At 35.9% G+C, this 55186-nt stretch overlaps 4 protein-coding genes and 1 long non-coding RNA gene across 6 annotated transcripts; 4 read left to right on the plus strand and 1 right to left on the minus strand.

Annotated features, from left to right (window-relative positions):
* The first annotated feature begins 22593 nt into the window (after positions 1-22593).
* LOC120337768 (ciliary microtubule inner protein 2B-like) lies at positions 22594-24645 on the plus strand. The gene is made up of 3 exons (XM_078117240.1): positions 22594-22945; positions 23481-23720; positions 24149-24645. Exons 1-3 carry the CDS (start codon positions 22620-22622, stop codon positions 24435-24437), a joined length of 855 nt encoding a protein of 284 aa, XP_077973366.1. The 5' UTR covers positions 22594-22619; the 3' UTR covers positions 24438-24645.
* A 6296-nt stretch (positions 24646-30941) lies between these two features.
* LOC144428017 (putative methyltransferase DDB_G0268948) lies at positions 30942-31517 on the minus strand. The gene has a single exon (XM_078116655.1). It carries the CDS (start codon positions 31515-31517, stop codon positions 30942-30944), a length of 576 nt encoding a protein of 191 aa, XP_077972781.1.
* Positions 31518-35773: 4256 nt separating this feature from the next.
* LOC120337860 (uncharacterized) lies at positions 35774-37932 on the plus strand. Of its 2 annotated transcripts, none has more exons than XR_013478300.1 (3): positions 35774-36299; positions 37206-37315; positions 37761-37932. It is a non-coding gene; the product is annotated as an uncharacterized LOC120337860 (long non-coding RNA). The 2 variants fall into 2 exon arrangements; XR_005569021.2 differs by lacking the exon at positions 35774-36299 and adding an exon at positions 36650-36930.
* Positions 37933-42580: 4648 nt separating this feature from the next.
* Positions 42581-45377, plus strand: LOC120337470 (protein lin-9 homolog). Its single transcript, XM_039405251.2, has one exon. The coding sequence runs from the start codon at positions 42684-42686 to the stop codon at positions 44280-44282; it is 1599 nt and encodes a 532-aa protein (XP_039261185.2). The 5' UTR covers positions 42581-42683; the 3' UTR covers positions 44283-45377.
* A 13-nt stretch (positions 45378-45390) lies between these two features.
* On the plus strand, positions 45391-54727 carry LOC120337469 (protein Spindly-like). The gene is made up of 13 exons (XM_039405250.2): positions 45391-45532; positions 46115-46236; positions 47516-47650; positions 48205-48329; positions 49143-49272; positions 50096-50185; positions 50291-50430; positions 51346-51415; positions 51484-51621; positions 52122-52222; positions 52513-52700; positions 53139-53204; positions 53349-54727. The coding sequence occupies exons 1-13, from the start codon at positions 45391-45393 to the stop codon at positions 53768-53770; spliced, it is 1869 nt and encodes a 622-aa protein (XP_039261184.2). The 3' UTR covers positions 53771-54727.
* The last annotated feature ends 459 nt before the right edge of the window (positions 54728-55186 follow it).

The following is a 55186-nucleotide window of genomic DNA, read 5'->3' on the forward strand; positions in this document are numbered from 1 at the left end:
ACAAAGCTAAGTTTATTTTGGCCACGATGGCGTGACATCTTCTTTGTTAATTTCGCAATAAAGTCATGGTGAATGCAAGGTCAATATCGAACATCCACAAAATTCGCCAAAGCTTTGCGAGGGCATTCATTCAAAACGTTCACAAATAACAAAAGTCGTTTGCTCGTAACAGGGAAACGAATGACTGCACACAAAAGAAAACCAGGAATGTAAACGAAGTAACAATAGTAAAAAGTAGTTTTCATTGCCCAGAGTTCAAAAACAGTAAAGTCATACAACCACAACAGACAGGGGTCTTGCAGTACATAAAAAATATGAATACACAATACATAACGGCTTAGTATATGACAAATATATCTACCTACTTCCCAGTGCGGGTATAGAAATGGGCACTAGAACGGAATCACCGGCAATGTTTTACGTTCAAACTAAGCCAAAATTCATGAGGAATCAGTTTCATATCACACTGGATTTGTTAACCAGTTGACTGACGATTCAAAAGACAGTATATGCTTAAGCCCACGGTCTCGACATTAAACTACTAATCATTTTAAATTGTGATATATATAAAGGCTTGTTCTAGAATAAAATCGGTTCAAAATTTCATAAACGAATATTCGTTCAATTTTTCAACGTTCTATAACACTTGTCCCAAATATTTATTGTTTAAAAGAATAAAAAAGTAAACACGGTCGAATGAATGAGTTTATCCACATTAAAAAGAACTACATCAACCCTAAAAAACCATTCATGACGCAATACTGCATTTTACGTAACGCGGAGCAGCCGTTATGACGCCACAATGTATTATTCTTTACGGAGTCTTTGAAGAAATGGGTCGGAGGCCTCTCAATGTCTAAATCCGGACCTATGTATTGCACAGGATTTTCTATTTTGGGCACGATTGATCACCTCCAGGAGCGCACAAGCCCATCCCTCTTACGTGTTAAGAAACTAATTCTACAAACTAATGGCGTTCCCTGACTAAACTGTTGAAAATAAGGCGGAGTTGCGAGATAATCCAGAATGTATTAATCTTACGTTCAAGCGAGAACATATTTGCAAAAAAGGCATCAAACATAAAATCGAGAGTAATCTAACATAAGAGCCGATTGCCAAACACTCAGCAAAGTTAATATAGCACCAAATGTTATTGCAGCAAATGCATTGTCATAGCATAGAAGAAAAAACCTTATGGGTCGTTATTTGAAACAGCTATTGAGCCTTTCTGAAACTCTATCCGATTAGTTTGTATTTTAAATATTTTCGGCGAACTATTCGTCGGCAAAATTTTGCAATCGAGAAAAGTGTAACTTTGTATAAATGATCATTCAATATACAGAAAGTTTTACAAACATGCGAGTTTAGTTGAGTTTCTGAAACAGATTCTCCGTGCAAAACATTCGATTGAATGACAGTCTTTGGAAATTCCTCAGATGCGCCTGGACATATATCCCACGTTGAAATTAGGCAAAAATTTAATTTCGTATCCATTCTTTTCTGATATTCTTTGTTTGACACAGTCTCATATTAAACATTTGAAAAATATTTGGGCATTTTGAATAACGAAATTTAGGTTACAGCACAGTGAACAGAAGATAATAAAAAATGAGCGTTCATTTCAGTAGGTATAAAGCTTCATATAAAAGAAATCAACAAATATTATACCCTCGTTCGTTGTCATTCGAAACGACATCATTAAGGAGTTAAGAAAAACAAGAACAATCAAAAAGCGACTTAGGCGAAATTACTTTTTTCCAAACTGTACTGTTGGTACAAGAAAATGATAAAAGGTTTTCTTTCAATTGGGTCTTCTAAAGACGAATTCATCTTGGATGACATATAAATAAAATATAAAGCAGCGAATAAATACTAAATAAACACTTAACTAATAATTTGGTTCTTACTCTTTTTGTAAGACGTATTGGCGTTGAATTCCAAAGACATGATTCAGACTTGACATGTTTTGCATAGTCAACAAAATGCAAATGGGTTGGTTGTTTTTAATCTTGGGACGAAATTGACTTACCACTAGAGAAGCAAAAAATCTGAGACGAAATTGACTTGCCACTTGAGAAGCAAAAAATCTGAGACGAAATTGACTTATCACTAGAGAAGCAAAAATCTGAGACGAAATTGACTTACCACTAGAGAAGCAAAAAATCTGAGACGAAATTGACTTACCATTTGAGAAGCAAAAAGGATTAATAAGCAATAACGAGTGGCAAGACTGCATAAATCCTAATGTACGTGTTCAGGATAAGAACTTCAAGGAATTTTAGATATAAAAAATACGACTATGGGTATGACTATAAAACCTCGGCATCGGCACCATTAATATTTTCGAGAACAGTTAAAATATACGCAAGCACTCATCGATATAAAGCAAAACGATTAAGATACTGAAAGTGATCGTATTTCATAACCGAAGTAACTTTCATGTTCGTCGCAGCAACCAGTCTTTCAAAAAAAGTCTTTCAAACTCAACATCAGCGCGCCAAGACATAAAATGTTCAAAAGTTAACGTTCCTGTACGTGATTCATGCATCCATTCCACTAGTTTTGAGCCCTTTTCTAAGAAGAGCCCCAAAGTTAAGCCAGCACCATGCATACCATATAGAGTTTTAGTGTTGGCAACGATTTGAAGCTGTTTACGCCATGACAAGTTCTGAAATTTTACAAACCTGACACCGGGCAATTTTTTCTTTATATTTTTTACGTCTTCATTCGAAAATTTACGAGTCACTTCTTTCCCAACACGCGGATGTGCAAGATAATAATCACGCACGATGACAGTGTCGTGCTTTTGTGTGGATGCAGTAATATTATATTGTTTTTTCATTTTTGCTACAAAGTCTTCTACAGTGTTTTCACATCCTCCAAACTTAGGAACATAGTATAAAGTATATTTTCTTGGCATAAGTACTAAGCGTTCAAAACATTTTACTCCTGAAATATGTCCAAGTCGTAAAAGATCCATATTAAATAGTTCTGTGGTAATATTGTCAAAATTACCCAACGCATGACCATCCAGCCACAACATACGTTCGGACGGGACGTGCTGCAGCGTTAAAAATAAGTTAAAGAAGTCAGAAATCACAAAACAAACATTAGCGTAGTCGTTACGCTGATATGCTATGGTGGTTCCAGTGAAGTCAAACGTTTGGAGCTGCTTTCCAGTAGCATTTGCTGACCTTAAAACTTTTCTTTGGTACAAAAATCCCTGAAAAGAAGGAGGTGTGTTAGCAACCTGGAAAGCTCCAAAGTCGTATCTAGGAAACTCAACTTGCTCCTCTCGTCCTAAAACGTCAGCCACATTTTCGCCACCAAAGGACACATGGACCTTAGACATATCAATGCAAGTTGCTCCGAGGTCTATAATGTAAGCAGTTTCCCCTTTACCGTCCAACACACGATTGTAGTATATCCTCTCGTCGCTTGCAGGTTTGAACTGATAGCCTTCGCATACATTTCCTCTGCACTTGACATGCTCTGACCATGTTGTGTGTCCAGAAGATAGGGTCTTAGGGGGTATGAACGGGGCGCTTTGCACACCGTCTAAATACACTCGATTTTCTTCAAACCATGACTTGACTCGTCGCTGGAGATTTCTCATGGGCTTCTCTGTGCATTTGTCTTTCCGGCAAGTGTCAAAGGTCATAGATAATTCCGAAGTGATAAACATGACTTCATTTTGAGAATTCTGAGTATTATTACTTAACATCGATACGATAGTCTTCTCCCAGCTATCGTTCTCCATATCGCAATAGTCGTTTATAGAACTTTCTAATCGGGACCATACTTTAGGTCCGAAACACCATGGATATAGAGTTTGCTTTGACGACAACTTGACTCCGTTAACATCGTCGGGCGCATGGGCCCAAATTAACACATTTGCATCGGGGTGTATAACCAGATCGTCGAAAGTGAAGCAAACAATATCTGGGTTCGAATCCCACGCATGGCGCATTAACCATAGCCATTCATTTTTTCTACAACCAACATTTTTTGAATTTTCTGATTTAGGTCGGCGCGATTCAGTACAGTCATAAGGATTTTTATATGGGTTGACATGATGTTTCAGCAATATTTCATCTAATTGAGAATTTTTCGTATTTCGCACGTACATGATCACTCCCAAATCTTTTATAGATTTGAGGAACAAGTCCAGTAACGAGGGATTGTTGCTGTTGCCTAGCACCGCCCATATTATAGTCTTATCGGCATCGATTTTATTCCACCGAGAAAGATCTAATAACGGTTTTTCATATTGTTCTGGTTTTGCAGTTACTTCTGAAATTTGTTGATAATAGTCTTTTGGTTTGATTATCTTCGTTGCCTCCGTTTTCATACGACCACGTTGAAGAAACGCATAACATATATAATATAAGGTAACGGAAAATGTTCCTACACACAGGAGCAAATATTTTAACTTGATCCTCATAGCTGCAATTATGGATAAACAAATTAGGTTACGTTTTGGGTCTTGGATATGAAAAACAATCCCTGTATGCAAAGTTATTAACATCTTTACGTGGTATCTCACAGACGATGCTTCGGAACCTAATGAGAGTTATAAATATATATACGGGGCAGGGGCGGACACCCGGGGGGGGGGCGGTCGCCCCCCCCCCCCAATAATTTCGTAAAAAAATTTGATACATGTTGTTTCCGCCTTACAAAATTATCATTTCCGAAAAGTGTGATAGTCAAGCGCAATTAAACGGTTAATAGTTACCGATATTATAACTGTTTTCTTACAATAATGTGGACCAGAGCGCCTTCGGAGCACCTCACATTTTCGTGAAACATGCGCGCCCGCACGGGTAATACTCCCTCTTCAAACGCACCGCCGATCACGCGCCACGGTTTTGCACAACTAATTCATTTTTGTACAATTTAATATGATTTTCTCATTGTCCAAATCTTTCAATAGTGTTATTGTTGGCACTTGCGAGAGAAGTGAAAGAGGCAAACTGTGTTTCATTACAACAATTAATTATTATCGCTAAAAAATTAACTAGATCTAAAGTTAATATAAACAATTTTCACCGCTGGACCTATCTTTCCACGTTATGGATTTCGTGCAAGGCCCAGCATAATTTGCGGGCAAAGATCAAAGCATTTACTATGTCGAAAAGTTGAAAAGCGGCAATATAAAATACTGAAAATATCTGTAAACAATATAAGTTTTGTTGAGGCCCGCGACAGTCTAAAAACGCTTTTCTAGGCATCGAAAATCGCAAAATTTCGTGTGCCTACGGCACAAATTATGTTTGCTTGACCCTTAAAACATTACGTCAATAAAATCGAAACACGGTCAATTGTGAGCGGGATTTGCCTTTTTATCCGTTACTTTTAAATTGACGTCAAAAATTTTCGTGTTAACAAACAAAGCTGAGAACGCGACTTTTCCCCGGTCTTTGATGATTTATAAGATAAATAAAGTATATTCGATCAATTTTTGTATTTATTTATGTATTTTTATTGTATTGAATTAACTTTTACTACGTGAAAATTGACAGAAAATTTACGGATTTTTCGAAAGGGGTTATCTTTAAAAATAATCGGAGTGACAACATTGCGATTGAGCGGAGCCAGTGTGACAAGTACATCTCAAATTTATCGAATTCGCAAAATAGCAAAAATACGGTTCAAAACATATATAAACGGGCAGTTTACCACATATTTTTATGTCCGCGGATTGCCGTCGTGTTTTAGAGTGGCTCTTGTTTTGTCGACTCAACCGCAGTTTAAATTGAAGACAATTAAATTAATAAATCAAGACATTTTGAATATGCCCGTATCGGTCTTTGATTGATTACTTTGCACAAGTGAAAAATCATTTTTCGTTGAAAAAGTCGGCTCTTTTAACAAGTAGCGTAATCGCGGCGACTGTTCCGCGTGGATTTCGAGGCGGTGAATTTGTATTTTTGATTTACTAGCATACTTTATAACTATTTACATTGTATGAATTAAAATTGTACTATATGGGATTTTATATCAGATATCGAGTTTTTTGTAACGGCGATAACGAGTTCGGAAGATTGCAAAAATAGGTATCAAAATTAAATACATCAGGCAGCTTATCTCATATTTTTATGTTCACATATCGCCGTGGTAGTTTAGTTTAGTAATATTTTTATTTTGACGTAAGAAGTCGCAACCGCGAGTTACGTTGCACACTAACGTTTGCACGCTATTAAATGAATATAAAAGGACATTTTAGAATCTCGTGGCTGTCATGGATCGACAGAAAAATCATTATACGCTTAAATAGGCGGCTCTTTTAACGAGCGCGTAATCGCGGTGCTTGTTGCAGACGGCAATGGAAAGTTCCGACTTTGACCCCCCCCCCCCCGCCCCTTCCCCGCTTTTTTTTAAATCCTAGCTGCGCGCGCCTGAACTTGTGCCTGTTTATTTTCGTATTAAATTATAAATAAAAACCCTGCAAAGTCATTGCGTGAATCCTGAATGTTATTTCGAGTTCAAATGATGATTTAATAAATCAGCAATAATGGCAATTCTACTAGTCAAAAGATAATTTCTTGGTAAAATTTAAGAAAAAAATTCGCACAATAGCTCGTTACCTTGTTTTGCATTTCTAATTTTACGAAACGGCGTTAGTGCGCTTTATGCAGAACTAGGAATTGAAACAATAACCTAATACGACTCCTCAAATTTGTTATTTTCTGTTTGTTAGCAAGAGCCGTGGGCTAATTCTCGCGGAATTCAAAAAATTGGTTCAGTGACGCGCAAGTTCCGTGTCCGAGCAAAGCAGCCTAGGTACTCGATATATGAGTAGCAAAATGACATGCTAATACTTAGAGAATGACATCGACAGGTTATTGTTACGTGACGATACACGGCGCGGTGTTTTTCAGTAGGCGATCCGAGTTCGCCCCCCCAAAATTATGAAAAGTGTCCGCCCCTGAATTACGGGGCTAACATTATTCTGCTTGGACCAGAATCTTACCGACATGGATAGTCATTACGCCTCCAACTTCTTTCGGAATACTGTAAAAGCATTGATCACGAGTTGCCCGTCTCAAATCATTTGTTTGCTAACTTATCACTAAACACATAATTCAAAACCGTCCCGTATTGGCACGATATATCCGTCAGGCATTTTTATTGATTTGATTAGGTTAATATGACTTGTTTTTTTTATCAGTTTTCTCTGCGCGAACAAGTACCGGTATCACCAAACCAACTTAAAAAAAAAACTGAAATCTTCACAATCGATAACACTATCACGTGAAACTGCCCTCACTTAATGCAACTCCCTGAAAGTTTTATCAAGTCCCTTCCTTCAACTCCCTCCGTTGAAATTACTGCGACAAGCTTTCGTGTTTTTCAACATTAAGTAATCGAGGCATCGCGTAAATAATTAATATATGGGATTGGGCAGCGCTGGCTCCAAGCGAGCATTGGCCCAAGTGCCACACTCACTCCATCGATAGCCCGCCCATACATGTATAAAATGCCCGCGTTCCCGTAAGACGTTATACGTGGTACGTGGTTCATGGTCAAAACCAATAGATCCATCAACATGCAAAATAAACTACCGGTATACAGATTTTACCACACATACATGCACTGCGGTCTATAGTATGATACATACGGAATGTATAAACATCCTACCTTTTTTTCATAGTGTTCTCAAAGTGTTAAGAGTAGCACAGCGTGAACTTTTGAAAATTATATGAAAACTGTAATAAGAGGCTTATGAGAAAGTTTTCGTACAAAATGTGGAGTCCTAAATTAAGTAATCACTTTAAATAAATAAAAAATCCTGATTACATCCTTTCACGCAAGAGAGATTCACACAACCGCATAGACGATTTACAAAAAAAAAATCATTGACGTATCACCTGCACGCAGTTATGCCAGTAACATAACAAAATATGCCTTAAATTTATGAAAAAAACACTTGGCAATAGTTAACATTATTTATTAAAATAGTTATACTGAATTACATAATCAAATTATATATGAATCAAATTGCGCTTTTGTTTCATGTCCTGCTGCAGTTAATATTTTATGTAACTCGACGAAATGGTAATAACTATCCTACGCTCCGCTCCATCTCGTTACTTAGTATATTTCCTCTCATTCATTATTCAAACCTAAAATTTATGACTCATGACTTTATGCAACAAGCTTAACAAAATACAATATCGAACAGACTTCTGTGTGTAATGCCCATGTATGCATAAAGTTAGAACTAGAACATGGAAAATAAGAATAAAATCATGACCTGACCCTAACCTGGTACACACACTACGGGAGTGCCTAAAGTTCTCGTTGTTTTATATATTGCTGAACTACAAGACTAGTTAAGGCCAAAGTAAAATTGAACAGTGAATACCGGCCTATTGCGAGAACCTACGAACGCATTGAAGCTGAAAACTTCGATTAGCCTCGGGGCAGCGTTGTCCAGTTTGTTTACAAAAACGCGTATTAAACGGCGCCGTCTGATATTCGTTGATACAGCTATGTAGTTTAATTACCTTAACTTAACAAACACCAATGTCAATGGAAAAGCGTTCGACAAGGCTTACAAAAGCAATTTCATGGTTGATCTTCATATTTGCATGGTAGGTCTCTTGCATTGTTCACTTTGTGTACAATAATCCAATAACATTGGATTTCTGTAATAATAAAAATGCTTGTATAATTTTTAAAAAAAAATGGTGTGCCTCTCCGAATAGAAATGATTGTGAATTTTCCAATTACCACCTGTCCAGACATCGCCGATCACACGAAACCGTGTAACTGGTTAATACAAATCTGTGGAGGAGAAAGCCACCAGAACAGCGGTTCTAGAACGGTGAGGCGTAGACAACTTTTTTGAGTGGGCGTGAAGCCAATTAGAAATGAAAATATTTGTTCGATTTTATCTTGCCCGCCTTAATTTGGATATTTACATTTCTCTATTTTGGATATTTACATTCCATCCACGTATTTTCAACGTGTTTTTTTTTTATTAAAACATACTTTCGCCTTACTATCTGTTACTTGTAGCTTATTGTTAGCTAGTTACCTTGGGGCAGGCATGACAAATTTAAAAAAGAGGGTGCGACCTAAAAAGTTTGAGAACCAACGCACTAGAAGGTTCGGGAATAATTATTGCGGAATATATGATGTAAATAGCGTCGTAACAACGTCAAAATCCCCTTTTATAATTTCCTTATTATTATGTCAAATCAGTGAGAATGTATATATTCTCATTAGTCAGATATAACTGACATCAAAAATGAACGCCCATATCTTGCATAAATTCACAAACTTCAATTTCATATTCCAGCATAGGATTATTTATTATGTATTCATGGTTAATATTAACGTCAAGAACTGCGTTGTCATTCGCTTATCTCATCGAAATTTGTTTCACCGTAAAATGTAGCGACTGCCCTTAGCGTACATTGGCGTCAAACAAGTTTGTGTCTCTGCACTAATATTTGTTAAAACAAGATAGCGATGCTCAAATATATGGCAACGAAGCAGGTCTATCGTTGCCGTGACCGTGTCACAGATGACCTCCTAAAATCAACTTACGCGAAAGAGGAACCGCCCCAAGAAACGAATTTTCAAATTTGATGCACACAAATCGCACACAAAAAACGAACCCCACCCCCAAAGAAATTTTAGAAATAAATGAAAATTATCGCCTTCTATCCAAAATTACAATGTTTAACCACTGAAAATTTCAAAGCGATAGGTCTAGTCTAGTTGTTAATGAGTGAAGCAATTTTTTCACAACAAGAATAAAATACTTACAACATGATCAACAGCAACATATACCGGTAACAAAACGAACCATCTGTACGTATACTTTCTGCCCAATAATCGCCTGATCAGAAATTCCTAATAATTGAAAACGGGAAAACTACCGAAAATACTAACTGCTCGGAAATACTAAAAATCTTTTCATTAAAAACCTAAACATTTCGGTTCCCTATCTATATTTAAAACACATATTTGCACGAAAATGCCGACGCTTTGTATCAATAGGAAATAAAATATTTCTATTTCTGAGCTCAAAACAATGGATGGAAACGCGCAGCAATGGAATGGCCACAATAAGCTTAACATTAACAATAACACACCATTACATATGTTGTAATAGCGATTCAAATTTCTCACAAATATGCTTCTTAGTATTTATATAAATAAGTATAGAATCATCATTACATATAAAATCGTAACATATCCTGTATCGTACGGACGACCAGCATATACCGGGGTTAATGCTTTTAGTTAGTAATGTTTGCTACAATTGTGAAATCCTAATTCGCAGAATTTTAAAGCCTACGTTGATGTATTGCACGATTTTCAACAACAGACGTATGCATATAATACAGTACAATATAGTCAAATCGAGATATGAACGAACTGACGAAAACCGCTGAGTTCTTTAACACCAGGTATCGCGAAATGAAAACAAAATCGCAATTTTCCGACATTATATGCTAATATTACGCAAACAGACAATCGAAGTTCGTAAAATAGTGCACTCGCACGTAATCTGTTTGAAAATTTCGGATCTAATTCTGCAAATTTCAACAGTTTTTTTTTATTTTTTTAATTTTAGTCCGATGATAAATATTACGGATTTCTCTAATAACTATTAAACGTAAAACAAAGCATGAAAGTAAAATCGAAACATGTACGAGTATAATCTTATTGAGTGCCTTCAATTTTCTTCAATTTGTTATTGTGTAGTTCTTGCATGCGTGAAATTATAACATAAGAGACACTAGAATAACAAATGTCTTTCTCTTTTGATACTGACAGTTTTCGTCTTACCAATGGAAATGTTTGACGTAATATTTTCTTTGTGAAATGAAAGCCCCCAAATAAGGACGCATCTTGGATAGTAATATAATATAGATTTGCCTCTAAAACCGTGCAAGGGGTTTTACTGAGTGAACGAAGTGACAGATTCATTCTTTTCTGGGTGACGTAAGAATAATTTAAAAGCTACCTATGTTGAATCCCAGGCTTAACATCCAAATTAAATTAGTAACTCTCAGAACATAATTGTTACTATTTAATTTTGTTGAATATGGACAAAAATGTGAGCTAGTTTATTGATCTAAGTATGCTTATTTGCTGCGAAAATTTTAGTTCCTAATATGACTTCAGATACTATATCGGAACCCTAAGTACTTTTTTGAATAAGTTATTGAATCTTTTGCATAAAGTCCCTGCCACACTCAAATAAAAAATTGTTAAATTAATTATTATACTAATTATAGGGTGAGGACTGGGAATGCAGATCGCGCTGAAAATTTCAAATCATTCCTAACCCGAACTGGATCATTAATAATTTTTTATTTTAAAACGTGGCTGGATTGTTTTTCTCAAATTTCACGTTTTTTAATAGTGGGGGGGGGGGGGGGGGGGGCTGGATGTTACAAAAGAATCAAGTTATTTATACATACTTCAATACAACGGCATGAGAAGATAGAATTAATTTGTTCTTAGTCGGGAGTTGCACAAGTCACGTAGGCGTAAGCGTTATTATTGTCTAATTAAAATTCGCTAGACCAGGGATCGGAAACTATTTGAACTCAACGTGCCATTTTATGAATAATGAGCACCTGCGGGTGCCAACTATTTTTATGTGTTCGGTTTGCTTAGTCAACTACCTGATTTGAATAGTGAGAGGATGAAAAACAACTTTTTTTATAGGATATCGTGCTTGAAAATTAGCTTATATAGAAATTAGCTTACGGGATATTTCGACATACGGCATCTCTACCTTCGACCTGTCTTTGCACGACCTTAATAATAGGTATGAAGGCCACTTACGATTAGTTTTGTAGGCAGAAACAATGCGAACGCGACAATACTAAAGAGGAAAATAAAATTTATTCCATCTTTTTTCTTAGGGCTACATGCAGCTCACGCTGAAATGATAAAAATTTTAGCTTCCGTGAGGTACCCAGTCAGTCAGGCGCGCGGTCAGGATTTACAAAAGAGGGGGGTTCAAAATCGGAAACTTCCATTCGCTTGTGAAACAGTCGCCGCGATTATGTGCAGTTAAATACATATACAGTATATCAGTAAAACAAAAATACATATTTATCGCCTCGAAATTCCCGCGGAAAAACTTTTTCGACGAATAATATTGATTTTTCTGGTGTGCAAAGTGATCAATCCATAACCGATACGGCCATATTTAAAATTTCTTGCAAATACAACGGCAATCCGCGCTGCGCGGGCATAAAAATATGTGGTAAACTTCCCGGTCATATCAAGTCTTGACCCGTATTTTTGCCATTTTGCCAATACGACAAATCTGAGCTGTACTTGCAACAATGACTCCGCTCTATCGCAATGCTGCGACTCAGATTATTTTCAAGATGAAACCGTTAGAAAAATTCGTAAGTCCGCTATAAAATCTCACGGAGTAAGATTTAATTTAGTACAATAAAAATTGAGTGAATATACATACTTTAACTAACTATCTTATATATCACCACGACTCGGGTAAACATCGTGTATAATATTAACACGAAAATTTCCGATGGCAATTTAAAGTAAAACCGCCGCCCAAACTTATGTGTGCTCTAGGCAAACGAAATTTTGCAATTCACAATGTCTAGAGAAGCGTTTTTAATCCGTCACGCGCCTACCAAAACAAGTTGTTTACGGTTTTTTTTTTAGTATTTTATATTGCCGCTTTTCAATCAAAAAATTTGCTTCACTTCACTTGACTTTAGCATCTCCCCGCCGATGATTGTATAATGACTATCAGCGAATTCTTAATTCTGGGCGAATACAAAAATAAAGTAATTATTATCGTTTTCGTTTAATAATTTTTTGTAATTCAGGGAGAATAAACACCAACTTAAGCGTTTACAGCCTAAATAACACATCACGCTGACAAAAACAATCGGCGATTTTAGGAAAAAGCTGTACGAATTGCCCAAAGTATGAATTGATAAAATAATATTCAATATTTCACGATTTTTGAAGGGCAAAAAGTAACCCAACAGTAAAAAGTTGCAGGTAATTTAACGAGTAGTTTTAAGTGACGAAGCGTTTCCGAAAGCAGCCAAATCTGGCAAAGCTGCACCGCACATGCTTATCTACACTTACAGATTTTGGACTCTGATCCATTGCTTTTCCGAAAGTAGCGAAATCACTTGGCGTGCCATAAGAAATCCTCCTGCGTGCCACCATAGGTTGCAGACCTCTGCGCTAGACGCTCTCGCTTTTCCTTAAATGGGAAACACTGGCAAAACATATTTGATAAAGATACAAAGTACGTACGTTTTCAGTAAATGGAGTGTCTGCCCAATATTTGCAATAGACCACGAACAAATTTGCGAGAACATAATATAATGGCAGGACAAATACGCACATTGGTCAGAGACTGTTCAAAAAATTCCCTATGGAAAACGATATTGCTCGGCCAGCAGACAGCAGTAAGTCCACAACATGTAAATATTATAATCTAAACAAAATTAGTATTTTCCCCATGGGAACGCGTGCACACAAGACACGCGGACGAGCGTTGTATTCATTATCAAACATTAGTTTAGCAACTTCAATTGTAAGGATAATCTACGAATTACAAACTTTTCAAGAAAACCTGTACGTTGTACGACATAATGCGTGCTTCCAAATGGACATATATCATCGAGGTCAGGGAATGCACCTTCAAAAATAATTCGTCTTGCTTACGTTTAAATTTATCTTTTCATGGTCTTCTCTCACGGCTGGTCATACAATTATATGAGAGCACAACAACAATCGCGTTCGGCAATCGACATCTTGTCGGAATGAGTATTTTTTTTTAATGTTGCTATTGGACATGGCACCGAGCAAAAACAATGAAACTTCAGTTCGAAGTTTAAACCAACAAAACTTCTTTGAGAAATGTCGGCTTTTGGTCAACTGGTTTATGTGCCGGTGTGATAGAGATTAGAAACCCGTGAACACTGTGAGTTTTGCTTATGTAACTTGGGTGAATTCAACCACGAAGGTTGTAAATGCTTCATATACTTTCAAATCAATGCGACTTAAGATTAAAAGATTTGAAGTGTTCTTTATGCATTGTTTGTTATTTTATTTGTTAGAACTTCATACGAGATAGAAAATCGAACTCTAGTTTGAATTTTAAAAATCCTCTTTTATGGACGTCTTTGTGCTATTTTGAATATATTCGCTCAACACTTCAAAAACAAACCGAAATTCCAGATGTCGATGCCAATGATAGTTTCAAACTATTAGCTGCCTATCCGACGCCTTTGTGAACGAAGACTTGAGGTACTTGAAAAAGTACTTTATCAGAAGCTACCGAATCAAAATGGGCATTTGAGACAAATTATAAATATCCCACATAAATATAAATTGTTGCCGAGAATAAACACAAGAGAACAGTTTCCATTCATAAACGGTTTACACTGTGCAGTAACCAACCCGCTACTGCCTGGTTATTACTTAAACCGCTACGAGACGTAGTGGAGTTTGCCAATCCTCGCATCGATCATCACTTCCAGTGGAATTCGAACCCAAACTGGGAACAAAGCTGCGTGATTACACGAGTTTTCCGACCTACGCAAACCTCAGAGTATAACAGTGGAATTAATCTATTTCGCTGGGCGGCATAAAAATAATACTCCTTGGGCATATTGGTAATATTTACGGTATATTAAAATCTAGTGAAATAGATGTTGTTGTAGCCTTATGTTATTGTCTAAAAACGCTTTTGACTAGCACAACGAATACACGCCATAAATCTATCTTATATGCTACTCCTAACTTGATTTCCATTTTACAATTGTTCGCACCAACCAAGTGTATTGCATTGATTGCTACAATATGAATGAGTAATTAATGATGGAAATCCGGCCCTTCCAAAAATAATATATCCTAATTTAATAGTATCCCAGCGATTGGTAAGGCAACGGTGACACGAGGGTAAATTTCCAATTGACTAACTATTTGCTTACATGGAAGGAAAGTGAATATGTTGTTTCGCTTGCAGACGGGACATTGCCAATTAAATAGCCATTTACAAACAAATTGGATGTCACCAAGACGGCCTATAAAACTAACTGTGACTCATTTAATTTTATTCTGAAGGCGTTTCAATAATCAACGATCCAATTTACTAAAATAATCTGCTGCTTACGATGACCATTTCGCCTTCAATATTCATTAAAAGATAGTAATATTTTATTTCATGCGCTTAAACTTGTCGAATCTACTGGTAGACATATTTAATAGCAACAGTTGAGAGATTGCCCTCAAATCATTTTCCCTAATTGAGAAATAGCCTAAATGGACCTGATGCAAAAAGCTTTGTCCGAGTTAAGCACCATACGACTTCGATCAGACACACACACATACCAACAATTTGCCGACTTAACTGCATCTAACGAAGCGAGAATGTAATCGTGTACATCAAATAAATCACCTGTAACTGACATATTTATATGTAACTTATAGAAACACCCAAATTGTACCACATTCCATAGCCTAGCAAAAAATGCTGGCAGAACAGTACCAGTCAGACATAGCAGAATTTGTATTACTCTTGACTATCTGCCGGTGTTTGATGTCCTAACTCAAGTAACCTTTACCTCGTTATCTTTCACGCAAACTTGCGGATTTACAAGGACAGCTGTGATTTAGTGACAGAGACATCGAAACTGTCAGTTCATTTTGAGCGCTGCACGGTCTCGTCGCCTTTCTTGCGTGAGTGATATACTGTGACTAATATTTAAAATGATGTTCCCTGAAATCTCCAAGGCTGCCTCAGTTTATGGATTATCGAAATGAAAAACAGCTCGTTCGAAAGTATTTAGATTTTCGCATTTTCTACTTATTTCATGAGAAAATAGCAGTTAACTGCAAATTTCCCAATGATCGACGCGTTTTTTGCTGCTGTTATTGAAACTAAACATCAATCCCGACTTTAAGTGAAACGCATAATACTAGGGTGACAGGATAACCCACGTGAAAAATTACAACCAGATCGGTCCAGCCGTTTGGACTCTACAGCTGCACACATAGACAGACAGAACGACTGAGAATAAGGGTCTCCTAGTAGAGACTAGAGCGCAGATCCAATAGAGAATTTTAGTACCAGTACAAGTCGGTTACTGACTGTCCTAATTTATATAAGTTTGAAAGAGCATAAACATCTGAATGTGCCAAACTTTATTCCATCATTTCAACATGGACTTCTCCGAGCTGTTAAATCGCAGTACCGATCGATATCTTGCGCTGAACTGAATGCTGTAGTTTTATGGGACTGCGGCATTGCCACTTACAACGACCGACATTTCTGAGCACCCTCGCGGCGCATTGATATTACTTCCCGAATTGACCATATTACAATGAGTTGTTGTGAAGTTTGAAAAAATTATGCAGCGTGTTACTGAACTGCTGGCGCATCGGGAAAATGGAGTGATATCGCGAGCGACACAGCAATCACCTCTGCGCTCCAGAAGAGTGTGTACCAATATGGAGGTAACTAATTGTGTTCGCCTAAATTACATCAAGTTGTGCAAAGGGACTGAAACCTATGGGCAGAGGGTATATTCATTTGGCTACTACAGACGGTTCCCTCACTCGTAATAGAACTCAAATAAAGAAAATCGGAATAATATAATGGCCTAACCCTAACCTGGTACACACACTACACGAGTACCATCACCTCAGTACAGTACACCATTCTTAGCCACAAAGTGCAGTATCACGTCCAGTTTCTTAGAGGTCGAACGCGCGTAATTTAAAAACAAAAACACGTGTTAGTAAACAGTCAAATTATGGAAGTGGCGTTGAGGGAAGTGCCATAAAAACGTCTTACTTAAGCACTAATATCAATCACATATGATAACACATTATTACGATGTATAACAAAAAACAACATCGTCTTTACCTTTTGCCATAAGTATATTAGTAATAACAAGTTCCCCTTAGGCGACAGCTCGCTACGGGCGTATCCTAGCTATGTCAGCCTATATGAATTCGCATGGCATCATTCGAAGCAGTATTTTATTAGATACCTTCTGTCGACTTTTCCCAAGCTCCCCTTTGAATAGCACAAGTAGGCCTACATCATAATATCTGAACCCACTTACTGTATATTTAAAAGAACATTTTACATATCGTTTACGCTTTGCGGAACCTGAATGTCTCAGAATTACCCTACACACTGATTGATGTCCCATACTGCTTTACTGCCAGACAAACGCGCGCGTGAATGAACTTTATTAGGTTGATTTCGCAGCTTCGTGCACACTCACGCAGTACACAGTATATATATATAACGTGTGCTTCTCTCCAATCTCTGTCGCATCAGTTGAAGGCTCTCTTGTTTTGGCATAGCCTTTCGACCGTTTGCAGTGCGTGCATTTGGTATTTTACCGAAATCAATCATTTGCGTAGCTTTTTCTTGCATATTCGTCTGATATTCATGCGTTTCTTATTAGGCATGAAACGCTTATAGACCCCAGTCCGCCATATCATGCTAATTTCGTTTTGTTTGTTTTTTCAATTTGGATAAATAGTATGGTTGAATGCATCACTCAAAAGAAAACTTTCACGAGCACAGAACATCGCCCAAGGTGGCTTATCAGAATCGCTTCCCCGTTTTGTATTTGTATTTGGCCATATTTTATCGCCATTATATTATTCCGATTTTCTTTATTTGAGTTCTATTACGAGTAAGGAAACCGTCTGCAGTAGCCAAATGAATATACCCTCTGCCCATAGGTTTCAGTCCCTTTGCACAACTTGATGTAATTGAGGCGAACCCAATTAGTTACTTCCATATTGATACACACTCTTCTGGAGCGCAGAGGTGATTGCTGTGTCGCTCGCGATATCACTCCATTTTCCCGATGTGCCAGCAATTCAGTAAATAGCGATAAAGCGATAAGAGAAAATTAAATTAGTTTTAGTTTAAATGAGTTTATGTTATAATTCATTCGACTAGATTTTGAAAACTGAAGAGAATATATAGAACGTAAAGAAGTATAGAACGTTCACCTTACTGACAGAAACAACACACTGCTGAGCTTTGGACAATACCAACATTCTACAATACCGTTAACGGATTTTTGATTCCAAAGACCGAAATTGAAGCAAACAATGGATTTTAAACATGGATTTTGTTGAAATTCATTCAACACTAGATTGTAAATCTCCCTATTCAAAATGATATTTCCCTCCTCCTTTCTACAAATACAACAGGCTGCAGGTCTTCAGAATATGCGATAAGCGCAATTTGACTTAAAAAACTTATAAATAATTTTCGCTCAATATCTTCCGACTTCTTGATCGAAACATCAGTTGGGGTCTGTAAATCACTAAAATTTCGATATGCATGTGCAAAATCGAGTCATGCTGGGATAAAGGACGCTACTGATGGCCAAGCATTTTCAAGTATTTAGCAATTAAATTTGACTGTAGCGCGGAATCGCTTTTTTCAAATGTATCCAATTTTGTTGTTTTTTATCCATGGGAACGCTGTTTTCAATCAGTCGAGCATATCAGCCTCAGCCATGTTTGAACTCATGTCGCCTTGTAGATCGTTTCCAACGTCAAAGGTTTATAAGTTTTATTTATTCTAATTTTTTGTGATTTCCATGAGATCTGATATATATTTCATTCAAAATTTCGCTGCATTATTTTCATTCGTGCAAACACGATTTTTAATACGCCAAGCTTGACGACCATCTTTCGTTTTGATTCTGCCAAACCGTGTTAAGCAAGAGTCGGAAGTTTGTCGATACCGGTGACGCACTGTAGACAAGAATCACTAGATGGTATATAATCAGGGTTGCCATCTACCCAGAGCCAAAAATAAGCACGGGCGTCAAAATGTTATTTTTCGAGGGGAGGAGTCTTAACAACGGCAGAAACGCAGAATAAGTATGAGAAGGAGATCATACACGAGTCTCCCACTTTTTATCATTAAAAAGCTATGGAAAGACACGGAGTCACTGCCACACGCAATCTCTAAGACAAGGGTCTGCAACTTTTGTCGCTCCCGGGCCAAAACCAAGTGTTACGAATCTTGGCGTGGCGCACACATTTTTTCAAGAAAGTTAAAAACTGAACGGGTGGCTAATTTCGTTTTGTTTGTTTTTTCAATTTGGATAAATAGTATGGTTGAATGCATCACTCAAAAGAAAACTTTCACGGGCACAGAACATCGCCCAAGGTGGCTTATCAGAATCGCTTCCCCGTTTTGTATTTTGCCATATTTTATCGCCTGACTCTATATTTTACATGGCGATCTCAATATCATTGCATGGCCTGGCTAGGTAGTACCCGAGCTATATATACATATAAATAGAATTAAAGTGCGCTTAGCCCTCGTTTTGCGCGATCAACTGAACCCATTGGTGAAATCTCTCCCGAGATCAGTCAAAATCAATTGTTTTCGCTTATATCTATTGCGTAATCGCCCAAACCACCCCATTTTTTTCAAGAACGATATCCACATCAAGCCATCAGGCTCTAAATTCCGAACTTGAATATAATTGTATTTGAATATCCAGAAAGTGTCGCGTGTACCACTGCAGATAATCAGTCAATTACATATTCATCCATTATCACGCGTGCACTCAACCTTGCATTTCGACCGGCCTGTTGGTCTAGATTCGAAACTGTTCATTGAGAATCAGGAATACGATACCAGTAAACGTATTCGTAAAGCTGTCCATCCAGTACCTGCGTTATGTCGAGTACCAATTATACCACAGAAAAAACATTCATACGAGTTAGCCGACAAACCAATCAAAAACTTGATATTCTGCACACTAACAAATTTAGTTTCGCGGTAAAATCGAGGTTATTCTTCCATTACTCAATTTTTACCATCATACCTGATTAATTATTCCATCTGTTACACAATACAGTTATGAGTTATCAATATATAAGTTGATTTAAAGCGAATGCCCTATTTTTATTATGCTTTCAGTCAAATTAAACTGTTTTATTTTAATTTCTGCTCACGGTTATCGTGACTATGTGATAGTGCTTAAACATGGAATCGAATGCTTAGGATCGGAATTACTATCTCATATTTTATTCAATAGTCAAAAGACTCGGTTTATGACAACATGCTTTTCAACTGAAAACCACGAACTACAGACTTATTGTAGTAGAAGGATGTAGAACGAGTATAATACAGACTGAGCGTGGGACGCTATTTAAATTCCAGGTTACTTTTCCTGCAATCTATTAGGTAAATAACCCAGAAATGCTCAAATATACCAAATAACAGACGAGGTTGCATCTTTGTATTTAACAAATACTCTTAAATGCATACTCGTACCGGGAAATGACTAAATTATATATAATTGTTTTCGTGAAAACCCAGAAAAGAATAATCTCTTTTGAATACAATGCGAACTATGTTCATAATCGTATGTTTTAGTTTAAATGAGTTTATGTTATAATTCATTCGACTAGATTTTGAAAACTGAAAAAATTATATAGAACGTAAAGAAGTATAGAACGTTCACCTTACTGACAGAAACAACACACTGCTGAGCTTTGGACAATACCAACATTCTACAATACCGTTAACGGATTTTTGGTTCCAAAGACCGAAATTGAAGCAAACAATGGATTTTAAACATGGATTTTGTTGAAATTCATTCAACACTAGATTGTAAATCTCCCTATTCAAAATAATATTTCCCTCCTTTCTACAAAAACAACAGGCTGCTGGTCTTCAGAATATGCGATAAGCGCAATTTGACTTAAAAAACTTATAAATAATTTTCGCTCAATATCTCCCGACTTATTGAACGAAACATCAGTTGGGGTCCGTAAATCATTAAATTTCGATATGTATATGCAAAATCGAGTCATGCTGGGATAAAGGACGCAACTGAAGGACCAAGCATTTTCAAGTATTTAGCAATTAAATTTGACTGTAGCGAGGAATCGCTCTTTTCAAATGTATCCAATTTTGTTGTTTTTTATTCATCGGAACGCTGTTTTCAATCAGTCGAGCGTATCAGCCTCACCCACGTTTGAACTCAGGTCGCCTTGTAGATCATTTCCAACGCCAAAGGATTGTAAGTTTTATTTATTCTCAATTTTTTTGTGATTTCCATGAGATCTGATATATATTTCATTCAAAATTTCGCTGCATTGTTTTTCATTCGTGCGAACACGATTTTTAATCCACCAAGCATGACGACCGTCTTTCGTTTTGGTTCTGCCAAACCGTGTTAAGCAAAAGTCGGAAGTTTGTCGATACCTGTGACGCACTGTAGACAAGAATCACTAGATGGTATATAATTCAGGGTGATCCAGGCCCGCGGGCCACATGCGGCCCGCTGTTGCATTTTATGTGACCCGCGTCACTGTCAGTGAACTGACTAGTGTTTATAACTATCTGAGGCAACTAGCGAAGTTGAATGATGTGCTTGGCAAGTCTAAATTGTCAACCGTGAATCACCATTGTCACAGAACCTGGTACAGCTAGCCTGATACACATGCTACGTTCCGGTGTCCGCCATCTTTGTTGACATACCACGGTAGTACCCAAAAGGAAAAAATTGAACACGATTTTGAATTATAGCAACTGCTGGTTATTATCATACAATACAGAGGCGAGGATTGCCAATGCATTGTTGACAACGACAATATTTAAACGACAATTTCCCGCTTTACATCACTGTAGCTTTTGTCAAACTTTAGAATAGAAATCAGCAATCTTACGCGAAAACTTGGGTAGAAAGTAGCGCATGCGTCGAGGAAAAAAATCAGAAAAGCATACCGCTGCACATCACATAATAGTATTCGAAAGGTGCAGATACCAATCAGAAAAATAAAGCTGGAAGCAACGAAAGCAAATACCACGTTTCAACATCTCATTTTGATATTTAAATTTGATATTGTTCCTTTTCAGAAATCGATTCTTAGCAATAGATTCATAATTCTAAAATCCCCCCCTCAAATTTCAAAAGTTGTTTCAACGGCCCAATATGGAGCAATATCGCGGTCTTACTCTTGTCGCACATGCTACTCTAATGTTTTTGTGCTGTGTAGACGAGAGTTCAGAATAAAATTGACTGATCTATTGACTTCTTTAAGTAATTTTTCTGCTAAAGTTCCCGTCGCGATAACGCCTTTTGATTATCCAAAGTGCTTGTTATGTTAGAAGAAGACCCAAATAGGTTAAATATTATAGCAGGACTTTATTTGGTCCAAAGTATATTGTATTCCTGATGTTGTTTCTAAACTTCATAGGAAGGAATACTAATTATAGTTAAACAATCGATTGTCAACGAAAATAAATGCATGCGCTACGTATTTTTAAAATATATGTAAATGTAAGACACAATAAACTTTTTCGGCGACATTAATATTTTTTAACCAGAGCGTACTCATCTCCATAAACCTAAATACGCAAAAATATTATATATATATATACATATATAGTATGTATTATTACAAGTGGGCATTTTTATATTTCACAAACGGAGAGACGGATATTATTAGTTTTAGAATCGATACATTTCATGTATGTAAAATTATGACGTCATAATCACAAAAAGTAAAAAATAAATACTAAGCGATCTAAATCGCAATCAAAACTTTATTTGATAGCAAGCATAGCCATGCGACAAAAGCGCCTTAAGCTGTACACGGAACCGTACTACCCTCCGGGGTATTGTGGGTACAGCCCACAATTCCCTTTTCAATTTGGAGACACATATGGGAAAACTACTTCTCGACTTCTAACCGACCCAAAAGTGGCCAAGTCCGGTAACATGGTCTTAGCAGATATTGTTCCAAGCAATGTGAGTGAAATAAACAAGCAAGTTCCTCCGAATGACTGGATGAGGCAACGAAAACAAAGCTGGGGCGACCACAAACTGACGGACAAAATGGTTCCAGGTTACACGGGATATATACCAAGCGGCGAAGACCACTTTGGCAGCAGGTAAACAATAACTAAATTACATGACATGAAAAAATAATCAAATTTCTAATAAGCCTAGCTGCAGTTTGCCAACAGATTGAATAATTAGATGCAATTCAGCTGACTACCGGAAGATAGTCTTCTAACTATTCTCTATTTCAAGTTTTTAACGATCGTTTCGTATTTTACACAGATCTTAGTCGTCAATTCAGATCTGAAGAGACTGCGTCACCAATATTGAATTTATAATATAATAGAATTTATCCAACTCATTCCAACTGTTGCGGTTTGAAAGGAATTAGGACAGTGTGATATTTTTGTTTCTAGTCCATAATATGCTTAAATTTTGGTAACGTAAAATGTTGCCTCCGGTAAATTTCATTCAAATCTTAAAAAGAAAAAATATGAACATAAAGTATATATTTGTGAAATTCACGAGTGAAAAAAAGGTCATTCGTCATTCTTTTCATCTTTATTTTATGAAATGAAAAGTATGAGGTTATACATTTTACGGCTAAAAAATTTTCTATAAAATATTTCACCTGTTTTTCCGCAGATATGCTAAAATATGTAAAGCAGCAATCACTGATTTTGACAAAGAACAACAGTTATATCATGATCGCAGAAAAGAACTGATGAAACGAAAGCCACCACTAATCCAGCAACAAAAGCCTGCACCCTACGTTTCAATTAACCCTGTGCAGCATTCAATATCACCCTATTTCATGAGTGAATACGACCCAGATAAAACGTTTATGTCTGGATACACCGGATTTATTCCGCGGTCTAGATCCAGGTACTCTATTATAGTTACTACAATGAAAATGATAGTTTTTGTTTTATTATATATTTGTACTACATCCGCGAATGACTCCCGTTTTATATTGTGCTAACCGCCCGGAACATAATAAGTTACGACTGAGGGATTTGATGTTTTCCGAATAGTATGTTTGCTTGCCTAACAATGATCCTCATAGAAATATATATTTAAATAATGTGATTTATATTTTGATGTAATTTAAATTTTTATATTTATGAAGGTTTTGGAACCTAATTCGCTTACTACTTCATACGATCATTGCTGCGCCTATGATAAAACATTATTTTTTTCGCACTTGGGGCTTTGTTTTTGCATTTGGACTAAATAATTTAAATATTCTTATTCCCACCGATTACGTGTTATTAATTAATGCCAGTCTAACAATTTTTAAAAATATTATTAAGATTCGCAACTGGTTATCCGGTATTGACAATGGAATCGTTGAGAGAGTTCACTGGCCATCAGCAATTTTTACAAACAGTTGCTAAACAAAGTGTGAATATGGAGAGAAATAATTTACCCAGAATAAAAAGTTCGATCGACAAGTCGTCAATACGGCGTCCCATCTACGTCGATAGTGGATTGCTTCCCCATTATACCGGTTATCTCCCGGGACACAAATTTCGATTTGGAGACACCTATGGCACAAGTTCAAGATATTTTCACCAGTCCACATGTTCGAGAGTTTTATAGAAACTTAGAGTTAGTTAATTGTTGATCAATCCTCGAAATAATTTTGAAATATTGTAATAGAGCAATTTCACCCATGGTTATTGTATGTATATTTATATAAACGTTATTAATGAACTTGGGTCGTAAATCCATCTCTACTTCGTGGAGGCCTCATACGCACACTTGAGCAAAACGGAAAAATTAAGAAAATACAATGACCAATATCCTGTGTTACTTTGCAAACTGCATGAAGTTTGGTGTTCAATATGACATTCGATAATAGGGTTTATGTAAGTTGAAAGAATCTCCTCGTTTCGTTCACTACCAGAACAGACACGCCTTTGTCAACGTACTAAACCATTCAATGCAATGGTGTTCCTGGTGTTCATATATCATAGTATCGGCACACATACCAGAGGTCAGGATTTGTGTGAATAATTATGAACATTTAGAAGTGGGATAGGGTTATAACTTGCAAAGACAGTAAAAATGTAGCGACCATCACTAAGTATACCGGCTATACTTAAAATTTGTAATCCGTCTTTGTTTTGTATATATATATATTTGTAGTTTGTAAATGAGGTTGGTCTTCAAAACAGTTTTTCGCGCCCACATGACTGAGGGTGCCGTTCATGAGGCCAATGTATGGCAAGTGTACTTTGGTGCAAATGGAAAGGGTGCAAATGTACGTATGTTCAAAGGTCCATTAGTGGAAATGTACGTGGGTGCAAATATCCAGAGTGGAAGTGTTTGCTGGTACAAACGTCCATGGGTGCAAATGTTCGTGGGTGCAAATGTCCGCGTGTGCAATCTATATGTGGGTGCTAGAATGTATGGGTGTAGTTTGGGGGTGAAACATACGTGGGTGCAAATGTGCTTTCACTCCCGTTCCATATTTGGTGGTCTGTTTGTCACTGTTTATTGTGATGTCACACACGCGTCTGTATAATGCAAGTACCGGTATCTTGATTTCCTTTGGAATCATTTGAAACGAGCTATTTTTAGCCAAGCCTACAATGCCAGCGCTAGACGATGTAGAATTTTAAGAATCTCTTTGAATTGAATATGTACTTTGTTTGCATTCTGATAATATATTATATTTTTGTAACATTTCACATTGCTTGTGAATCATTTGGGACTCTGCTCGACCTCAAAATATTCTTGCTGAGTCAAACAAACATTTGCCCAGTGTAACATTTTCTTAAAGGGAACACTAGTAGAGCTAAATAATCTCTAGAGCGGAGGTCGGCAACCCCTGGCACGCGTACTAATTGTGGCACGCGAGAGGATTTCTCATGGCACGATTTGAGGCAGATCAGATGTTTATTTTCGTAGTGCGACAAACTGCGACTAAATTGGAATAAAAAATAACAATTCGACAAAGTCATTGGAAAACATGCAATATTTAACTGCAAATCAGTGCAGATAAGCGTGTGGGGTGCAGTCATTTCACGACAACGATAATAACTACTTTGTTTTTGTACTTGCCTAGAATTGTGGATTTGCTGAGAGTTATTATACATTCATCGGCGGCGAGATGCTAAAGTCAAATAAAAGAGTAAATCGGCAACGCAAATTTTTTGATTAAAAAACGGCAGTATAAAAAACTAATAAAAATAGAACCGTAAAAAATTTGTTGTAGAAGGCCGGCGACAGAATAATTTTTACAACACGATGCGAACGTTTACAAAAAAAATTCTCTGTCCCAAGATAGAGCCGAAGAACTGCAATGGAATGAATATGAAGAAATTATCTGAAATATGTCGGTGTAAACTCACAATAATATTCATTGAAATTCAATGCACATGGTATTATTAGAAAGGGGGTAGGAATGAATTTTCGTCAGGGGAAAGGTAGGGGAATCATCTATTGCACGTTACTTATCTACTAATTATTTGCGGGATGTGATGTACAATATATAACAGATTATGATGTAGCAAAATATAAATTAATAACAAGTTTACCAAACTAGATCTATTGTACCATCACTTTATTTTAACAATAGGATGGCAACTTCAATAAAATGTTCAACAACCTGAACGACGTTCCAGTGCGGCTACAGCCCACCACTGGTCGCGAACCATGGAAGGTCTAAAAATGGGTCGCGCCAAGGTCATCAAATCAAGGGCGATCCGAGAGCAGGTGGACAAATATATTTAAGATGGTTTAATGTTTCACTTTGTTTGGTATTTCAAAGCAATTAAATATAAAATGTTATTCACAGAAAAAAATGTGTATTAAATCTATTGCTGCATTATACCAGTCACATGTCTCGTGAGGGTGTCAGACAGAAACCATTCAAATCACTAGTTGTTGTGTTGTGCGGGCGTAATGTCATATTTTTGGAGTAAAATAACCAAAAATAGATTCCTTCTTTGGTAATGAGAATCTTAATAGACAAGGTCGAAAAAGCTCGCTTGCCAATATCAGCTGGTTCAAGATCTAAAGAAACTGTGGCTTCAGATAGAGGTCCCATTAGCTGCGAACAAAGCACCGTTCGCGACCACGCATCTAAGCGAGGAAGTATTTTCGGCACTGACGGCCATTAAAACGAAGGCTCGAAATCGCCTCCCTTTAGTACACTTTGCGCTCAGTAAATAGATACGTGTATAGAGATATAATAAAGGACTGTGTCAATGGATGGTATCTAATAAATCGTTGTCTGTATTTGAGTTAAGAGTACTAGACTAACACTAAAAATACATTATTACTTATCGATCTCGATTGGTAAGTATGTTGATAGGTATTTGTCTGTTAGACACTTTCGTATGTTACGCGATATCTCACGAAAACGAGGTTGAATCTGCTCCAAATTTTGTATGTGCATTCACCAACTACAATGGGTAGGACCTTTGCATCGAGATCTGCAAGCACAATATTCCTTTATGTGAGCACAATCGCTGTCCTGGGTGCACACTGTTGAAATTAAAGGAACGAATCAGTAATTTAAATTTTCTTTCTAGTTTTACAGATATTTATCTATAGGTATATATCAGGAGTGTGCAACTATCAATACAGGCCATTTACGAACAAGAGAGCTACGCACAAATATATGGACACGTTAGACCAGAGCGAATCAGTCCTTACCGGTACCTTTGACGCTACCGGTACCCTCAAAAAAGTTCTGAATTTCCAGTAGCAAGAATTTTGCAGAATCAAAACGTACAGCCAGTCATGACACTGACTAAAATCCGTGTTCCCATGGATAAAAAATAATACAGCAAAATTTTAGACGAAATATCAAATTTCATAGAATTCACGCAAAATTTTGAAATAAATAAAAGTAATAGCCTTCTAGCGAAAAAATTAATCTTTAACCACTGGAAATTTCAAAGCAATTGGTCCAGTATTCGAAGAGAAAAGCGACTTTTTAAAAACGTGTCAAAGAACAAGAACAACAACAACAACAACATAATATTGAAACGATCGTTATGTCCACTACGTGTCCAATAAAAATAAAATGTACATACAAAGCCGAACAAACTGCCTTCCCCAACGCCGTGGCATTTGTAATCGAAGCAAAAACGAGCTGGAAGGAGATGTAGAGCGTGGCTTAATTTCTAACTGTTGGCAGTTTTTTTCTCTGATTTAAAATGCATAAAATATCGAAAGAATCTGGAAATGAATTAAATCGTCTCTACTTTCTTCATCATGTACTCGCTGTTAGATTATGCCTATAACCAATCACATCCTTTACATTTTATAAAACTGTACTAACGGTAAGGCTAAAGAAAATGCACCACTCTCTTCTTAGTTTTCTTTCTCTGTGAACTCGATTTCCCGTCGTGTTAATCCTTGAGCAAGTTTTTTAAGAGGCAAAGACTTATTGCTACTACCATAAGAGAAATGGGTTCTATCTGGAGAAAAATCGACGTTTTCATAGTGTTGGTGCTGTGGATTACATCGATTAAAGGTATCAAATTATTAGTTGAATACATAAAATCACTGTTATAGCTAGTTTGTACGTAATCATGACGTATAAAATTATCTTTGCCAATCACATGAAAAGAATGTACTATGTCCTGTAAAATGTACCACAATAAATGTTCCGTTATGTATAGAACTAAATATTAAGACTAAACTTAACTTTATCATAATGAGGTATCTAATTGAATTAACAAACACATACATATTTTTATCATTCTATATATGGATCTTTTTGAATTCGACATAAAATATATGTGTTAATCCTAATTCATATATAACGATTAAATATATAATAAATCCTGTGACGAAGTCGGCGATGACATTTTGATTGTGTCATGTATTTACAAGGAGAATGGCATTTTAGCCAATCCTGTCAACATGACAGATGTATCACATTCGTAATTGTTTTAAGTTTGATAATAGCATTGATTATTTTAACTATTGCGTTACAGGTGGACGAAATCGTTCCAGGTTTCCTTCTCTTCGTAGACGTGGATGAAGTAGACCCATCGAAGAGATCTCATATTTGGATGAAGTTATAATGTATATATACAATAAAAATCGACTGTTCAACGATGCTTTAAAAAACTGATATAATAATAACGTACTGTTCGGTTTATATCAACAGGTTTCAGTTTTATCAGCACATTTTTCAAGCGATACGTTGTTGCAGTCTGCCACTTTCCCACTCTTCTATGCAATTGCGTATATTTAGTGCCATGTGAATTTCGTGTTTTTTAAGAAAAATATTCAACCACGTTCGACCATGACGTTTTATTTGGCATCAGCCTGCCCAGTATTCTGCTCCAGGTTTCGAACAATAAACCCGTCTATTTCTCATCAATTTTGGCCAAGCAATCCTTTGATTTGTTAGCAGTCGACCATGTCTGAATACTACTGAGATAAATAAATATTGACAAAAAATTAGCGAGAAAAAAAAATGGAATATTGGAAGTTATAAAATTTAGATGCCAATCTTATATTCACTTTATACAACAATAAGAGAGATCAATCAAAAACCCTTGTTATTATTAAACTTCGGTGTTTTGCTACCAAAATTTATTAAAATACCACAATAATTTTAAATATAAATAGGACTGAATCAACCTTCTCTTCGTTCTTCCCCCTGCAACGCTAAGTCAATAATCAATCACTTCCTAACGGCCTCTGACTAACGGCAGCGCTAAAAAAAAGTGCGCTCGTCGCTGTGCCACGTTCTCTTCAGAGTTCAAATTTGACTCTCATTTCTTCTTGACATTGTTATTCCTGGTGGCGTGGATCGCTCAATATTAAGACTCTCTGTGATACTGAAAAGATCGCTCAAGGGCAAGAACGAAAGCACGATAAAAGAATTAGAAAAATACGCTGGAAAAATATAATGACAACCTCGTTTTCAAGCATATTTAGAAGTTACAAAAGGGATACCAAGTTACAAAAATACCTGAGAATTACAGCAAATGTTTTGGTCATTGGCTGTGAACGTCTCGTCATGTTAATCATTTCAAACATCAAAATTCACAAAAAAATTGTATACTCAGTAACAACTAATAATTAATCTGGATTATAATTTGATCATTTCGAAATAACTGAAACGATAGCATAAGCTTTTCGAGAGAGGAACATAGATATATGAATACCGAATGAAAACTCATCGTGTAACTTTTGCAATACTTTTCTGCATTTCCATCTTTTCTATATATATATATGTAAATTATTTGTTGGTGGATTAATATGTTTCTATTTCGCTGTGTTGAATTTTAGTTACATATCCTACAAATAGGACTTTAAGCCTTTATGCGTTAAAACTATTCAAAAGTGTTTTACGTCAAAATTATTGCAGTATATAACTGAGTAACTCTGAGTAATCGACTTTCCCGAATCACGATACGCGAAAAAACGTTCAATAAGAGAGTCGACAATCGTATTCTTTGTGTATTTTTCAATAGCTTTTTATTTATGGTATATTACTATATGTTTTAACAGCTATATGTTCTAACTATCAGCACATAACATCTTGATTGGATTAGTTAATTTGGCGCCTAAAGGATGAAGGCATCAGGCGTCCGATACTCAAGTATTCATGATTTAATAAAAGCTGATTGCTCTATAACCCATTTCTTATAAATATTTTTATTCGCTGATTCAACGAGAGCAATTCGAATAAAACAGTTGACTTCGAATAAAACAGTTAACTTTCAACACAAGAAAATCTAGCATATAGGCTATATATATATATATATATATACATAGTAAACAAATTATAGTCATAGACGTCGTTGGATGCACGTTTACGGTGAACGCTGAAGCCCATTATATTTACTTTAATATTTAATTATATAAAAATATAAAGAACATTGACAGGGTGAAACAAAGTTGCAACTTTTCATCATCAATTCCTTCAGCGTCTACAAGTTTCTTCAAATCTTCTCCCATTATATTCAATGGAGCAGTTTCTTCCTCAAACAAATTATGATGTTTTCTGAATGTTGGGAAAGACAAAAAGAACATTTTCAGTTCTTTCAGTGTCATATCGTAATTGTATGTTACGTCATCATTTCTCTCTTTGTTGAATCCAGTAACTTGCTCATAAATCTGTTCCTATCGGTTGAACCATTCCGCAGAGGGGTGCTTAGTTTCAATATAGTGACGATGTAATGTTGTTCGATAACTTGTAAGAATATTACTACCGTCGGCCGATTTTTGATTCGCATTTTTGACAGGAAAATGTACTTCCAATCTCGAAAATGAAGAATCGTAAATAGCACAAAGCCTGGTACTCTTCAAAACTCGTCTACACTCTTTTAAAAACATCGCTAGATCCATGAAATGCAAAGCGCCGACGTTGAGTAATAAGTCTACGGATTTGTCGTCGGCGAGCATAGATTCCTCACTACCCACATAAAATGTTGCTGTATCAGATTTTATTCTTTCTTTTGCTTTTCTAACTTGATTCTCACTGACGTCAAATCCGATGGATCTTTGAAAAAAGGGCAAAAAATCTAATAATGATTTGCCGTGGCCACATCCAGCGTCCATGACAAGTTCAAATTTGTCGCAATTTTCATTGTCCTTTATTTTTTTGAGACGACTGATTACATATTTTGCAATATTAGGTGGAAATTTCGGATTCTTGGTGTAAACATTTGCTGCTTCTTCTCCCAGATAGTCTCCCATTATTTTAGTTAGCTAACTGAGTAGAGTTTGAATCAAACCACAATCATGAAAGGAAGTTTTAAAAAAAAATACTCATTTGAAATATTTTGTAGTTATTCATCAATAGAAATATACAATAAAGATAAAAGGTAATTTTGCTTTCCTTATACATATAATTGTGAAAATTAGCTTAAAAAAAATTAAATGTACATACTATACGCCGAACAAAATTCCTTATCCAACGCCGCGGCATCTTGTAAATAAAGCTAAAATGAACTTGAAGGATATGTGTAGTGTGGCGTCATTTCTGACTTTTGGCGTTTCACGTTTAGCACAGCAATTTTGTACCGACAAATGAAGTAAGATTTGAGAATGAATCGTCGAGTCAGCCAGGGCCCTGATAAAATCCACGACAAAAAACGAAAGATGATACCAAACTATCAGGAAAATGAAGCGACGCTGTAATCAATCAGATAAATCATGGCATGATACTTTTCTGGATAAAGATAACTTGGTTACTTCCTCATCAAATGGGAACGAAAATGATTTGAGTCGTTGTAATAGGATAAATCAAAAGATTGTTGGTAGGTTTTAGCATAGTGCATCACTTTGTGTTTTGAACGCATATTATTAGAAATCTAAGACAGTGGATGTTGAGGATGATTAATAGTTATCTCTTTCATTCTCATCTATTTATTCTGCTGAGTGACGACATAGAGTCAATTACCCTTTTTTCTGTATAAAAATGCATGGTTTAAAGTGTTGCCACATATTGCCATTCTTATGTACATATGTAAATGTCACTGCACATTGGCGTTTGCATATTATCTCACCTACAGGGTTGCCATATTGGCTTTTTTAACGCCAAATTTGCCATTTTTGGCTTTTTTCAAACGCGTTTGGCGTCAGAATTTCCGTTTGGCTTTTTGGCGTTTTTTTGGCTTTTTTGAGTCTATTTTAGTGTCCATCATTAAAATTACATGAAATACAATATTTAGTGTGTAACAATAGTCTATTGCTTAGCTACTTAACATTTTGGATTTCCCCGAGCATCGATTTCCTTGTTTATTACCTTAACCATAACCAATAAGGAATAATTGCAGTTTCTGCAGCCGCTCAGACAGATGTTCAAGCGGGGTTGTGAACATTACCTCGTTTTTTCTAGTTTTGCGTGTTATTTGTCAGTTTTTAGTTCTGTTTCCAAAAAATAGTTGTATAACCTAATTTTCATTATGACTTAGGCTATGTAGAGCTTTAGTATAGTTGCAGTAATCAAAATTTAGTCCCACGAACCATGTGATTAACTACGCTAAAATTAGCTATCACATTATCAGTAGTCAGTCCCTCTGTCTGCCTGCAAGCGGCACGTGGTTAGATAATTTTTTAATAAAAAATTGATGGTTTCAAAATTTGAGAAATGAAAAGTTTTTTAATAGTAAAGTAGGAAATAGGGAGAAATTTTCAAGGTATATCACAGGTTTAAGAAGAAACATGTAGGTATATCACATTCTGTAGCGGCACCCTGTATAGTGTAGCCTATAGGTGAGTAGGGTTGCCAGATCCCAACGATCAAAAAAAGCCAAATAAAGATCTAAAAAAGCCAGAAAAAGCCAACAATTTTACCAAGTACAAAAGCCCCATAATTTGTCAGATTTGAAGCCCTTGGCACAATACTGATGTTGATGTATAGCCATCAGTTCATTTGGTGAGCCACACAAATGTCTTTTGCCCTTATTGAAAGTTGTATTTTCGGTTGCTATCGTGTTGATTTCCACTTCAGCGGGATGAAGAAATATCAAGCGGACAGCATTATTTTACAATGTAATATATACAATATATATTTATAATTGTATTAGGTATAGGCTAATGATCTACTTTGATGACTCTTATTCCATTGAGATAATAATTTGTGATTGCAGTCTAGGGCCCTATCTTACAGGTAATTGTCACTTTGTGCATATTGTGGCAACCTGTTATTGCGACAGTCTCTTGGTTCATCAGTGTTTGGCGAGGGAGCGTGATTTTTTATGCTGTAGCTTTAATGTAACTAATAGGGAAATTATGATTGTATTTTATGTAGAGATGTGTTAGGATAGAAATTAAGTCATTAGGTTTATACTTAAAACTGTTTGATTGTGTATTTAGTTACATATGTGTATCTAATCAATTGGGGTTTGGAAGCATTGTAATCCAAACTATTTTAAATCACTTAACCTCACACGAGTGGCCACAATAGCACTTTGTGTTGAGTGGAAAATAAAGCAAGTTCGTTTCGGAACTGTGTCTGGTTTTGTGCATGAGAAAGTCAGCGGCTGTCAGGTTCATTGCGTCCAAACACGGAAGGCAAGCCCCCTATTAGTGACTCATCAGAAGAATTCTTGACACCACAAATACTTGCTGATTGAAGTCAGGGTGTGTACATAATTCTGCTTGTCATCTCAATCAGTGGATAATCCTATAAAAAGCATAATATTTAAAACCCATATAGTAGGTCGGACCCGGACCCCCTCGGTATGATGTACATGCAAAATATAATCCTTCTAATAGCGACAGCTCGCGCTTTTTCATCGCATAAAACGCATCGCAGATACATATGATTGAAAAATTTATTTAGTAGACTACCAGTGCTCATTTTTGGATAGGCACGCTCACTTAAGAAGTAGGGTGGATTTTGAGTGGGGGAGAGGGGAGTTTTTTTTTTTTTTCAATTTAGTCTGTTGGGAATGTCAATGGGCCGTCTTCATCGATACTTATTATTTCTTGGTACTAAGTACCCTTTACAACACGGATTTAAAGCACTCTCATCGCCACATTTATACTAGGTCTCCTAGAAGTTACTCCATCCAATTTTTTTCCCCACAGACGTTTAAAATACGTCCAAGGTTATGCTAAGAAATTACAAAATAAATACTTCTAGAGGTTTGTATAAAGAAGACATAAAAACTGCAGTTGAAAAAGTGCAAAAGATTTGTTGTTTTTTCTAAAGCTGTTCAAACTCTTTTGTAAATTGCCCTGCAATGCCCTTTATGGGGCAAAACGGACAGTACACACTGGTTAACATGCAGGAAAAATTATCTGTTTAAACAAAATGTTAAGAGACCTGATCCTAAGGCATCTAGGCGTTGGCCGAAATTTTATGAGACACATCAAGTTTATTTTGATGTATGTCCGTCTTGCCCACAAAATGTTCAACTTATCCCGATATTTCTTTAGCTGAAAATCGCGCGTAAATTCCGACTCGTTGCTATGGCAACGATGTGCAAATGTGGCAAGATAGCTGAATGGTGAGTACATAAATCAAATGTAGAACGAATGCAGCTGCGTCATTTTGTAAACAGTTATTCAGAATAATTTATTAGTGTGTTCGACTTCCCCCGACTCACTATATAAGTAAGTAAATTTGCGATGACAATCATATTATCTGAAGCAGTGGTTCCCAAACTTTTCAGAGTTTGGACCCACTATTTATTACCACAGCTTATGGCGACCCACTCGGGATGCCCTGGACCCTAACCTGATACACATAATATGTTCAGGTTATGCGCCATCTCGATACACATATCTCGGGAGCATCGATACAACATTAAAGTTCCGTGATTTTAACAAACATGAACGGTAATTTCCATACACTCCCTATAGTGGGTGAACACCCACTTGGGCGGATGTATGTAATGATGATAACACATAACCAATCTCAAAAAAAATATTGCTTATTTGGTTATAAGTAATTGCCACCTAGACGCCCAAATATAAAATGATGCGCGTAGTAAATGCGACTTGTCCAAGTTGTACTAAGGGTTTGTTAATATATATCTGAATATAGGCGCAAAATGCTACTTTATTCTTTGGGCGTTTATTCTAAAAATGCCAGCCTAGATCACCCTATGTTTGACAATACTCGTGTTTCCTAACCAGATTAATTAGATATTTTAATGCATGCATATTGTCAGACACGACCCATTATGGATCTGCTAGATGCGTCATTTTTCTGGTCATTTGAATTGGATGATTTAATAATTGTCAGAAGAGAAACATTACCATGAATTTCAAATATTAAATTGATAAATATCGTGGAATTGCGTTTTCCAGATAGGGGAAGGTCGGGACAATTTGTTTCTTATTTGCATAATTGGAGACCTTTAACTTGCGCATTCATTTGAAATTGCATTTTTTCTCTGATTTAAAACTCATAAAAATATCGGAAGAATTTGGAATGAATTAAATCGTCTCTTCTTTCTTCATCATGTACTCGCTGTTAGATTATGCCTATAACCAATCACATCCTTTACAGTACACCACTGTACTAACGGTGAGGCTAAAGAAAACGCACTAAGTCATTAACCAATGCATGCGAGAATCGATAAACAGAATAGACTGAAAGCCTTGAAATTTGAATTTTCAACGTGGAGTGAGACATTGAAATCGTCTCTGATTAGGTTTTTGTTGAGCAAGAGTTGTTAACGGGTCTTATTTTATAGTAGTCAGTCAGTCAGTAGTTTATTTTATCACAAACCGAGAGTGCATTATGGACAAACATAATTAAGAAAGATAAACAAATTTGAATTTCAGTGTGAAAGGGACGCGATAACCCAGTAAGGTTATCTAGCAGCGTCACCTACGAGGGAGTAAATCTAACATTAAATCATACTGAGAAAGGAGTCAAACGTAAAATCCTAACAAAAGCCGGAGTTTGAGACACATTTAAGCGACCGAATATCACCCTAGTAAAAGGAAGAAGACGGCTCCAGACACCACAGGCCTGTGTAACCATGGCAACTGCGGGTCATTGAATACCCAACTAAGGTACCGGACTACTGTTTTTTTTGGCGCAGTACCGCATTTGGGTAGATATCACCGGACAATTTTTATTGATTTGGAAGCTAAATGATGTTTTAGATATACACTCGTGGGCCTCTAAAAAGGCTGGGTTCTGGAGGTAATTTTACCGATGAAAAAATAATAGAAATGGAAAAAAATCAATGAAAGGTATACATTATTCTGGTGTATGCTAAGAGGTTGTCAAACCAAAAGTAATAGAAATATAGTACAACAGCACATGAGACATAAGATGCACGGTGTTTTTCTGTTTTTTGATAAGTTTCGCGCAAAAAAAACGAAAGATGGTAATAAACTGTCGGGAAAAGAAAGCGGCGACGTAAACATCCGAATAAATCATGGCATGCCAACTTTCTGGATACAGCTGACTTGGGTATTTCCTCATCAAATGTCAACGAAACGAATTTGAGTCGCTGAAATAGGCTAAATCAGCATAGTTCATCACTTCGTCTTTCTTTTGAATTGAAGTCTGAAACTCCATATATCTAATTCGAACGAACATCTGAGTGTGATTTACTGCGATGCATTAGAAATCCTAGCCCTTTTTAGGTGGAAGACAGTGGACCAAGCATAGAAAGCATATTGAAAAACCATATTAGTAAGAAAATTTGAGATGTCAATATTATCAGCTAAAGTCTACCATGTTGTTACTTACAAGTTGGTCGAAGTCACACGATTGGAAAAGTAGCTCGCGGAAAGATTATATACATAGTTTCCCCAATCAACTGTTCAGGACTTCATTCTATATTTTCGATAGATAAAAAAATTTGACCGTGTATAACTTAAAATTAGTTAATTAGTTGAAAACCTCCTTTAGCTCACCCATGTGCCAGATGTATTCTGACTAACTCATGTATATTATGTCTTTTTTAGTTTTTTGGTTAGACAAAAACTGATTGGTACTATCACAATAGAAATGGGTCCTATCTGGAGAAAAATCGTCGTTTTCATATTGTTGATGCTATGGATTGCATCGATCGAAGGTACCAAATTATCAGTTAATATAGCTCGTTTTTAATTAAGCATGACGTACAATATTATCCTCCACCGATCACAGGAAATAAATGTACTACGTCCTGTAAAATGTACCACAATAAATGTTCCGTTATCCGTAGAAGTAAATATTACGACTAAACTTAACTTTTTTTATAATAAAATATCTGATTGAATTAACAAACACATACATATTTTTTTATTGTGTATAAGGATTTTTTTGAATCCGATATAACATATATGTGTTAATCTTAATTCATATATAACAATAAAATATAAAATAAATCCTGGCGACATTTTGATTGTGTCATGTATTTACAAGGAGAATGGCATTTTTAGCCAATCCTGTCAACGTGAAAGATGTACCACATCTGTAATTCTTCATTTATACTAAGTTTGATAAAAGCATTGATTATTTTACCTTTTGCGTTACAGGTAGACAAAGTCTTTCATGGTCCCCTTATTTTCGTAGACGTAGATGAAGTAGACCCAACAAAGTGATCTCATATTTGGATGAAGTTATAATGTATATAACAAAAATCGACTTTTCAACGATGTTTGATGCAATATGAGATTGTAATTGGATGTAATAAAAACTGTTCGGTTATATATCGACTGGTTTTAGTTTTATCTGCATCTTTTCAAGCGATATGTTATCGCAGTCAGCCACTATTCTTTGCAGTTGCGTATATTTAGTGTAATATGAATTTCGTGTTTGAAGAAATAGAATTAACCTCGCTCGACCATGGCGTTTTATATTGCATTTGCCTGCTCAATAATCTGAGCCAGGGTTTGAACGATACACCTGTATATTTCTCATCAATTTTAGCCAAACAAGCATATGGTTTGTTACCAGTCGATCATGGTTCAATACCTCTGAGATCGATGATTAATGACAAAAAAATCTGCGAGAAAACACTCACAAAGTCCTGGAATATTGAGAGTTATAAACTTTCGATGCTAATCTTATATTCCCCTCATACAACTATAAGAGAAAATACCAAATATTCTAAAATATTAATAGGAATGAAGGAACCTTCTATCCGTTCTTCCCAATGTAACGCTATGCGAATTTCAATCACTTCCGTTATACCACGTGACTAACGACAGCGCTAAAAAACGCGCTCGCCGCTGCAAGTGCAGTAAGTATTCTGTGGCGTTTGCAGCTGCCGCAAAACCATGGCGGTGTTTTCATACCATGGCCGCTACGGCCAAACCTATGGCGACTGACTTTTTAGCTGCCACAAACCAATGACGAGCTGCCGTTACCGCGGCAGCAAATTTAAAACCAATGGCAGGTAAAATTTTGCTGCCGTAACCACGGCAGGTGGGGCCGTAAAGACAGGGCTGGTGGCCGTAAAGACAAGACCCTTATGGTGACAAATATTGGGTAAGTTGGAACGTTTTTCTTATGGATACAGTTTTTATGGATTTTGGGTTAGGGTTTAAGTAGATATAGTTCCACATAATCAATTAAAATCTGGTACATTTGTTTGTGAATATACCGTTTACTGATTACTGAATACTGAAAAGCCCTATAAAACCATGGCAAGAGCTGCCGCGGTTCGTTCGTGGCAGGAGCTGCCATGAAGTGGTAAGAACTGCGCCTCCGCCGCTGTGCCACGTTCTCTTCATAGTTGATTTGTCTCTTATTTCCTCGTGGCATTGTTATTCCCGGTGGCGTTGATCGCTTAAAATTAGGACTCTTTGTGATACTAAAAATATCAGGCCAATGGCAAAAACGAAAGCACAATGAAGAAAATCAGATAGTTACGCTGGAAAAATCAAATGAAAACTTTCTTTTCGAGCATATTTAGATGTTAAAAAATGGATGTCAAGTTACAAAAGTACCCGAGACGTTCATGTTAAATAATTTAAACATCAGAATTCACAATAAAATTGTATACTCAGTAACAACTATTAATTAATTTGGAATATAATTCGATCATTTCGAAATAACTGAAACAATAGCATAAGCTATCTGAGAGACGAACTTAGATATATGAATACACAATGAAAAGTTATCGTGTATCGTGAAAAGTTATCGTTAATACTTTTCTGCATTTCACCTTTTCTATATATCTACAGTATTTGTTGGTGGATTATTATGTTTCTTTTTCGAAGTTTCTAACTCGAAGCTGTTAGGCGGTAAAACTATTCAAACAAGAACAACAACAACATAATATTGAAACGATCGTTATGTCCACTACGTGTCCAATAATAAATTGGACTCTTTGTCCAATAAATAGGCAACTTTGTAACGTATAGAGCAGGGGTCACCAACCCGTTGCCCGCGGGCACTAAGTCGCCCGTGAAGACCACATTAGTCGCCCGCAGGTCTGTTCCAAAATAAACTTAATAACGACGCTTATGGGTAAGCTGCTTCAATTAATTTTTGTCACGTTATTCTTGTATAAATCACACTTATGTCTTATTTGGGAACTGGGAACAACACTATGTTAATTGATATGGTAACGATCATCCTAACTTTTATTTGACCTCAGTAATGTGACGGGTCATTTAATACTCTCCCAATTATGACATCACACAGATGTCACCTTCGTGTCCGTTGATTTGTGGAGCAGCAATGCCAATAATACAATTATTGATTTCAAAGAAAATGGCAAAAAATCGAAAGAAAAGCTACCATTTTCACGATGAATGGGAGGTGGATTTCCTTTTACCACCGTGAAAACAGCTTGCGTATGTCTCATTTACGGGGCGATTATAGCGACGACAAAGCAAAGAGACATTTCACATCTTGTCACTATTCATTGGTGAGCGCAGTACTTTCTCCTTGTTGAAAACAAGATATTTATAATTAGTTGAATTTGGTTTCAAATGTAACATTCGGCAATAAAAGTGTTAAGTTCATTTCATCTTAGGGTTATGCAGGGTGTTTGTAAAAAAGTAGGTACATTGTGGACCTGTGGTCTCCGAGGATATTATTGTAGTGATCACTTTAAAATCAATTCGAAAAACACTCATTTTGAAAATGGAAGTGTCATTGCTAGTAATTTATTTGCTACGTTGTGATAATCGTTTGATTTCCTGAAGAAACCTAAAGTTTATCAGTGTTTTTATTAAATATCAGTAATTATCAATATTTGAAGGTTAATCGAGCAAATCGACTTTTTTAAAAGTGTGCATCAAACTGATAGCCCTCGGCTTAATCGGTACCCAGAAAGTAGCCCTCGGCTTCGAAAACGTTGGTGACCCCTGGTATAGAGATTGGAATTGATTAATGGTGCAAACCGTACAAAATTAGCACTTTTTCACGTGACGCACAAGATTTCCTTTTGGGCCGCATTTGGCCCGCGGTCAGCAGGTTGCATACCCTTGATCTAAATAATCGGGTTAGCATCAATATAATACAATTTACTAGCTCAAATAGGAAATGCGTCAACTTTATTTCAGAATATGATACTTGTAACATCACATGATATAGCGTCAACATCAAAACCGAGTGTAATTTTACTGCAAAGTGCAATAAACACGACATTTATGTTCTAAATTCTGAATGACGATCGGTTGTTCAGAATGGGAAATTGTTTAAGTTGTATGTTTCTGTCTTATATCTTTCGTTAATCTAAATTAATATATTCTCACGAACTTCCACTGAGCCCTCCGTTTGTGATATCGAATAATGATGACATTACAGCAACCGACAATAGGAAACATACAAGTAATTTCTGCATGACTCAGGTCTGTTTTAAATACTTTTGCTAATGAATAAATAAACAGCTGAAATTAGTACAGTTTAGAAATTATAGTAGGCGTTGGCCTCAAATTTCAGGGATTTCCGTCAAAAAAACTCGTTCATAACATGGCACCCTTTTAATAATAAATTTGGTCTTTATTAACTGCATATGGCAATGGTTTTAACATGTGACGTCTTGCGTGCCACTTCAAAAATAGCAAGCTAACAATAAGCTACAAATAACAGGAAATGAGAGATTTTATTCTCGAAAACATGTTCAAAATACATGGATGTAACGTAAATAATGAATTAAATAAAAAATTTGAAATGTAAATATTTTAAATGGAAACGGGCAAGATCTAACAAATATTTTTAATTAGCCTCACACCTCGAGGCAATTGTCTTCGCTATTTCTGTATTGCACGCCCTATCGTTTGAGAATCACTACTATATGATGCAGAAATAAACGATAATACAGCGCCACATAACTCAGAGTGTGAAAATTTTTTAACAAAATGTGAGTAACTTAAAATCCAATTTTAGCAAAGGATTTTTTTCCGTAAACATCGATGTATGAATATGCGTTTATAATTACTAATTTGGTTCTAAAGCTACAATGAGCGGCGCTCCAGGAGTGTGTGTACTAATATGGGGTAACTAATTTTGTTCGCCTACTTTACATCAAGTTGTGTAAAAGAAATGAAGTGTAAGGGCAGGAGGTATATTTACTTGATTAACGCAGCCAGTCCCCGAACTAAAGTAAAGAAAACAAATTGTAATAAAATTATGCTCTAAAGCAGGGTGGTCCAAGGTTGTCGGCTCCGCGGGACACATATTTATTTTTTTATTGTTCGCGGGTCACAATAGTGCCAAGAATAGGTAAACATTGCAATACAAAACAAATACTTTTATTGTGCAAACACATAGTTATCAGACATAACCATCCCAGGCTAATAGAATCCGCATTCAATTTTCAGTTTTCTATGATACCTATAATCTTAGCATATATTCCCGACCAAAAATATAGAAAGCCAGATAATAATTTAGACTGCCAAGCACATCATTCAACTACGCTAATTGCCTCGGCTAGCCATAACACTAGTCAATTAGGTGACATTAGTGATGTGACAATATATCAAAAGATTTTTCTGATTAATTTTATTACGAAACAACACGATATGCGATTTATTGATTGCTCCCCGAATGTGACGCGGACCACAGATAATGAAGCGGCGGGCCACATGTGGCTCGCGGGCTTGGGTTTGGACCACCCTGCTCTAAAATCTAAATAAACCTAACCTTGCTACACACACTACGAAAGTACCCAATCAGCTACTTTGGACACGATTTATAATACTTGAATGCTTGACTACCCAAAATTTGACAGCTTTAAAACGAATGTGCACAATTGAAGTATACCATTTGATATAGAGTTCTGAAAATATTATGCGGTTATGACTACAGTTCATTAAAAATTAGTTCATGTTTCATAATTTGACATAGTGCATCGTAAATTCTAGTAAATTTTATGACGTTATTGATTGGGACGTCTTTGCAGTTTCGCGCGAAATCCGCTTGTTGATGATTTGAGAAAGTTAGTCCGTCGTTTCGCCGGTTTCCTGCATATAGCCTACTGAGCAAGGTGCTAAGGCCTAAATATGAGTTGGAATTCTAGTCCGGGTATGTCTCCGAATCGACCACAGAGAAGCAGGAAAAGAAATAAGCTAATATATTATGGTGATGATGACGTCTCGAGCGAAGAGGAAGTTAGAATGAAGAAGCGGAGAGCGTTGAAATTGCTTGAAAGTCCACTTGCCGCGGAACAATCTCCATCAAGTTCGATTGAAAATGAAGCAGTTGTGTCTTTACCTGTGCCTACGTTTGCACCATCTACTCCTGAAACGCCCAGTGGTGCTAGTACCAGCTCTAATATTGCGCAGAGCAGTGTTGCAGACAGGACAATTGCAAAGAAAATAGGTTTTCGTCTAAAAAATCTCCTCAAACTTCCGAAGGCTCACAAAATGTGTATTTATGAATGGTTTTACTCACATATTGATAAATGTTTATTTGAAGGTGACAATGATTTCTTACTTTGTTTGAAAGAATCTTTCCCTACTCTGTCAACAAAGGGTCTCACAAGGGCTCATTGGGCAAAAATTAGACGAATAATGGGTAAACCACGCCGGTGTTCTGGAGCATTTTTCATGGAAGAACGAAACTCATTAAAAAGTAAAAGATTCAGAATTCGTCAACTTCAGCAGAGAAAGGTCAGTGCAGATGATGGGTTTACATTCAACGATCTACCAAAAGAAATTCCAATGTCACTGATCCTCGGTACGAAAGTAACAGCAAGACTTCGCGGATCCCATGATGGCCTATATACTGGACGAATTGATGCTGTTGACGTTTTAAATTCATCTTACAGAGTAACCTTTGACAGAAGAAATCTTGGTACCAAAGAAGTTCCTGATATTGAAGTTGCCAGTGATGACCCTCAAGAGACAATGCAACTCACGTCTCTTATCGATAGAAAAAGGCCATTTTATAATATGTTTTCCCCTATGCAGCCAGATTTTAATGACAGTCTTCAAAGTCCCACAAATGAACATGATCCTGTTTTGGGTCAGTCTCCGTTGCGTAGTAAATTTCCAGGCGGAACTGGTGGTACATTGGGGGGTTTCCCAGTTAAATTCCTCGTTCAGGTGGCCCGCCTTTCAAAAATTTTAGCCATCAAAAAAGAAAACTTACAATTACTCGAGCAAATGAATTCACAAGCGGAAAAAAGTCACTCGTATGGAGAGACTCTGCCTATAGAGTTTCAAAGAAAATATGCAACCGTTGTTTTAGAACTTGAAAGACTGAACGCAGAGTTAAATTCTCTGTTACTCGGAATACAAAAATTTTGTTTAGAGCTCTCTCCTGAGAACACAATTTTATGTGACCAAGGATCGCACGTTAGACAAACAGCTATGGAAAACGCAGAGCAAATGGTAGAGAGTAAAAACTTAACTACAAATGGGAAAAAAGCAGTCAAAAATTGTGGCCTCACAACTCTTGTGAAACAACTCACTGCCATCATGATGCAGATTCGCTATCTCAAAGAAAATAACGGAAATCCTTTCGAATTTAAAGCAATTACAGATTCCATGGATAACATAAAAGAAAAAATTATGCCTGAAAATATGGAGTCTTTCCAAAATAATGTTGAAATTCATATAGCTCATATACAAAGTGGAATGAACAGAATTCGAAAATAACAAATTGAACGACACTTATTTGACATTATTCAGCGATTATATATTGTGATTATTATATATTTATTTGGTCTTATAATCAGACGATCATGATACATGGTTCAAGTTATTGTAGGCATTACATTCCTGGAAATTTTAATCCATGACCTACATGAATTACGACTGTTAGACATTTGTCCCTTATTGAAATACTAATGTGTGAATTGCATTCTAGTTATATACCTCTCTCATTTACTCTTAAATGAAGATGTTTTCACTGCATTTTCTTTGCAGTATTGTTTTGTGAACTCTAATTAGTTTTATAGTTGATGTGTTTGCGACATAGCCAACTAAGACTATACTTTAGCATGACAAACTTATTTTTTGCGAATAATTTTATTGTCTATTAAATTCAATATTACTATTTTTACTACGAAATGATGATAAAATTCAGACATCGAAATTTTTTTGAAGAAAAGACTTTAATAATTAGTTTCCACAGAGTAACTACATCATTTTTAATTGCATTTCAACTTTGAAATAATTTTGTTATGTGTTGTTTATACAACAGACTCGATCACTTTATTTCTGCTATGTGGAATAGTTTGCTCTATAACTGTTTTTTACTTTGTAATAATCCCATTTACTATAATTCATTGACTGAACAAGTAAGGCAGTGGTCGAGTTTAATTTTGGAAAAATAATTAGCTCAATTTATTTCATTCATTATTCTTTCTTGGTGAAACTATTGGTGACTGGCAAAATCTTATCTATGGAATATACATTGTTGAATTTGTACTATTTGGAATTTTTTCATGGTGTTTGAACCTAGATTTCCTGAATGTTGACCCTATTTTCCCTTATGGATCACATTCAAATAATCTTGGCGAAAAATCTTAGGAAAATGTCAAACTGTCTTCCTTATGGAGAGTTCTCTCTTATTCCCATTCTTTAATCAATATCTCAATCGGATTCCTTCACTCGGAAAGAAGTAGTCCTAAATAGAGTAAATATTCTTATTTTCTTTATTTGTATTCGTTTCAACTTCATCTAATGTCTCCTATTTGCTTTCCTATATTATTATAAATTTGTCGTATTTGGATTACATCTCTAGATAAATTCTATTAGCTGTATGTCTAGCTTTAACTATTTGGAAATGGATACAAGACTTCAACCTCTTGATGATATTCTGAAAGACAAAGAAAAGGAGATCACAAAATTAAAGAAAAATTTGAAAGAACTAAATGAAAATTTGATTAGAGCAGCAGAAGCGGGTATAGTATATTGAATATGTAACTCAGAGCAAGAAATTGATGTGTGATTCTGAGACAAAGTTAGTTCTGTCAAAAAATTCTTTCTCGTGATAACAACATTTCATTTGACAATTTTGGTGTTGGGAAACTCCATTCTATTATATTTGAAAATTTTGGGGCACTCCAGGAGTGTGTATTGTGTTTCAATATGGAGGTAACTAATCTTGTTCGCCTCTTTACATCAAGTTGTGTAAAGGGACTGAAACCTTATGGGCAGGGGGTATATTCACTCGGCTAACACAGACAATCCCTGAACTCGTAATAGAACTAAAATAAGGAAAATCGGAATAAAATTATGGCCCTACCCTAACATGGTACACACACTGCGAGACTACCCATTTTGGCAGTTTATCGAATATCAAACTAATATAATCACAGGATGCTTAAATCTTAATTAAATGACATTCATAATTACATACCACTGATTGAGATTTGTCTGATAATTAACTTTTTCAAATAATTTCGAATTTATTACAGAAATTTTTTTTTATCTTGGTTCCACCCCCTATGAAGTATTCCTAATAATCACTTTATTTAATAAAGGAAATGTACTCCTGGAAGAGAAATCCAATCTTGAAGAAATGCTGGACAATATACAGAGAGAAAATGGAAAAATTGTTGAAGACTATGAACAGGAAAAATATTCTTTGGAAAATAAACTCGAGGTGAAGAATTTGTGTAAATTGTGTTGGAATTCAATAAGTAAGTATCATAGAAATTATAAAAGGAGCAACTTGATCTGTGCAGCAGGTCAAAATGTTGGGAATGGTGGGTACCCATCTTAGATGTACAAAGGTGTAATGTGGAAATGAATAAGCTAAATCAGTGAATCTCTAACTTTAGTCTTACACCACATCTCAAAAATAACTAGCTAACAATAAGCTACAAATACCAGTATAGGGCTGTCCAAAATCGAATAATTTTTCGAATCTAATATTTTTACCGAATCGAACCGAATAATCGAATAATATTGCGCAATCCTAAATCTGTCTCTATTACACAATAAACGCCTGCCCTTCGATGTTGTGGTAACGTATGTGCAGTTACATCTTACTTAACTGCTGGTATTTTGTAATAAAATGTTTTCAGAGGTCACACGCTTGTATGAACTGGTCAAAAAAATTGAAGGACTCTAAAATTTGGGTCTCAAACTGATGAGTGTTAAGAGTAAAAATTGTTCAATTCATAATTGCAATCTGATGACAATATTATTTGATGACTATAATATTGTTAGTGTACAACAGCCATCAAAATTCAAGAGTGCAATTATTGGTCTTGGTATATAGATGGATAATACAGTATTGCCATCAAAAGAAGTTACAAATTCTATTGAAAGAAGGTTTTGCCATCATAAGGATCCCAAAACACCTGTTTCAGCTTTGAGTTGCTTGTACCATGTTCTTATGATAACTAATTCAACAGCTTCAAATCGATTCTATTTATAGAACTATCAGTTTTTGAATTGCCTTTTTCTCTATGTTCTCTCCCATAAAGTCATTACCATTAAACCTTTTAAGTTATGATGACCATGCATGAAATGGCTAATCACTTGCCACCGGGCGGGCATTAGGAATGACATGATTATCACAAAATGAAGGCAAGAGAAATATCGGGAAACCAATTAACCCGAGAGCAAGAGTGGTCTAAGCTCGAAGCGCCGCTTCAATGTCCGATGAAAAACGTCCTGCAAATGTGGTTTCCGCTTTCTGTACCTAATTTTCTGTACCTGATTCGGAAATAAGTCGAAAAACGATTCGATTAGATTTCGAATATTTGGTTCGCTTGGACAGCCCTAATAACAGATAGTGTGGATGGAACTTAAATCATGCAATGAATGAAAAGTTTTGAAATGTGAATATCCTAAATAAGGCGGGCAAGATCAAATCCAACAAATATTTTTATTTAGCTTCACGCCTCCTCAAAAATTGTCACACATTTTTTCAGGTGATGACAAAGATGAAAGCTCAAGTTGAATCTAATCTTCAAGAAGAAACGAACAGGTGGAAGACAGAATTTCAAAGGTTGGAACAGCAATTTAGGAAGAAACATTCTGATGAAATCGTTATGATCAAATCACGAGTAAGATATCTGCGAATATCGTATGACTGCTGATTCAACATTTTGAAAATTCCCATCTTGGCGGTGTGGCGTATTCTGCTAAGCGTTATAAATATGCTCGCCACCGCACCTCTGATTACCATGCGGTTCGAATTCCATGCATGGATAGTTATGTGCGAGTGGATTGCTGGACTCTTCGCTGCTGTATAGTGGGTCACGTAACTGATCAAGTCCATGCTTGTGAAAACAAATATCTGGCTAGCCAATACCCGACATGGACTGGTATCCTAACGAGAGGCCGTGGTTCGTCTATGAATGAGCGACTTTATCCGCTTTCCTCTCCCCCCAGACTAAATATGACCTCTGACCAAGTTTGATATACGGATCAATGGGAGATAAAACCCCCAAAATAAATGAGCATGCCATCAAGGCCTTGCATTTTTGCATTTAAGATATAAGTTTGAAATATATTAGGCAGAACGGCAGGAAGGGTACTAAAGGTACTAAATCTTCAATTCTCTCACCTTTTTTACTTTGGATTTTGATTGTGATACAAATTTTATTTTTAATAAAAGCTTGATGATACTGCTAGTCAACTACAGCAAGAAAAACTGATGAACTCTCAACGTCTTTCTACAATTGAATTGAAAGAATCGCAAATCGAAAAATTGCAGAAAGAACTTAAGCAAATGCAAACTAGGTGATTAGTTATATTATTAATAATATCCCAATGCAATATGTAATCTATTCAATCTTTCTTTGAAGTGGAAAATTTCATAAATCACTGTATTTTCATTTTGATCATATCTAAAACTATACAAATATAAAGGTCATTGTTTTTTAACATTTTGAGATTTACGTTTTGATCAACTTGGATGACGGCTTAAAGTCCTTAACTTTTTAATAAAAATGTTCTAAATTATTCCTGAGTTCAGAAATTTGTTGAATATAATGGATTTCGAATGGTTTGAATATTCGATTTGTTTTGGAGAACCCTGGTGCCAATTTTATATTTAGGATTTTGAATAATACATGTAATAGCATGTCATCATAAAGAACGAAGTAGAGTGTAGTAGTGGCTTTTTGGGAACCTAGACTTGTCTCAGAATAAGCGTTAGATTATGAATCTAAATTTGCAATTGTCTGTACTCATTAGTCATTACATAGTGAACAACGATGTCACAAAAATCTTAGTTTGACCCAGTTCCAAAATTTTGGTAGCTGAAATAGATGCTTCGTATATTTTTTGCAATTCATGCTACAAGACTTATTAATCTTTTATATATAATTTATTAATTTTATATTTCCGCTCAACAGATATATCCAAATCACAGAAAATATTAAAAGACTTTTATCCTTTTTGGTAATCCCTGGTGTTTGGTTTTCATCGCTATTCGCTTGTCAAAAACTCAATGTTCTTTTTATCGATTTTGCCATTGTGTATTCCATTTGGTGGTTCTTTCATTGAGATATCTGGTATAGAAGTGTTACTAATATCTTGATGCAATTTCAGCTTGAATGACACGTTATCTAGTGAAGTTGCAGAATTATCGAATGATAATTATGAATTAAAATTGCAAGTTCAAGAATTGGAAATGAATGAACATGAACTATCACAAACTGTTCAGCAACTGAAAGAAATGGTGAGAATTTATGAAATAGGCATGATGGCTCCTCTTGGTTAGCATTATCGCTTAGGCACATTGAAGTTCCGAGGTACATTGGAACCGTGTAGCCACTATACACCAGGGGTGTGCAACAGACGGGCCCGCGTGCCACAATCCAGGGTACTCCTGTAGTATGCGAACCAAGATGGCGGAAACCGGAACGTAGTATGTGTACCAGGTTAGGGTTAGGCCATAATTTTATTCAAATTTTCCTTATCTTAGTTTTATTACATATTCGGGGACTAGCCAAGTGACTCCCGTAGTATTTGTACCTGAAATGACGGCCTAAACCTAAACTGGTACACATACTACGTTCCGGTGTCTCCATCTTGTTTTGCATTCGCATACAGCAGTATCCAATTCAGTCGCCAAGCCATTTAGTGTGGCTCTTGTAAACACTTGATCTTTCACCATCAAGCATAAAATCCAAATCCGGCAGTTTATGTTCAATAATTCGCTTATGTGGGTAAAAATACAAAATGTTTTTTGCTCTTGTCTCTCTGTTGAAGTTTTTTCCATTTTGCCCAATGCATTATTACTGTAAGGCTAAGCAGTGGCTGCATTCCTCTTCTCTTGCCTTTCCCGCCTGGAAAAATAGAATTTTTTGTGTGGCCCAGCTAGATGTCCGAAGTTGGTTACATGGCCTATCAACGAAAATGTTGCACACCCCTGCTATACACCAATGGGATCTACATATCCAGTATTTGAAAAAGTTTGCAGCTTAATATTCCTCATGCATTACCGGTATATCTTTTTCTATTTATATTTTTGTATATTTTGTTAAATTCCAAATTTTTAGATGGAAATTGCAAAAAATAATGAAGACAATCTTAGACAAGCAAAAGAAGATGCTGAAAGAGAAACATCGAGTTATTATAATAATTTAGAGGTACGAGTGCTTGCTGTCAAGTAAATTTTTCCCCAAACACCACAGCTCTGTTTTTCGTGTTAAAAATCTGGTTCTATTTTTTCAACTTTTTAACTTTCTTTTCAGTTATGCAGAGAAGAATGTCGTGAGTTACAAGCTGAATTAAACATACTTAAACTTCAACCTAATGACCCAAATAGTAGAGGAAATTCATTGTTTGCAGAAGTGGAAGACAAAAGGGTACAGGCGGAAAAGAATTTAATTAGGTATGCTGGTATACTGTACTTAAAAATTAGCTAGATAATTTGGCTTATTTGAAAATTATATTTGTCCTCTAATATTTTCAAAATTCTGCAATGTAAGATTATCTGCAAAATAGAATCATTTGAAGTACCTGATACTCCCTAAAAAGCAAACGCGTATTTTAGCATGGTGCGCCTATGTGTGAACAATACCCTAATCTGAGCAATTTATTGATGGTGTGTTTTATAACTTGATGCACCTTCTGTACCTCACAATTCGGTATTAAATTGATTGATTACAGAAATTCGACTTTGCATACTGAGCAAAGTATTATCTGCATCCCTAAATCACATATTACAATATAGGCCAGACATGGGCAAAGTACGACCCGCGGGCCAAATCCGGGTCATTGGGTTATTCAATCTGGCCCTGTCTGATGCTGCCACAACCAAACTGAAACCAAATTTTGATGTTTTAAGGAATTTGTTGAGATTGAGGTTTATTTTAGTTTTGGAACGAGGCTTATTGTTTTCCACTGTTGTTTTTGTAACACTGTAAATATTGTTCATAAAATGTAACTTTTTCCATCACACTCACTCACACGCCAGTCCAGGTGGGCAAATTCTTTGGCCCCTGGTTCAAAAACCTTGCCCACTCCTGATATAGACTCGCTTTTCATGGATCTCTATTGTTTGTTGTATGCTATATGTTTTTTTTACATATGTGTAGGCATATAGCAATTAGAGATGACTCATTGTGCTCAATGTTTGAAGGTTTGCTATTTGTATCTTCCTATCCACAGTCCACACAAATGAATTGGTAGTGATATCTGGACAGAATACGATCACCATATGAATACATTGTCTTATCAACTTTCCTGCCTTGATAAATATAAATAATCTATACTAATTTAATGAAACCCATCCTTTAATTTTCAGTATGAAGTCAAAATACAACTGTATGCTGAGACAAAGTGATCAATTAAAGCATTATACAATGAAATTAAAGGTAATATTGTACTTCACATTTCTATTTAAAATGTTTCCAAGTCCTAACTACAAGATTTCAAATTTTAGATGCAAATTTCAGCTCTGCTCGAAACTCGGTCACGCACAATTGACCAGCAGCATGTTAGATCTTTGGAAGAATCATTATCAGCTGCTCGGAATGATAACGCCAAACTTGTGCAAAAATTGAAGGCTTTTCAAGATAAGGTAAAATCTTGATTCAGTCATTTACTGGTATATATTTTTGAATTTTCAGTCTCATTGTATTAATCTGTTCAAAAAAAGGTCAAATGTTGAAAAAAAATGTGTATGAAAAAACTACAAAAAAAAGCTGCCTTATGACTTGATTTCTATTTCAAAGTTTGAAGCCATAATACAGAAGTGTTTCAGTAACAAATTATAGATGCTTTGAAGCCAAAAATATATGTTTCATCATTTTCTCAAAACTATTTTTTTTTTAAATTTTTTTTTATATAAGGCCATAAACCTATCCTAAAATTTCTCTCATCATTAGGGACATGTTTACAATCAAATCCAAGTGCGGAATCTGAGTTAGGCTTTTCGATTTGATTCAATGCCAATTTACCGGTAGTAAAATGACTGAAAATAAGTACCGGTAAATTGTTTGTAATTTCATTGCCTACCTACTCAGTTTTAACTTTGATAAAATAAAGAACTGACTTCAAAGAAGTTATTCGATTTTACAGTTAACGAGAAGAGGAGATGATCTTATTTCCGGCAGCAGTTCAAGCACAGGAGGTCAAACTGGTATGGTTCAGTTTTTCAAGAATGAACTGAAAGAGAAAAAGTGGGTTTAATCCAATTTTAGTGGGATAATTGAATTAGTTTTTATTAGATTATTTTTTTTATTTTTTCTAATTTATTAATTGTTTGTGGGATGGATATCTTGCCTTAAGGTTATTTTATCAGTCGTATACCTGTTTGTTAATGTTGTAACAAAAGTTCTAGTGATTCGAGAGTCTTGCTTGCTGGCTGCTGCACAAATCTATTTCTGTAACGTTTCGTCTGACCAAGGTCAGATTTTGGCTCATTCATACAATAAATCACAAGAAGACAAATAATATCCACGTTTTTTAGTTCGGAATTAGAACGTATCACAGAAGAGCTGCGTTTAAATGAATTATACCTTCGAATGGAATCGAAAAAAGTTACGTCATTGCAACATGATTTGTATGAACAAGGAAAACTTCTCGATGTTGCTAAATCTGCAAGATTTAAACTACAAGTGGAGATCGATAGATTGAAAATGAAATGTGGCGAAGATGGTAGTTTGTTTTTTGTCTTTTTCCAAAAGTATTCACTATTGTGTACTTTTTGACTTGGACAGGACTGAAGGATTCAGTTGAAACATTCAATTTGCAAAGATGAATAATCCATCCAATAATCCTTCTGACTTCTGTTCAGTCTATCAAAAATTTCTCATCCTTGGCTGAGAGTAGATCTTCTATGATTAAGTATCATTTTATCTATATAATACTCAACATGCCTGGTTATGTGTAAGCTAGACGGTTTATTCATGAGTACATTTTTATATTTCAAAAATTTGGCAATAAAATTTTATTTTTTAGGAGGGTTTTCCTCCACACTTTTAATATATTGTACACCGTCTCATTTTTGTGTGTCTTTAGTTACGCTTTCTCACTGGAAAAAATGTATGTTGGAACATCTGTCAAAGTTAATATTGCTTTGCATTTGTGTTTCAGTGAAAGTGAAGGCGTATCAACATAAATGGAAGTCGGAAAAAATATTTCCAAAAGAATCAGAGAAAGGTAATCTAAAAATGATAACTGTTCCAGTGGGCTTCAAGGTCTCATACCCAATGGGGCAGGGGGTAATCTCTTTGAATTGTTTTATATCTACATTGCTATGTCCAACAACAGATAGTGGCATCTCAATTTGAAATTTTATATTAGTTTCAGATAAATTTCCTGAGCATACAGAAAATGACAAAGAAAATGAAGAACCTAAATCAACCAAAATCAGTTGCGACAAGACTTCAACAAAAAATTGTATTGAGGATAAAAACAGTTTTGAACAAACTCGCAACGAACCTCAAAAATCTGGTTCTGTCAGAAAGCCACTTGCTGAAAAAGAGGTTTCAAATGAGCAATATAACATTGTTAATGATAAAAATGATAAAGTATCAATTAAGACTGAATATGTATATTCTGATCATGTAAGTTCTGACACATCTGGAGAAGTAGATGTTAAAAAAGAAGTTGGGGTTTCCGAAGAAGCAGTACCGTCAGCAAAAATAGGTTCATCTGGAAAAATTGATATAAATAATCTTGACGCTGGTAATGTAACTACTGCTGCAGATTGCAAACAACAATGATGCGTTTTCAATGAAATAGCATCTTTTTCATAATTTTTTCGTAAATGTAAAGACTAACATCATTTAAAATGTAATAATATTAATGGATTAGACTTGTTTATTGGTCGCAAAGTGGACCACAGATAGTGTGGTTGGGGATTGTGAAAAAATATAGCTATTACAGCCGACTAAGGCATAGGTTCTCAAAGTCCTCCTTACGGATCGCCAGGGCATCGTGAGAGAAACCCAGGGGTTTGGCGAGCTATTTCTTATTCAAATACTGACTTTGCTAATTTTGTAACTGTCTAAAGAAGCAATAAACGCTTTGAAAAACTTGACCTCTGTAGCGTCCAAATTTAAGTATGACATCTATAAGTTATAATAAAGAATTTATTTTTATAAATTTATTGTTGGGCCGATGCATATAACATTCAACTTCTTCACAGGCTCCTTAATATGCTAATTGATTTAAAATTTTCAGTACTTGGAGATAGAAAAAGTTGCAGGAGGCTATCGCTTTTATTTTCAAATCATGGGAGCTGATATATCGCCCACAATTTTGCTATTTTATTTTAATCTATGGGAACACCTTATTCTGTCACTCTTGTCCTATACTAGGTGCAAAGTAATAATCGGGAAGCACCAAATTTTTTCCTGGGAGAGCTTTTATTTTCAAATCATGGGAGCTGATATATCGCCCACAATTTTGCTATTTTATTTTAATCTATGGGAACACCTTATTCTGTCACTCTTGTCCTATACTAGGTGCAAAGTAATAATCGGGAAGCACCAAATTTTTTCCTGGGAGAATCCATAGTTGGAAACACTGCTTTGGCGTATGGGTGCGTATAGCAAGCTTTCGTGTCAATATATTTGTGCTTGAATCTCCACAACTATTTTGCGACTTCGGAGGTACATGGATGTGGAATCTATACATGACTATTTAAAATTGAAATATATATATCTGTTAGGTTATCGTATAGATGCGGCTTTCTGTATATTTTCTATCACATCAGCTGCTGGTAATAGAAGTGAGGTGAAGTCGAAAAAGTTTTTATTTCACAAACAACGTCGACAAGTAAATATATATAATGTTGAATATATAAGTAATAGGTAGAGTGGTAGTGTTTTGTGTCTGCGAGTCTGCAATTTTTTTTTACTTAGTGCAAATTAAGCCAGGGGCAAGAGTACAAAACTTCGTTTATGTGGTAAGGGCGGCGATGCCCACAATAACACCGGCCTGCCTACCTAAATATATTAATGACGATAATAACCACCAGAAGGCAAACTGTATATGTGGAGTGTAAGCTAGTGAACGTGTGTTTGCTTGCCCATGGGAAACGAAATGAACTCAAATACTTAATTGGCGAAAAAGAATAAAAGCTAACAAATCTGATTAGAAACGGCATAAACGTATATTGTGTATTTTTATTGTTT

This window comes from Styela clava, chromosome 10 (genome assembly GCF_964204865.1).
Source record: "Styela clava chromosome 10, kaStyClav1.hap1.2, whole genome shotgun sequence".
Lineage (NCBI taxonomy): Eukaryota > Metazoa > Chordata > Ascidiacea > Stolidobranchia > Styelidae > Styela > Styela clava.

Excerpts from the sequence above, each read along its gene's own strand:
- LOC120337469 (XM_039405250.2), top strand. The coding sequence starts at position 45,391 with ATGTCTAGCTTTAACTATTTGGAAATGGATACAAGACTTCAACCTCTT. Across the intron at positions 52,223-52,512 it reads AATGAACTGAAAGAGAAAAA|TTCGGAATTAGAACGTATCA; the intron begins GTGGGTTTAATC and ends CACGTTTTTTAG. Across the intron at positions 53,205-53,348 it reads TCCAAAAGAATCAGAGAAAG|TTTCAGATAAATTTCCTGAG; the intron begins GTAATCTAAAAA and ends ATTTTATATTAG.
- LOC120337768 (XM_078117240.1), top strand. The coding sequence starts at position 22,620 with ATGCGACAAAAGCGCCTTAAGCTGTACACGGAACCGTACTACCCTCCG. Across the intron at positions 22,946-23,480 it reads GAAGACCACTTTGGCAGCAG|ATATGCTAAAATATGTAAAG; the intron begins GTAAACAATAAC and ends GTTTTTCCGCAG. Across the intron at positions 23,721-24,148 it reads ATTCCGCGGTCTAGATCCAG|ATTCGCAACTGGTTATCCGG; the intron begins GTACTCTATTAT and ends AATATTATTAAG.
- LOC144428017 (XM_078116655.1), bottom strand. The coding sequence starts at position 31,517 with ATGGGAGACTATCTGGGAGAAGAAGCAGCAAATGTTTACACCAAGAAT.
- LOC120337470 (XM_039405251.2), top strand. The coding sequence starts at position 42,684 with ATGAGTTGGAATTCTAGTCCGGGTATGTCTCCGAATCGACCACAGAGA.